At 55.6% G+C, this 63866-nt stretch overlaps 2 protein-coding genes and 1 long non-coding RNA gene across 18 annotated transcripts; 2 read left to right on the forward strand and 1 right to left on the reverse strand.

Annotated features, from left to right (window-relative positions):
- Nucleotides 1-6473: 6473 nt before the first annotated feature.
- ZNF444 (zinc finger protein 444) lies at nucleotides 6474-22427 on the reverse strand. 4 transcript variants are annotated; one of them, XM_039466173.2, is made up of 5 exons: nucleotides 22252-22427; nucleotides 17257-17424; nucleotides 16423-16740; nucleotides 10101-10209; nucleotides 6474-7796 (listed from the first exon to the last, which is right to left on the reverse strand). In XM_039466173.2, exons 3-5 carry the CDS (start codon nucleotides 16717-16719, stop codon nucleotides 7222-7224), a joined length of 981 nt encoding a protein of 326 aa, XP_039322107.1. In that variant the 5' UTR covers nucleotides 16720-16740; nucleotides 17257-17424; nucleotides 22252-22427; the 3' UTR covers nucleotides 6474-7221. The 4 variants fall into 4 exon arrangements, with proteins under 4 accessions (XP_039322107.1, XP_039322105.1, XP_074241979.1 ...); XM_039466171.2 differs by lacking the exon at nucleotides 22252-22427 and adding an exon at nucleotides 21808-21910; XM_074385878.1 differs by lacking the exon at nucleotides 22252-22427 and adding an exon at nucleotides 18825-21800.
- Nucleotides 22428-22734: 307 nt separating this feature from the next.
- LOC104650245 (uncharacterized) lies at nucleotides 22735-32785 on the forward strand. 3 transcript variants are annotated; one of them, XR_012513743.1, is made up of 3 exons: nucleotides 22735-22985; nucleotides 23108-28370; nucleotides 32046-32785. It is a non-coding gene; the product is annotated as an uncharacterized LOC104650245 (long non-coding RNA). The 3 variants fall into 3 exon arrangements; XR_012513742.1 differs by having other exon boundaries at nucleotides 23108-27869; XR_012513741.1 differs by having other exon boundaries at nucleotides 23108-32785.
- A 3551-nt stretch (nucleotides 32786-36336) lies between these two features.
- Nucleotides 36337-58551, forward strand: ZNF787 (zinc finger protein 787). 11 transcript variants are annotated; one of them, XM_074385881.1, is made up of 4 exons: nucleotides 36942-37243; nucleotides 38654-42288; nucleotides 52462-52550; nucleotides 56816-58551. In XM_074385881.1, exons 3-4 carry the CDS (start codon nucleotides 52472-52474, stop codon nucleotides 57883-57885), a joined length of 1149 nt encoding a protein of 382 aa, XP_074241982.1. In that variant the 5' UTR covers nucleotides 36942-37243; nucleotides 38654-42288; nucleotides 52462-52471; the 3' UTR covers nucleotides 57886-58551. The 11 variants fall into 11 exon arrangements, 10 of the variants coding, with proteins under 10 accessions (XP_039323011.1, XP_074241982.1, XP_039323017.1 ...); XM_074385884.1 differs by lacking the exon at nucleotides 36942-37243 and having other exon boundaries at nucleotides 37262-39825; nucleotides 42187-42288; XM_074385883.1 differs by lacking the exon at nucleotides 36942-37243 and having other exon boundaries at nucleotides 37262-39821; nucleotides 42184-42288.
- The last annotated feature ends 5315 nt before the right edge of the window (nucleotides 58552-63866 follow it).

A 63866-nucleotide genomic window follows, 5' to 3' on the forward strand; every position in this document is an offset into this window, starting at 1 on the left:
CCCAGCACTTTGGGAGGCCGAGACGGGTGGATCACGAGGTCAAGAGATCGAGACCATCCTGGTCAACATGGTGAAACCCCGTCTCTACTAAAAACACAAAAAAATTAGTTGGGCATGGCGGCGCGTGCCTGTAATCCCAGCTACTCAGGAGGCTGAGGCAGGAGAATTGCCTGAACCCAGGAGGTGGAGGTTGCGGTGAGCCGAGATCGCGCCATTGCACTCCAGCCTGGGTAACAAGAGCGAAACTCCGTCTCAAAGCAGAACTCAGCCCAGCAGGGAAGAGGGCCGTGGAAACCGACCACTCCTGCACCATTGGGTCCCGTGGACGTTCTGTGTTAGCAGCACATGAATCGGACTCAGAAGCAGTGGTGTGCTGGAAAATCAGCTTTCCAAAATTAAAAAAAAAAAAATGCATTTGTACCATTAGCCAATTCTCATGGTGCAGACATTCCATCAAGGCCAATTTCAACATACTAACAGTTTACCAACAGGCTTACCACCCCCAAACAATCCTGAATATTTAATGATGGGGTTTGGGTTTTTTTGGTGCCTTTTTTTTTTTTTTTTGAGACAGAGTCTTGCTGTGTTGCCCAGGCTGGAGTGCAGTGACACAATCTCAGCTCACTGCAACCTCAGCCTCCCAGTTCAAGTGATTCTTCTGCTTCAGCCTCCCAAGTAGCTGGGATTACAGGTGCCTGCCATCACTCCCAGCTAAGATTTGTATTTTTAGTAGGGACCGAGTTTCACCATGTTGGTTAGGCTGGTCTAGAACTGCTGATCTCAAGTGATCTGCCCGCCTTGGCCTCCCAAAGTGCTGGGATTACAGGCATGAGTCACTGTGCCCAGAACTTTTCTTTTCTTTTCTGTTTTGAGACGGTGTCTTGCTGTGTCGCCTAGACTGGAGTGCAGTGATGCCATCTTGGCTCACTGCAACCTCTGCCTCCTAGGTTCAAGCGATTCTCCTGCCTCAGCCTTCTTAGCAGCTGAGACTACAGACGTGTGCTACCATACTGGCTAATTTTTGTATTTTTAGTAGAAATGAGGTTTTACCATGTTGGCCTGGCTGGTCTCAAACTCCTGACCTTAAGTGATCCTCCTACAGCAGCCTCCTAAGCACTGGGATTACAGGTGTGAACATGACTTGTGGACTCCCCCAATTTAGCCCTCACTGTAACCCCCATGTTATGGATTGAATGTTAATGTCCCTCAAGGTTCATGTGATGGAAACTCAAACCCAACATGAGAGTATTAAGAGGTGGGGTGTCTGCTGAGCAGTCGAGGGAGGGAGGGAGGGATAGATGGACGGAGACATAATGATATAGACAGATTAGATAAGATAGATAGATAATATATAAATAGGTAAATAGGTAGGGCTTTTGGGACATGATCAAGTCATGAGGGCTTCATCCTTGTGAATGGGATTCATGCCCTTATTTATTATTTTTTTTTGAGATTGAGTTTTGCTCTTGTCTTCCAGGCTGGAGTACCACGGCATGATCTCAGCACAGTACAACCCCTGCCTCCTGGTTCAAGAGATTCTCCTGCCTCAGCCTCCCGAGTAGCTGGGATTACAGGCACCTGTCACCACACCCAACTAATTTTGCATTTTTAGTAGAGATGGAGGTTTCACCACGTTAGCCAGGCTGGTCTCGAACTCCCGACCTCAGGGATCTACCTGTCTTGGCCTCACAAAGTGCTGGGATTACAGGCGTGAACCACCGTGCCTGGCCGGATTCACGCACTTAGAAAAGCGGCTCGGAGGAGCTCCCTTGGCCCTTCTACCATGTGAGGACACGGGGACAAGGCACCGTCCACGAAGCGGAGAGCAAACTCACACCAGACACCGAAGCTGCCAGCGCCTTGATCTTGGTCTCCAGCCTCCAGAAAGGTGAGTGGTAAATTTCTGTTGTGTATCAATTACCCGGTCTAAGATACTTTATCAGAGAAGCCTGAGTGGACTTAGACACCCCACTTGGCAGACGACGGATCTGAAGGTCAGAGAGAGCATGTCATTTGCCCAAAGCCTCACGGAAAACCAAACGTGAGAGCCGCGGTGGGTGGACGCCGAGCTGTGCAGCCCCACCATTGGCAGAGCTCGGTGAGTGGAAGAACAGACCCAATGCCTGGGCTCCAGGGAGGCTGGAGGCCAAACCCCTTGATCCTGGAGGGGTAAGGAATGACTCACAACGATTCCAGCTCCTTTTTGCTTAGTTCTCATTCATCTTCCCCACAGCCATGTGACTGGGGGCTCCATTTGATTGTGATTCTACTCTGGGAAGCACTGATTCTACCCTTACGGAGCCCCCAGCCTCGTGGCAGCTACTAACCAAATGCTCAGTGCCATCAGAAGAGCGTGGCTCTGGGTGTGCGCGTAACAGAGGCTGGGGAAGGCTCCTCTGATGTGTGGTGACTTCCAGGCTGAGGCCTGAAGGAGGGGTTGGAGTTCACCAGGCAAAAGGAAGAAGAAAGAATAACATTTTATTACTACGTGGAGGCAAAGGCCTGTGCAAACGTCCTGCAGTGGGGTGGAGAAGGAAGGCTCAGGGAGCCGAGTGACAGCTGGACCTGGAATGCAGACCACCTCGGGATGGGGGAGGGTAAGAGGTGGGCAGGGGCCACCCCATGAGGAACCTTCTAGTCTTGTCTTTTTTTTTTTTTTTTTTTTTGAGAAAGGGTCTCACTCTGTCACCCAGGCTGGAGTGCAGTGGCACGATCTTGGGTCATAGCAACCTCCGCCTCCCAGGTTCAAGCAATTCTCCTGCCTCAAGCCTCCTGAGTAACTGGGATGCTGGCCACGACGCCCAGCTAATTTTGGTATGTTTTGTTGAGGCGGAGTTTTACCACATTGGCCAGGCTGGTCTCGAACTCCTGACCTCAAGTGATTCACCCACCTCACCCTCCCAAAGCGCTGGGATTACAGGCATGAGCCACGGTGTCCCGCCTGCCTTCTAGTCTTTATCACAGGAGCAGTCAGAAGGCATGAAGTAAGTTTTAAGCTGGAAGGTAATTTGAACACATTTGTGCTTTTAAAGACACACACACAGGCCGGGCGTGGTGGCTCACGCCTGTAATCCAAACACTTTGGAGGCCAAGGCGGGTGGATCACCTGAGGTTGGGAGTTCAAGACCAGCCTGGCCAACATGGTGAAACCCCTTCTTAAAGAAAAAAAAAAAAAAAAAGACACACACACACACACACACACACACTCTCACACACTCACACACTCTACTTCTGTGCTGTGGAGAGTGGACAGGGATGGGCAGAGGAAGCTGGAGAGGGATAAATTGGGAAGCCACTCCAGCTGTCCAAGGAGAGAGAGGAGGCTGCCTGACCTGCAACAGTGGTGGGGATGAGGATGGACAGACAGGCACAGTTGCAGGCGAATTTGAGAAGTGGAATTAGAATGCATTTGGGGGCGGTTGTGGGGGCTCACACCTCTAATCCCAGCACTTTGGGAAGCTGAAGGAGGAGGATCTCTTGAGCCGAGTTTGAGGCCGGCCTGGGCAACACGGTGAGACCCTATTTGTATTTTTTAAAACACAAAAATTAGCTGAGCAGGGTGGCATGCACCTGTGATCTCATTTACTCAGGTGGCTGAGGTGGAAGGATGATTTGGAGCCCTGGAGTTTGAGGCTGCGGTGAGGTATCATTGCAACACCAAACTCCAGCCTGGGTGACAGAGCAAGACTCTGTCTCGGGGGGGAAAAAAAAAGATGAAATGGATTTGAGACCCAGTTAGCAATCATCTGTGAGAGAGACCAAGACTGGAGCAGCTTGACCAGATACTCCTATCGTCGGCCTCCTCCCACAGCAAGCAGCACGGCTGACGTTTGAGCCTGGTGTATGGAACCCCATGGCCGGAACCCTTTAGCTGCGGAGAGGAGGAGGTGAGGGGAGACGCGGTCATCCATGGGAAAATGAGTAGAATTAACTTACCCCTGCTGGGTGCAGACAGAGCTCCTAGTGCCAGGGCCCCCAGGAGAGGAAACAGAAAATTAAAAAAAAAAAAAATCACCTCATGCTACTGGCAGGTTCTTAAAACAATCTCACCCCTCAAGCAATGAAGACAGAGCAGCCAGGCGTAGTGGCTCATGCCTGTAATCCCAGCATTTTGGGAGGCCATGGTGAGTGGCTTGCCCGAGGTCAGAAGTTCCAGAGCAGCCTGACCAATATGGCAAAATCCCGTCTCTACTGAAAATACAAAAATTAGCTGGGTGTGGTGCTGGTGGTGGGGTACCTGTAATCCCAGCTGCTCTGGAGGCTGAGGCAGGAGAATCGCTTGAACCTGGGAGGCAGAGGTTGCAGTGGGCTGAGATTGCGCCACTGCACTCCAGCCTGGGCAACAGAGCAAGACTCCATCTCAAGAAAAAAAAAAAAGACAGAAGCAGGAAACCACAATTCAGATGTTCTCTGGTCTGTGGTGTTGGGGTTGATAAAGATCGCACATGTGGTGGGCCCAACAGACATGGTGGGCTGTGAGTCACACGAGAGCCCTCACGGTACCTGCTCCATCACAGTGGATGTTGGTAGGGGAACCCGTTGGGTTTATTTCCGTCTTCTTTTTTTTTTTTGGCGACGGAGTCTTGCTGTGTCACCCAGGCTGGACTGCAGTGGTGCAATCTTGGCTCACTGCAACCTCTGCCTCCCGGGTTCAAGCGATTCTACTGCCACAGCCTCTTAAGTATGACAGGCATGTGCTACCACGCCCGGCTAATTTTTGTATTTTTTAGTAGAGACGGGGTTTCACCATGTTAGCCAGGCTGGTGTTGAACTCCTGACCTTGTGATCTACCTGCCTCGGCCTCCCAAAGTGCTGGTATTACAGGTGTGAGCCACCGTGCCCAGCCTACAAGCTGGATTTTTAAAAGGTCTGGCCTCACAGACAGTGCGTGCTGTTATCAGAACCCCATCCTCAGACCCTGGCCTGACACCCTCACCTCTCACCCTCTCCTGCCTCCTAGTTACCTCCAGAAGGTCTGAAGCAGACAACATGGCTTCTCCAAGCCTGCCTTCTCCCCTACACAGTGAGCATGGCGACATCTGTAACCTCACCTCTCGGTGTGAAACCAACATGCTCAGATCACGTGCTGGGTCCCTGTAAGTGTTTTGCATTTGTTACCTTTTCATGTTTTTTCTTTTGAGATGAAGTCTTGCTCTGTGACCCAGGCTGGAGTGCAGTGGCACAATCTCAGCTCACTGCAACCTCCACCTTCCGGGTTCTAGTGATCCTCCCACCTCAGCCTTCCACGTAGTTGGGATTACAGTTGTCTACCACCACACCCAGCTAATTTTTGTTATTTTTATTAGAGTCGGGGTTTCACCTTGTTGGCCAGGCTGGTCTTGAACGCCTGAACTCAGGTGATCTGCCCACTTTGGCCTCCCAAAGTGCTGGGATTACAGTACGAGCCACCGTACCCAGCCTGATTTTTAAGTTTCAAAAACAGGCCCTTTCCAGGGGGGCATTACGAGTCCTGTTTGAAGAGGTGGGTGCTGCAGTCACTTGCCTTTCCTGGACGGCCTGGCACCTTCCCCGCACTGAGTCTGGAAGGCAGACCCAGGCTCCTGTGATGTGCACTGGACTGTCCAGGTGACTGTGTTCCCAGACGCCCTTGCAGTCGGCATGGGCCATACCTGCCCCGGTACTGGACTCTGAGCCAGAAGCTGAAGCAGAGCGCAAGGCAGTGACCGCTGAGAGGCTCGGCCACAAGGCGGTGACTGTGGGGGCTCGGCTGCAAGGCAGTGACCTTGGAGGTCTTGACACAGAATGCCTGCCAGGCTCAAGCACTGGACACACAGGAGCTGAAAGGACTAGGGTGAAGCCAGGCCCAGGACTGGGCGGCAGGAGTGGTCAGACCAGAGCTTTCATCCTCCACTTTCCAAAGCCCGGCAACTGCCCTTCGTCCACCCGGCAGAAGTGGGCGATGTCATCCCTGGAGAGGGGGAACCGGAGTTGCTGAGCTGGGGACAAGGGAAGAGGCAGCTCCCTGGAAATACGTGACTGGCCAAAGCCTGCCCCCAATGCAGAGCACCGCCTCGGCCAATGGCTCCAGCTAGAGAGGACTCCCCACGTGGCAGAACGGACGGGCCACCCCGGGAACAGCGGCCTTAGCAAGGGAGGTGGGTGTCATTATCATCACTCACAGGTGCAGAACTGATGCTCAGGGGGTGTGACCAGCCCGCAAGTCCCCAGCCAGGAAGCTGAGGGGCTCAGATGAAAACCTGACTCCGTGTAGTGCTCAGCAGGCCCCTTCTGGGAACCCCAGCCTCATCCCCGTCTCCGTAGGATGGAGGTGGGGACGGCTCGCTCCTGAGGACGAACTTCCTCACTGCCTCCTACGGCTGCACGGACTCCCAGAGCCACTCTCATGCCAGGAGAGTCTGCAGTGGGAGCCAAGACAGCCGGCCCCAGAGGCCCTGGGCACCCGACGCTCAGCCCTGGGAGGCAGCTTCGCCAGACACAGCTCAGACTCCGGGTCTACACACAGTGACTTTATTACTCTCTGGACGCTGGTGACTTGCACTGGGCAGAGCTCAGACTCCGGGTCTACACAGTGAGTTTATGACCTTCTGGATGCTGGTGACCTGCTGTCCCCACCCAGCTTCACTGGGGCAGGCATCTCTGTCCATCCCATGCCTCTGGGTCACAGGGGGCAGCAAGACCAAGGAGCCCACAGCCAGGCCCCGGGTCCAGCCTGTCAGAGCCATCACCTGCTGCCTCCCGGCCCCGAACCTGTCCTGGGGAAGGATTCCTAGGGAAGACCCAGATCCCTTTCCCTCAGCCTTCGCTTCATAAAGGGGGCCTGGCCTGCCACTGCTCCCCTGAGCTGCTCCTCGCCTGCCCCTCAGGGATCCCAGGCCCTCACCTCTGCTTTTGAGGTAGAGAAAGGCCGGGAGAGAGGAATGGAGGAGGGAGAGGGAGGCTGGGAGCAGGAGAGAGAGAGGAGGAGAAGAAGACATCAGAAAGAGGCCCCTTCTCACAGCGAGAGAGGCCCAGGAATCAGAAAGGGAGGCGCTGGTGAGACCTGGGCAGGAAAGTGAAATGTGGGGAAAGAAGCTGAAGAGAGAGGAAGGCGCTGGGAAGTTCAGATAAGGGAGGCAGCTGGCAGGCGGGAAGGAGGAGGAGGGGATGAGGCCAAGCTATGGCGATGGGAGGAGGAGGGAGGGCCTAGGGGCAGCATCAAGGGGTGGTGAGGCAGCTCCTACCGACCGACCGCACGGCTGGCTACCCCAGGGGCCAGGGCGGGAAGGGGCCCCCGCCGTCGGGGCCCGGGGCCGCCGCCCCCTGTGCGCTGGCCGCCGCTGCTGCCCGGCCGTGGATGCGCTGGTGGCGCAGCACGTGCTCGCGGCGTCCGAAGCCCTTGCCGCACTCCCAGCAGGCGAAGGGCCGCGCTCCCGAGTGCGTCTTGCGGTGGCGCACCAGGTGCTCGCGCCAGTAGAAGGTCTTGCCGCACTCGCAGCACGCGTGGGGCTTCTCGCGGGCTGGCAGCGGACGCAGCGCGGGCCCGGGGCTGCCAGGGTGCGTGTCGCGGTGGCGCCGCAGGTGCTCCTTGCGCCGGAAGGCCTTGCCGCACTCGGGGCAGGCGTGCGGCTTCTCGCCGGAGTGGCTCTGCCGGTGGCGCAGCAGGTGCGCTGGCTTCAGGGATGTCTTGCCGCACTCTGGGCAGGACGTGGTGCCCGGGGCAGCCAGGAAGGCGGGCAGGCCAGGCGCCAAGGGGGGGCTGCTGGGCTCCTGCTTGTAGGGGCGCACAGCCTGGGAGTCCCCAGCCACCGGCCCCTGAGCCCCAGGGGCTGTGTCTGCTGTAAAAGAAATCAGAGTCAGTGTCTGGGTCTGCACCAGGCTGGGGCAGGCGCAGCACTGGCTGGGAGGAGGCAAGCAGGGAACGCTTAAAGGCAGAAACTACCGGGGTGGGAAGAGGGCTGGGCTGTGGGCTCTCCTTCATGCCTCTGTCCCGGGTACCTAGTAGAGTCTGGCATACAGTCAATGCCAAATACATAATAGTTAATGCCTGGCTGCATGATAGATGGTTAGATGATGGATGGATGGATGATGGATGGATTGATGGATGATGGATGGATGGATGATGGATGGATTGATGGATGATGGATGATGGATGATGGATGGATTGATGGATGGATGGATGATGGATGATGGATGGATTGATGGATGAGTAGATGATGAATGTAAGGGTAGATGATGGATGGATGATGGATGGATTGATGGATGATGGATGATGAATGGATGATGGATGGATGATGGATGGATTGATGGATGAGTAGATGATGAATGTGAGGGTGGATGATGGATGATGATTGGATGATGAATGGATGATGGATGGATTGAGGGATGAGTAGATGATGAATGTGAGGGTGGATGATGGATGATGGATGGATGGATTGATGGATGATGGATTGATGGATGATGGATGATGGATGATGGATGGATGATGGATGAGTAGATGATGAATGTAAGGGTAGATGATGGATGATGAATGGATGAATGGATGGATTGATGGATGAGTAGATGATGAATGTGAGGGTAGATGATGGATGGATTGGATGAGTAGATGATGAATGTGAGGGTGGATGATGGATGGATGGATGGATGATGGATGGACTGATGGATGGATGATGGATGGATGATGATGGATGGATGAGTAGATGATGAATGTGAGGGTAGATGATGGATGATGGATGCATGAGGGATGGATGATGAATGATGATGGATGGATGATGGATTGATAGATGAGTAGATGATGAATGTGAGGGTGGATGATGGATGGATGACGGATGGATTGATGGATGAGTAGATGATGAATGTGAGGGTAGATGATGGATAATGGATGCATGATGAATAGATGATGAATGGATGATGGATGGATGATGGATGGATTGATGGATGAGTAGATGACGAATGTGAGGGTGGATGGTGGATGATGGATGGATGATGGATGATGGATGGATTGACGGATGAGTAGATGATGAATGTGAGGGTAGATGATGGATGATGGATGCATGATGAATGGATGATGGATGATGGATGGATGATGGATTGATGGATGAGTAGATGATGAATGTGAGGGTAGATGATGGATGATGGATGCATGATGAATGGATGATGGATGGATGGATTGATGGATGAGTAGATGATGAATGTGAGGGTAGATGATGGATGGATGATGAATGGATGATGGATGGATGATGGATGGATGATGGATTGATGGATGAGTAGATGATGAATGTGAGGGTAGATGATCAATGATGGATGGATGATGAATGGATGATGGATGGATGATGAATGGATGATGGATGGATTGATGAATGATGGATGGATGATGAATGGATGATGGATGGATTGACGGATGGGTACATGATGAATGTGAGGGTGGATGATGGATGGATGGATGGATGATGGATGGATTGATCGATGATGGATGCATGATGGATGATGGATGCATGATGGGTGGGAAGATGATGAATGTGAGGGTGGATGATGGATGGATGGATGCATGATGGATGGATGGTGGATGGATTGATGGATGATGGATGGATGCATGATGGATGATGGATGGATGCATGATGGATGATGGATGGATGACGGGTGGGTAGATGATGAATGTGAGGGTGGAGGATGGATGGATGGATGGATGGATGGATGGTGGATGGATGATGGTGGATGGACAGATGCTGAATAGGTGGGTACATGGGTGGATAAGCAGATGGATGAATGGGTGGGTGATGATGGATGGATGACAGAGGGAAGGTGGGATTGGTGTGAGCGGGGATAGATGAATGATGGCTGGTTGGATGGGTGAATGAGTAGCTGTATGGCAGGAATGGATAGACTGAAGGGGGATGATGGATAGGTGGATGCCTGATATATGGATGGATGGGTGGATCTCCCACCCTGAGGCCCACATGCACTTCCAACCTCTGACGCCGGGGCCCACCAGCACCCCCTAGCGCTGGGCCTTGGGTCCAAACCCTGGGGCTCCTCAAGGGTAGGGGTCCAAGTCTGCCCTTGCCCTGGTGCCAGGACTGTTCACCGAACAACCCCTCAGTGCTGCGGGCTGGCAGGGAGAATCAGGGAGACCACTGGCTCACCTAAGGGAACCATCCCACTGTCCTCTTTGCCACCGGCCGTGCCGGGGCCCTGCGTCGCGTCCTGAGGCACCCCCGTTGCTGATGACCCATCGGGGGAGGTTGCTGGCCCCTGAAATGAGAGCGCACATTTGGAACCCAGAAATCGGAGTGAGGGCCAAACCGGAGTGAGGGCCTCTGTTCCTCCTGCTCCTGACACGGTCGGCCAGCTGTGGAATCCCATCCCTGCTGCAGGGAAGCCGCAGTCATGCTGGAGGACAGAGGCCACCCACAGAGAGGCCCACAGGCGAGGAACCAAGGCCTCCTGCCACCCCCTGCCAGGGGGAGCCGTCTGGAAACCACCGGCCTTCAAATGACAGCCCGGCCCACACTGCCACTGTGAGCTCACCGGAGACCCTGGAGCTGGCCCCAAACTCCTGGCCCGCAGGGGCTTTCTGAGCTAACAGAGGTTTGCTGTTTTACACCCGAGTTTGGGGTTATCTGTCACGCAGCAAGAAGTACCTAATACACCTGCCTCAGGTCTGTCTTCAGCTTGTTCCTGCCCTTTGGATAAAGTGCAAACTCCTTAACAAAATGCAGAATACGAGAGCTACTTTCAATGTGGAAGAAAGTCAACGAGGTTCAGAAACAACTTTTCTTGGTGTAAGACGGCAGAAAAGCTGCCAAGCGGGATGGCACCAGCCAGGAAGACCAAGTTTAAAAAGTTTCAGTCCAACTCTGGCTGTGGTTTCTCTGCACTGGTACAGCATTCATTTAAAACCATGTCCCCGGCTGGGCACGGTGGCTCAAGCCTGTAATCCCTGCACTTTGGGAGGCCGAGGCGGGTGGATCACGAGGTCAGGAGATTGAGATCATCCTGGTCAACATGGTGAAACCCCATCTCTGCTAAAAATACAAAAAAAATTAGCTGGGCATAGTGGCACGTGCCTGTAATCCCAGCTGCTCAGGAGGCTGAGGCAGGAGAATTGCCTGAACCCAGGACGCAGAGGTTGCGGTGAGCCAAGATCACGCCATTGCACTCCAGCCTGGGTAACAAGAGCAAAACTTCATCTTAAAAAAAAAATAAATAAATAAAAATAAAACAAAATAAAACCATGTCCCCAAGGGAAGAGGATCAGAATTCTTCTCGTGCTGATGACAGCTGGCCCATGTGTCACACACCTTTTCCATCTCAAAACTTTTTGGCCAGAGGAGTACCTGGATCATAAAACAATGGTTGGTGTGAAAATTAGCAATGCCTAGGCCAGTTATGGTGACTCACGCCTGCAATCCCAGCACTTTGGGAGGCTGAGGCAGGTGGATCATAAGGTCAGGAGTTTGAGACCAGCTTGGCCAACACGGCGAAACCCTGTCTCTACTAAAGATAACCAAATTAGCTGGATGTGGTGGTGAGCGCCTGTAATCCCAGCTACTCAGGAGGCTGAGGCAGGAGAATCACTTGAACCCTGGGAGGTGGAGTTGAAGTAAGCTGAGATCACACCATTGCACTCCTGCCTGGGCCACAGGGTGAGACTCTGTCCTCAAAAAAAAAAAAAAGAAAGAAAAAGAAAATTAGTAATACCTAAAATTTGACTGGCTGGTGATAAGATTCAGCAGGAAGCATTCCCAGTCTTCCTTAAAAGCACACTGTTTGGGCCTGGCGAGGTGGCTCACACCTGTAATCCCAGCACTTTGGGAGGCCATGGCGAGATCACCTGAGGTTAGGAGTTCAAGACCAGCCTGGCCAACACAGTGAAGCCCCCTCTCTATTAAAAATATATAAAATTAGCCGAGTGCGGTGGGGGGCATCTATAATCCCAGATAATGGGGAGGCTGAGGCAGGAGAATCGCTTGAAACCGTAGACAGAGATTGCAGTGAGCGGAGATTGTACCACTGCACTCCGGGAGGCCGCCTCCTCTTCTGCTGTGGAGGGAATGGGTAACCCTTTCCAGCCTCACTTGAGGCCAGGAGTTTGAGACCGGCCTGGCCAACATGATGAAACCCCATCTCTACTAAAAATACAAAAAAATTAGGCAGGCGTGGTGGCAAGCGCCTGTAATCCCAGCTACTCAGGAGGCTGGGACAGGAGAATTGCTTGAGTCTGGGAGGTAGAGACTGCAGTGAGCTGAGATCACGCCACTACGCTCCGGCCTGGGCGACACAGCAAGACTCCACCTCAAAAAAACAACAAACAAACAAACAAACAAAAAGAATGGTCAGTTCCTTGGAGGTCTGGCAGAACTTACATGGAAACTGCCAGAACCTAGGGCCTTCTATCAGGGAAGGTCTTTAATCACCTTGATTATTTCTCCCCCCTCTGGTTTCCAGACTCTTGCACCTGCCACTTCGTCATGAGCATGTGTTGATTTCTATTTTCCTAGAACCTGTCCGTTTCATCCAGGACTCCGAACGCATCGCATGTACGGAATGGGGTCTTCTCAGCAGCTCTCAAGTCTACTCCGTCGCCCAGCTCTGCCGGCTCCCACCACCGGTGTTTGCGCCGTGTCCGGTTTTCCTCCTCGTCTGCTTGCGGAAGGTTTGTGCTGTTCTGGCATTTCTTTTCGAATGTTGAGTCTGGGGCTTGATCATCTGCCTGTCCTCTGCTTTCCTGCTGGGTTTTGCTTTTGCACCGAACAGCTAACCTGTCGCTTTTCCTGTGCTCCTGGCTGCCTCTGGAGCCCCAGGGGCACTTCGTGTCACGCTAACCAGGTACGGGTTTGACCTGCCTCTCCCGGCCTCCCAGCCTTTCTCATTTCCCTGCTGGTGGACACCCTGCCCCCACGTCTCAGACTGTCCCCTCTGACTATTGTGTGCCTGAGGCTAGACGCTGAGTGACTACAGCCAGGCCATTGGACCGCGCTGGGCAGATCAGATTCTCTCTCCACAGAAGTGAGGAAGCCGGCTATGCCCTGTCGTCCTGTCAAACCCTGTGTTTCAAAGCAGCACAAGAGGAGGCTGGGAGGGGTCAGCCATTCCCTCCGCTGCAGGCCAAGAGGTTTCCAGGCGCTCTTCACCGCTTTCTACCAGCACACGAGCCTCTCCTCGGCTGTCCTCCTCTTCCTCATCCTGCAGTGCCTCGGTGAAAACTCTGAGGTAGGCAAGGACCCACAGACCAGTGCCAGGAAACCCCAATCCACAGCCACGCCTGCAGATGTCAGCTGTCTGTGTACCACTGCCAGCTGCAGTGCTGATCACTGGGGCTGTTACTACTCTACTTTTGCCTAAAACTAAAACAACACAGACTTAAGCCCATGTTGTATCACTGCTGGAAATGGAAAGCCAGTATCATGTGGCAGAGAGAGATGTCACGGGAGACCCAGTCACTCACAGCAGTATTATTCCAGTCCACGTGGCCACCAATAAGAGAAGGCTGTGAGCCTGAGACCTGCTCTCATTAAAGAGAAGAACAGATACAGGAGAGGTGTTAGAGACAGTGAGGGGTTTGCCCCGGAGTAAGCGGAGAGCAGCACACAGGAGTCCTGCTGGCCTGGGAGCCCAGTGATCCAACTTTTTTTTTTTTTTTAAGACAGAGTCTCACTCTGTTACCCAGGCTGGAGTGCAGTGGCACAGTCTTGGCTGACTGCAACATCCAACTCCCGGCTTCAAGCGATTCTCCTGCCTCAGCCTCCCAAGTAGCTGGGATTACAGGTGCCCGCCACCACGCCCAGCTAGTTTTTATATTTTTAGTAGAGATGGGATTTCACCATCTTGGCCAGGCTGGTCTCGAACTCCTGATCTCGTGATCTACCTGCCTCGGCCTCCCAAAGTGCTGGGATTACAGGCGTGAGCCACTTCACCCAGCTGATTCCTGAACTTTTAGATTCACTAACCAGTAGAACTCCCACTGCATCCCCAAATGGAAGGGATTTATTCTGCAAGATATCTACATTAAAGGCAATAACAACCTCAACCTACTTTAACCATCTTTCCTAAAAGAACATTTTAATGCCAAAGAAACAGATGGCATGAGGTCAAAGTAGTAACAGTGGCTGAAATCTACCTATACAGCACCCACGTGCCAGGTCCTGTTCTGAGATTCATGAAAACTGGAAAGGGCGTAACCCATGCTGACCGATTCCACGTGAGTTCTATTCCACCCCCGGTTCACCTCACGTTCACCTCGCCTCTGTGGCAGACAGAATAATGGCCCCATGACACGTCCTGATCCTCAGAACCTGTCACATGCTGTCTCAGGGCAACGGGGACTCTGCGGACGGGACGGAATTAAGCACTGACATCGGGAAGCTACCCTGAATTATCCTGATGGCCCAATGTCATCGCAGGCATCCTAAGATGTGGTCACGGTACACCATGGAATACTACGCAGCCACGAAAAAGGATGAGTTCATGTCCTTTGCAGGGACAAGGGTGAAGCTGGAAACCATAATCCTCAGCAAACTAACACAGGAACAGAAAAATCAAACACTGCGTGTTCTCATAACTGTGTGGAAGCTGAATAATAACACATGGACACAGGGAGGGGAACATCATACACCAGGGCCTGTTGGGGTATAGAGGATTAGGGGAGGGAGAGCATCAGGACAAACACCTGAGGCATGTGGGGCTTAAAACCCAGATGAGGGGTGATGGGTGCGGCAAACCACCCTGGCACACGTATACCTATGTAACAAACCTATGCGTTCTGCACATGCATCCCAGAGCTTAAAACTTAAATGAGATGACCACAGGACCTAATAGGGTCAAGGTCAGAGAAGTGACGGGAATGGAAGCAGAGGTCGGAGTGCAGCACTCTGAGGACGGAGGACGGGCCAGGAGCCACGGAACGTGGACAGCCTCCAGAAGCTTGAGAAGGACCATGGCTCTGCAGACACCTGGATTTTGGGCCGTGAGACCCATTTTGGACTTCTGACCTCCACTACAATTACAGACTTGGGTGATTTGCCAGCCGCTGGCCTTGTGGTGATTTGTTACAACCCACTTCGGGGAACAATGGCCTGGAAGGAGGGTGAGGATAGAGAAGCCAGAGTCAGCACAGAAGTGCTGGGAGGTGGGAGCGGAGGCGGGGCAAGCTGTATTCCCGACAGAAGGCGGGCAGTGTTTGGGGGCCGGGCAGGCCGCATGAGCAGGGAGACGGACGAGGCCGCTGGCAGCCTTCACGGGAAGAAAGGAAGGACGCCTGGCTGCCGTGGACTCTGCTCGCATTGCCTCACCGAGATGCCACCTTTCTGCTGCTCCATCTCAGCCCCCACCAGGCACTCGGTATGCACTCAGAAGGAACACCTGACTGCTCTGACCCTTCACCCTCCTGCCACTGGGGACTCTAGCCTTGCTGCGAACACCCCTCACACCCGGGCCCCTCTGCTGCTAGAGGCGCCCCAGGGCCTTTGCACTGGCTGTTCCCGTGGCCTGGACCCACTCTTCTCAGATGTCTCTGGCTGCCCGCTGCTCATCACGCACGCCCCACACGGCAGCTGCCGGCCGCGTAATGAAAGGACAGTGGAGTTGCTGACGTAGGTTATTAAAACTAAATTCACCAGTTTCTTTTCACCTTTTTGAAGGTGGCGGCTAGAACCCTTCAGATGGCATCTGCAGCTCACACTGCACGTCCGCCCGGACAGGGCCCTCTAAGCCAGGCTCCTGGCCTCCTTTCCGGGGCCAGGCGGTCAACGCTCCCGGCTTCTCAGGCCGTCTGTTGTCGTCGACGTGGCAAGAGTCAGCCACGGACGATGTAAGCGAATGTGTGTGGCTGTGCACCCAGCCTTCGCCCAGACAGTGACTCGGCACAGGCCTGCCGTGTGCTCAAGAATCCAAACTGCCCAGTGAGAGGCCTGGCTTTTGCCCTCCGCCCCTGGGAGGTCACTTCTCAGCCCCTGGAGCCTCCGGCGTGAGGACAGTCTGCCTGCCCGGGGGGCCTAAGGCCAGCCCACAGCAAGATGGATTTGGAGTGGAGTTTGAGCCAGGTGACATCCTTGACCTTCAGGGGGCTGGAGGCTGAGGTCAGACTCCAGTAAGAACCCAGGACTCCCAGTCTGAGGAACATCCCTGCCGTTCGGGAGGAGTGAGGGATGGCTGTTCTCTGGGACGTCTTCCCGGCCCTCTGCCCAGCTGCTTCCAGCGCGTCCTCCTGACTGTGAACGTGGCTATGCGTCCTTTGAGAGAGCTGGCAAGTACGCCTGGGCCTTAGGGCCTCCTGACTGCGGCTGGTGCTGGGATGGAGGGTGCCCCATGTGGACTGTCCCTCCGCCCTGTACCTCGGCCTTCCCACGGTGTGTCTCGCTGGTTTTCGGGGTTAGGCGGTGTTCCGCCCTCAGCCTCCTGGTGGCTCCCCCTCCCCCTCCCCTCCCCCTCCCCCCCACCACCCCGTCCCAGCCCTGCCAGGCTCACCCAGAGCTCCTCCAGCAGGGCCACCGCCTCCTCCCCGCTCTGCGGCTGGCGGCTGCACACCCAGGCCTGCGTGTCCGCAGGCAGCGCGCTCAGGAACTGTTCCAGCACCAGCAGCTCCAGCATCTGCTCCTTGGTGTGCACCTCGGGCTGCAGCCAGTCCCGGCACAGGGCGCGGAGCAGCCCCAGCGCCTCCCGAGGGCCTGGCGCGTCACCCAGGTGGAAGCGGCGGAAGCGGTGCCATGGAGAGTCCAGAGCCAGGCCCTCGGCCTCCTGCTTCACGGGCACCACCACCTCCATGGGGCCTCCGGACGGCAGCGCCTGCAAGGGCACAAACCAGTTAGAACCCTGCCCCCAGAGCCAAGACCCCAGTCCACCAGGCCTCCCCCGCTCCGCCCTCCCACCGAGATCCTCACCGTCCGGACCCCCGCCTGTGATGCCCAGACTCATACCAGGACCCACACTCCTGTTTTTAACCAGAGTCTCTCTGTCACCCAGGCTGGAGTGCAGTGATGCAATCTCAGCTCACCGCAACCTCGGCTCCCGGGTTCAGGTGATCCTCCTGCCTCAGCCTCCCGAGTAGCTGGGATTACAGGCGCTCACCACCACACCCAGCTAATTTTTGTATTTTTAGTAGAGACGGGGTTTCACACATTAGCCAAACTGGTCTCAAACTCCCGACCTCGAGCAATCCACCAGCCTCAGGCTTCCGAAGTGCTGGGATTGCAGGCGTGAGCCACTGTGCTGGGTGTGGAACCCTTGCTTCTGAGCCTCCCATGTGTCCAGGATAGGGCTGGCCTGTGTGCCTCAGTTTCTCCTGTAAGATAAAGCACTCACCTGCCCCGCGTGTCCCAGGGGGCAAAGAAGTCTGCGTAAGGGGTGGCACGCACTCGGGTGGTGAGGAAACGGTGTCTGCTTCCTGGAATCCCACAGGGTCAAGCCCCAGCTTGGCCCCTCGCTGGGCTCCGAGCCTTGGTACCTCAGTCCTGCAGCTCCTCCCACAGCCTGTCCAGAGGATTCAACCGGAAAACACGGGAAGAGCTTGCAGCAGGCCTGGCAGCAGCGGGGTACCCTCAGCACCACCCTCGCTGGACTCGTGGGGCAGAGCACCCCACACCCTGGCAGCGGACACTTTGCAGTCTGCTCAGAAGCCACCCCAACTAACTGCTGTGGCCTGAATCTGTCCCCCAGAATTCACGTGTGGAAGATCTCACGCTATGTGACGGTATTTGGAGATGGAGCTTTTAGCTGGTAATGGAGGTTAACTGAGGTCACAAGAGCTGGGCCTTTTAAAAGGACTGTGACCCTAAAAGAGGAAGGGACACCAGGAATCTGTCCATCTCTGCTAAGAGGAGCACACAGCAAGGAGGCCTCCCAGAGCCCGGCAGAGGCCCTCACCGGGCACCAGCCATGCCGGCATTCTGACCTTCTGGCCCGCAGAACTGAGAAATCGACTCGTGTTGTTTAAGCAGCTCAGTCCACAATGCTCACCCGGCAGCCTGTCTCAGTCCCTTCTTGGGGAGTCTGCGGTCTGGGGGCCAGTACTGTTGGGTTTGAGTGAGTGCCTCCTGCGGGCTGCGGACGGCCTCCTCCTGTGTCCTCACAGGGCAGTGAGAGAGGTGGGCAGCCAGCTCTCCTGTCTCTTCTTGGAAGGGCACTAATCCCATGCAAGAGGGCCCTGCCTCCCGGCTCCATCACACGGGGGACCAGGGTGCCAGCTTATGAATTTGAATGGATGCAGACAATGAGTCTGTAGCCCGGCCGAGCACACTGCGGCCCAGTCACGTTTGGGATTAGCAGGTGTCACGCACTGTCCACGGCTGCCTTGGACCTACTGAGTGCCTGTGACAGGGTCTGGACAGCCGGCGAGGCTGCCCACAGAGCCAGAGATAGTTACTCACTGGCTCTTCACAGAAGGACTGCCGACCCCGAACCTCAAGGACACCGGGGGCCCTGATGACCCCATGGGGCTCAGGCGCCGGCCGTCCCAGCTAACTCCTATGGACTAGTATGGGAGAAAAGAATCAGTGCTGTCTTCTGTTGGGCATGGTACTTGGGGTCTCGTCATGACAGCAGCTTGGCCTGTATAAGGAACCACAGCAAAGTCCCCTTGACCACGAGGCAGTGGGTGGCCACGTCATCTGCCTCTAGCCAGCGAGGTCTGAGAGGAAGTCTGCGTTCAGACAGTCTTCCGCCTGGGCTCCTGACCGCCATGTCGCCAACACAAACATCAGCTTGTTGCTGGGGCGGCTGCCTCAAGGCCCTCTTGTGTCCGCCTGCTCTCGCCACCTCAAGTGGAATCATTCCACAGCGATCACAAACACTTTTTCACTGTAAATCCTCATCAGTCCCTGCTCGACACCCTCCAACTGCTTCCTACGACGGTCAAAATGCAAATTCCTTACTGTGGCCGCGAGGCCATGCAGCCGGGTGCTGCTTTCTCGTCTCTTCCTCGCTTCCTGATGGTCTATGCTGCAGCCACAGTGGCTCCCTTGGCTGTCTCTCGTCACCCCAGCTGGAGTGCAGCAGTGTGACCTCTCGGCTTACTGCAGTTCCGACCTCCTGGGCTCAAGCCATCCTCCCGGCTCAGCCTCCCGAGTAGCTGGGACCGCAGGTGCACACCACCACACCCAGCTAATTTTTATATTTTTTTGTAGAGACGGGGTCTCACTATATTGCCCAGGCTGGTCTCAAACTCCTGGACTCAAGTGATCCTCCCACCTTGGCCTCTCAAAGTGTGGGGATTATAAGCGTGAGCCACCACCACACCGGGTCTGGCTCACTCTCCATCTTCCCAGACCGAAGGCTAGTGCCCACCCCATGGCCTCTGCACCTACTGCTGCCTCCCCCTTGATCTTTGCTTACCTGACTCCTCATGACTGAGGCCTCAGTGCAATCACTCCCCTCTTGGAGAGCCTCCCCAGATCACCCCCTCCAATGCTGCACCCACGTGCCTTTGCCCAGCGGCTAACACGGCACCCTTATTGATTTTCTTTTAGTATTTAGCAAGATCTAGTGTTACGATATCTGTGTGCTTTCTTCACTACAATTTAAGCTCCATGCGCACAAGCGACTACAAATTCCAACCCCAGCATTCTGGCTAGCATTCAAAAACTTTTTTTTTTTTTTTTTGAGACAGAGTTTCGCTCTTGTTACCCAGGCTGGAGTGCAGGGGCTCGATCTCGGCTCACCGCAACCTCCGTCACCTCCTGGGTTCAAGCACTTCTCCTGCCTCAGCCTTCCGAGTAGCTGGGACTACAGGCGTGCGCCACCATGCCCAGCTAATTTTTTGTATTTTTAGTAGATACAGCGTTTCACCATGTTGACCAGGATGGTCTTGGCCTCCCAAAGTGCTGGGATTATAGGTGTGAGCCACTGGGTCCGGCCTTTTTTTTTTTTTTTTTTTTTTTTTTTTTTTTTTAATGAGACGGAGTTTCGCTCTTGTTACCCAGGCTGGAGTGCAATGGCGTGATCTCGGCTCACCGCAACCTCCCCCTCCTGGGTTCAGGCTTTATAGGCTGATCAATCCCAGGAGGTTGGCATTATTACCCCCGAGTTGCAGACGGAGAAAGTGGAGATGTCTCGCCCAAAGTCACTCAGCTCACACGTGCCAGAGTCTGGACTCGCACATCCATGTCTGTCTGGCTTCAGAGCCAGGCCACAGCATCACCTTCCACCTGGCCCACCCATCGGTTTAAAGACTGATTAACCTGGGAGCAGGCAGGAAGGCTTATTAGAACACCCGGGCCAGATCCGAGTCTCAAAAGCCACAGAGATGCCTGCTCTGTTATCAAAAAAAGATCCCTCTGGTGCTGGGGAGGAATTTCTGCCAGGGAGCAAGGCCATAGGCGTCAAGCTGATTCTGTCTGCAACCTCAGAGGTGAACACAAGTCACACTACGCCCTGGGCTGTCCAGAAAGTAAGCTCTTTTGGGCAGGGACCAGGTCCAACTCTTCTCTGAGTCCCTGGGGCCACCCAGCACGGGGCCTGCCCCCAAGACAGCACATGCTGAAAAGTAAGGCAGCGTGTAAATCCACCCTAGCATCCAATGAGCATCCTGTGCTACATGCATTCAACAGCTGTAAGCCTGCCATCTAGCTGTCTGTGTCTGCAAAGCACAGTCCAGCCTAGAGCCAGGCACCTTGGATGTCTTGCAGACAGACCTGTGAGCTGGGAAGATGGGTTCCCAACAGACCCGTGAGCTCTGGGGAGATGGGTCCCCTTATACCACAGGGAGATGCTCAGAGAGTGATGGAGCCACAAATGGGACCCAGATGTGATTCCAGAGTCCACACCAGATCCACCTAGTACCATGTCACCAGCACCCACGCATCCTGTGTTAATATCATGTCAACGTCGTGACTGAGTCTGTGGAGCTTGGCTGGCTGGCTTCAACTTCCAGCTCTGCCACTCAGCAGCTGTGTCACTGTGGACGTGTGACCTGCCCTCTCTGTGCTTCCTTTCTCCTCCTGTGACACAGGACTAACAACAGCTCCTTCCTCTCAAGAGGCTGCTGGGAGCCTAAGTTAGAAGTGGCCCTCCAAAGAGTCAGTTCTCCACGAAGACCGGTTTGTCTACTGGAGTTTCCCAACCTCCACATGAATGGCACTTGAGCCTGGATGACTCTGAGTGGTGGTGGGGGAGGGGCTATCCTGTGCCACATACAAGGCCCACCAGCATCTCTGCCTCTTTCCAGGAGATGCCAGGGGCACTTCCCCACTTGGGACAACAAAAAAAGTCTCCAGACATTGCCACGTGTCCCCTGGGGGACAAAACCACTCCTGGTTGAGAGCCGCTAGCCCACTGGACAAATATTTACCCACAGCACAAAGGCCCTGGAGCAAATTCCAGCTCTGCCTCCTACCGGCTCTGTGTCCTTGGACAAGGTACAAGGCACCTTTTGTAGTACATGGTATCTCCATTTCCTTGGCTGTGGAGTGATACCAAAAATGCTGAGACCCACACCCGGCTAGTGAGTGCCGAGACTTAGGGTTACTTTGCAGAAGGTTCTCTGCGAGGTGCCGGGAGACACTGCTGTGAACACGCACACAGACTGAAAACACTACGTGTAAATTGGAATGGGCGCTAAAATAGGATATAAAGGAGGGTGACTTCCTCCTGACTGGGGCAGAGGTGGCAGGGGTCAACTTCAGATGATAATAAGCACAGTTTCTAAGCACTTTACACGTCACCGAACCTAATGCCTTGCAGCCAGCTAAAAAGGCAGGTGCTCTTCATGGAGGAAGCAGCAAAACAGGGCACCGACTCTCATCGTCAGGAATCCCACAGCTCTGCAGAAGTTGCACTTGCAAAAGCAGTGCACGAAATGAGCCGCCTGCACCGTACCTACGTTACGACCACCCCGTCCCCGAAGCCCTTCCCGCAAACCTTTCCGAAGGGGTCCGGTCCCGGCGCCCCCGCACCTCCTTGCAGGGTCCAGCATCCCACTGAGCTTTCATCTCACAGCCCACCCCCTGCTTGCGTCCCCTCCCCCATCTGGCCCTCCCCTCCCCTCCCCTCCGCCCCGCCCCTCCCCGCCCCTCCCCCAGCCGTCCCTCCCCCGCCCCCTCCCTCAGCTTCTCTCTCCCGCGTCCAGGACCTCAGGATCCACGACCCCCTCCCACTACCCACACCTCCCTCTCCAAGCCCCTCCCCCTCTAGTTCTCTCTCCCAGTCCCTCCCCCATCACTCAGCCCCCTTCTCCTCCCCTACCCCCTAGTCTCCCATCTCTCCCTCCAGAGGCCCCCGGCGCCCCTCTTCCCGTAGTACCGCTGGTCCCTCCCTCTTCCAACCGCCCCGCTCCAATCCCTCCCTCCTTCCCCCCTCACTCACCTTACTCTCTCAGGCGAGGCCCCCCAAGCCCCCTCACCTCCCCGCACATGCGCACAAAGCTCCTCGGGACTCCATGCCCCGGCAGGCTTTGCGCCAAACTCCACCGTCCCCCTCCCGTCACCCCAGACTCCGAGTCTATCGTTCAGTCCAACAACCCGCTTCTTGCGGCCCCGGCCTCGCCCCGAACTACACCTCCCAGGAAGCACCGCGGCAAAGGCGGCTGCCCATTGGCCCTCACCGCGGGCTCACCCCGTTTTGTCATCGCATGGCGCCTTCGCCAACACTGGAACTACATTTCCCAAGATGCACAAAAGCGTCGTCTGCGGCCTACTGGGCCTTGATGGCGCTACTGTCGCGGGCTCGCTGAGCGGATCAGGCTTTGGACTACATTTCCCAAAATGCACGAAAAGGCTTCCCAGTGGTCTGCGCGCGGACTCTGGGCATGCGCAGACGTGCCGGGGGAAAAAAAAAAAAAAAAAAAAAAGGGAGGAGGAGGCGCCATGGCGGCGTTGTCGTGGAGACCAAGGGAGGCCGGGTATCGGCCCAGCATTTGGGAGGTGGGACCTCCGGAGCTCTAGAAGCTGGCAAGCGACGAGGAGGAGGAGACCAGGCTAGAGTTCTGCGCCAGGAGTGCAGGTTACGTCTCCTTGACTACGGATCGCTTTTTTTTTTTTTGTCCTCCCTCTCCACCCGGGCAGAACTTAAGGATCGATGTCGGTGCCAGGAAGCAGGACGTAAGCGGGCTGCCCTCCTGTTCCGGGGTGGGCGGTGGCTCAGGAGGGGGCCAGCGCGGGGGCCTCGGTTGGGCTCTTCCCGTGTGGACCTGGACCGGACACCGCCCTCTCTTTGGCCCCAGGTTTCCCTGGTGTGGATTGGGGGAGAGCGCTCCCTGCGACGCGTGCTCGAGGTGCCCCTGTTGGACAGACTACTGCCCCGTCCTGAGGCCTCAGTTTCTCTTCTCCGTCTCAGCACTGAAGAAGCATACTTGCATTTTAGAGCAGAAAGACATCTGAAGAGATCAGCTGACGCTCTTTACCTAGATAGTTCCAGGACTGATTATGGCTCATGCAAGCCTAGTGGGCCAGGGTTAGCCCTACCCCAGCCCGCAGCATATTTCCTCCTCTGTATAATAAGGATAAGAGAACCCCCCCCCCCCGATCTGAAGACTCCTTGCCATCAAAAGGAAGACAGTGAAAGTTGTTCCTCTTACCATATTCATAAATGAACAACTGTCCTCAGGATTCACAAGCGATGAGTTGCTGACTCAGAACTTTGTCACCAGTTTGCCCACGGCGGCCTAACCTGCCCTGACCCATCTGTCTGCCCCTGTCTTCTCCTCTCGTTTAGTGAGTTCCAATCATGTCTCCTTTCTGCGCCTGGAACACACTGATCTTCCCATTTATCTCTGACGGCCTACTTTGATTAGCTCCACTTGGATTTCCTAATAGGCCTCTGAAACCTAAGGTGGGCAGTAGGGAATTTTTCACTCCCTCCCTCACCTTACAAAGTAACTTGTTCATTCCTACTACTTCATCTTAGAAAGCAAGTTCATCATTCATCCAAATGTTCAGGCCCAAAATAGAAAAGCGGTCCTTGATTCTTCCCCCCACCCCATACTGAGTCTGGCTCTGTTGCCTAGGCTGGAGTGCAGTGGTGCAATCACAACTCACTGCAACCTCCGACTCCCAGTCTCAAGCGGTTCTTGTGCCTCAGCCTCCCGAGTAGCTGGGCTTACAGGCATGCATCATCATGCCCAGGTAATTTTTGCATTTTTGATAGAGATGGGGTTTGCGGTGTTGGCCAGGCTGGTCTTGAACTCCGGTCTCAACTTATCTGTCTTCTCAGCCTCCCAAAGTGCTGTGAGTACAAGCTGAGCCACTGCACGCGGCCAATTTCTTTTTTATCATCCTCCACATGCCATCTATCATCAGGTCCTATTGGCTTTGTTATCAGAATAGAGTCAGAATCTGTCCACAGCCCTTCCGTCCACAGCTACCACCTTGTCAAAGTCCCCACGGCGTCTTTAGACATTATCATGCTTCCACTCTGGCCTCTTCTGCCTCCTGCCCCTCCATTCCTGCTCCACACAGCAAACAGAGGGATCTTCCTTATTATTTTTTTATTGTGGTAAAATATATACAACATAAAAATTACCGTCTTAGCTGGGTGCGGTGGCTCAAGCCTGTCATCCCAGCACTTTGGGAGGCCGAGGCGGGTGGATCACGAGGTCAAGAGATCGAGACCATCCTGGTCAACATGGTGAAACCCCGTCTCTACTAAAAACACAAAAAATTAGCTGGGCATGGTGGCGTGTGCCTGTAATCCCAGCTACTCAGGAGGCTGAGGCAGGAGAATTGCCTGAACCCAGGAGGCGGAGGTTGCGGTGAGCCAAGATCGCGCCATTGCACTCCAGCCTGGGTAACGAGTGAAACTCCGTCTCAAAAAAAAAAAAAAAAAAAAAAAAAAAAAAAAAAAAATTCCCGTCTTAATCATCGTTAAGATACAGTTCAGTAGCAGTAAGTGCATTCAAGCTGTGTAATCATCACCACTGTCCATCTCCAGAATTCTTCATCTTCCCAAATTGAAATTGTACCCATTAAACGTGAACCATCCATTCCTCTCTCCCCTGAGCCCCTGGCCAACCACCATTCTGTTTTCAGTTTCTGTATTTTTGTTTGTTTGTTTGTTTGTTTTTGAGACAGAGTCTGCCTCTGTCACCCAGGCTGGAGTACAGTGGCTCAGTCTCGGCTCATTGTGACCTCCGCCTCCCAGGCTCAAGCAGTTGCCCCACCTCAGCCCCCCAAGTAGCTGAGACTACAGGTGTGTACAATCACGCTCAGGTTTTTTGTACATTTTATTTTCTTTTGGTAGAGACAGGGTTTCACCATGTTACCCAGACTGGGCTTGAACTCCTGGGCTCAAGTCACCCACCTGCCTCGGTCTCCTGGAAGTGTTGGGATTACAGTCATGAGCCACCACACGGGGCCTGGTTTCTGTGATTTTGACTCCATTAATACTTCATATAAGTGGAATCATACAGTATTTGTCTCTTGTGACTGGCTTGTTTAACAGAATAATGTCCTCAAGTTTCTTTTCTTTTTTTTTTTTTTTTTTTTTTTGAGACGGAGTTTCGCTCTTGTTACCCAGGCTGGAGTGCAATGGCGCGATCTCGGCTCACCGCAACCTCCGCCTCCTGAGTTCAGGCAATTCTCCTGCCTCAGCCTCCTGAGTAGCTGGGATTATAGGCACGCGCCACCATGCCCAGCTAATTTTTCGTATTTTTAGTAGAGACAGGGTTTCACCGTGTTGACCAGGATGGTCTCGATCTCTTGACCTCGTGATTCACCCGCCTCGGCCTCCCAAAGTGCTGGGATTACAGGCTTGAGCCACCGCGCCCAGCCTGTCCTCAAGTTTCATCCATGTTGTAGCATGTGTCAAAATCTCCTTCCTTTTCAAGATTGCGTAATATTCTGTTGTATACACAAACCATATTTTGTTTACCCATTCATCAGACGGATCTCTTTTTTTCCTTTTTTGAGAAAGAGTTTCCCTCTTGTCGCCCAAGCTAGGGTACAATGGTGTGATCTCAGCTCACTGTAACCTCTGCCTCCTAGGTTCAAGCAGTTCTCCTGCCTCAGCCTCCCAAGTAATTGGGATTACAGGTGCGCACCAGCACGCCCAGCTAATTTTTGTGTGTGTGTATTTTTAGTAGAGATGGGTTTTCACCATGTTGGCCAGGCTGATCTCGAACTCCTGACCTCAGGTGATCCACCTGCCTCAGCCTCCCAAAGTGCTGGGATGAGAGGCATGAGCCATCACGCCCGGCCTCAGCGGGATCTTGTTGAAACTTCAATAGAGTCATGTAACTTTCTGCTTCAAACCCTCCAGTGCAGGCTGGGTATGGTGGGTCACTCCTGTAATCCCAGCACTTTGGGAGGCTGAGGCGGGCCCATCACGAGGCCAGGAGTTCGAGACCAGTCTGGCCAACATAGTGAAACCCAGTCTCTACTAAAATACAAAAAAATTAGCCGGGCATGGTGGCATGCGCCTGTAATCCCAGCTACTCAGGAGGCTGAGGCAGGAGAGTCACTTGAACCCAGAAGGCAGAGGTTGCAGTGAGTTGAGATGGCATCACTGCACTCCAGCCCAGGCAACAGTGTGAGGCTTTGTCTCGAAACAACAAAACACCAACAATTTTTGGGTGACTGCTCTGCCCACCTCATGCTGAGCAAGCCAGCGATAGAGACCAGCCCTTCTTGCCTGTTGTACCCAGCTCCTGGCTTGGGGCCTGCCTGGAAATGAGTCAATAAGAGTGAAGGAACGTGGTTCTTACCCTACTTCCCAGGCCTGAGGGCGAGAATTCCTTTGGCAGCAAATTTAGCTCCTACCTTCCTGCTTCGCGGCTCCTTTATGGCTCTGCTATAATTACTGCCCCACATAATAATTAAGGTTTTTCTCTCTGTATGGTGCTTTGAAGCAGTATGATCCCCCAGGGCAGGGATAGGGTGTGGTTCAAAGCTGGAGGCTCAGGTTGTGTTTATGGGTGAGTGGATGATGGACTAGTGAGTGAGCCTGTGAGGGGAAGAGCCAGCAGAAGCGGGGATGGCCCACATACATATGGATGTCAGTCTGTGTCTTGCAGTGCAGGCTCCCAGCGGGCTGAATCTCAACCTGAGTCATCTTTGGCTCCCCAAGGCCCCAGGAAACGTTTGAAAAAGAATAATGCAATTAACGAAATTAATGAAGCAATTCATGCTTAATGATGGGTCTGACTTCCCCCCATGCTCACCCCGTGATCAGAGAATCACCCCATTTTATGGCAGGGATAATCGAGGCTCAGAGGGGCAAGTGTACTTTCCTAGGTGACCCAGCAAGAGACCCGGGTTTTAAGGCCAGGAGCAGGTGTCCTGAGCCCCTCTCACAGAGGAGGAAACTGAAGCTCAAGGAGGGCATTCTGGCTAGACGTGGTGGCTCACAGCTGTAATCCCAGAACTTTGGGAGGCACAAGTGGGTGGATCACCAGAGGTCAGGAGTTTGCGATCAGCCTGGCCAACATGATGAAACCCTGCCTCTAATAAAAATACAGAAATTAGCCGGGCATGGTGGCAGACACCTGTGATTCCAGCTAGTCCAGAGGCTGAGGCAGGAGAATCGCTTGAACCCGGGAGGCGGAGGTTGCAGTGAGCCGAGATTGCACCACAGCACTCCAGCCTGAGTAATAGAGCAAGACTGTCCAGAAAAAAAAAAAAAAAAAGAAGGGTATTCTGAAGTCCCCGCCCAGTGCAGGCAGCAGGTTTTCCACCGGCCAGATCTAGCCTCTTCCTTAGATGTTCAGAGAGTGAGCAGTGCTTACAGGAGGAGGGAGTCAAGCAGACTACCCTCACTGCCAAAGCAGAGAATTCCCTGGAAATTCTTCCCAGCTGTATCTCGCAACGTCTGGCCAGAGTGAAAACGGCTTCTCAGAGGTTGATACTGCGGGCTTCCGTCTCGCCCCGACTTCCACCCCTTTACTCTCTGGAGAGAAATCTCTCCGGTTGGAGATGGCAGCGGCCTTTCCCAGACCTCCTGAGAGCTAGAGTTCTGGACTGAATTGGGCTTTGCTAATTAAGTGCGCTCGGGTAAGATGCGGAAAGCTGTTTAAGGGTCTCTAGCAGTCGGGGAGGTTTATTTATCTGGGTTCAGCAAGGGAGGACGCAATCCAGGGGAATCACTGTACAAGGAGGCAGACGAGGACTTTCAGAGCATTAGGGCTTGTGCTAGAGGGCTCTACCAGGTGTTGGGGGAAATGGGGAGCAGTTCTTCTGAAGGCTTAAGAAGCAGGGCAGCAGGGCTCGGTGGCTCACGCCTGTAATCCCAGCACCTTGGGAGGCCGAGGGGAGTGGATCACAAGGTCAGGAGTTCAAGACCAGCTTGGCCAATGTTGCAAAACCCCGTCTCTACTAAACATACAAAAATTAGCTGGGCGTGGTGGCGGGCACCTATAATTCCAGCTACTCAGGAGGCTGAGGCATGATTTAATCGCTTGAACCTGGGAAGCAGAGGTTGCAGCTTTGGAGCGTGGCCACTTTTGGCCCCTGGATCACATCTTCGGGGGTATGTTCTGGAACTCAGAGCTACAGGTGAGTCTTCAAAGGCGGCGGCTCCTGGCTGGGATGGTTCCATGTGATTCTATGAGTTATCTCAGGAGGTTCAGCCCATTCAACAATTCTGTGAACACTTAATTCCTGTATCAAATCCTTGGTAGATAAAATACCTGAGGCGGGGTCTGTTTGCCTGTTTCCTCCCTTGAAACCGGACTGAGCCACTTCTCTGTTCCCCTTTAGACAATCACCATGGTGGTCATAATGACTCATGGTTATGTGTGATTCCTACATGTCCGAGCACTGCGATCAGTGGCTTCATGCACCTCACTTAGCACTGGCCACACCTGTGAGGTTTGTTTCTTTGTTTGTTTGTTTGTTTTTGAGACAGAGTTTCGCTCTTGTTACCCAGGCTGGAGTGCAATGGCGCGATCTCGGCTCACCGCAACCTCCACCTCCCGGGTTCAGGCAGTTCTTCTGCCTCAGCCTCCTGAGTAGCTGGGATTACAGGCACGCGCCACCATGCCCAGCTAATGTTTTTGTATTTTTAGTAGAGACAGGGTTTCACCATGTTGACCAGGATGGTCTTGATCTCTTGACCTCGTGATCCACCCGCCTCGGCCTCCCAAAGTGCTGGGATTACAGGCTTGAGCCACCGCGCCCGGCCTTTGTTTGTTTTTGAGGTAGCCTGTTGCTTTGTCACCCAGGCTGCGGTGATGCAATCTCAGCTCACTGCAGCCTCAGCCTCCTGGGTTCAAGCGATTCTCCTGCCTCAGCCTCCCAAGTAGCTGGGACTACAGGTGCACAACACCACACCTGGCTGATTTTTATAGTTTTAGTATAGATGGGGTTTCACCATGTTGGCCAGGATGGTCTCAATCTCTTGACCTTGTGATTCACTCACCTCAGCCTCCCAAAGTGCTGGGATTACAGATGTGAGCCACTGCACCCGGCCACCTGTGAGGTTTCTCCCCTAACGGAGTAAGAGAGTATATGGCACATTATCCCAGAGAGTTACCACCCGACCAGTCTCGGTGGCTAATGCCTGTAATCCCAGCACTTTGGGAGCCCGAGGCAGGAGGATCACCTGAGGTCAGGAGCTTGAGACCATCCTGGCCAACGTGGCGAAACCCCGACTATACTAAAAATACCAAAATTAGCGGGGCGTGGTGGCATACACCTGTAATGGCAGCTACTCAGGAGGCTTAGGCATGAGAATCGCTTGAACCGGGGAGGCGGAGGTTGCAGTGAGCCAAGATCCCACCACTGCACTCCAACCTGGGTGACAGAGTGAGACTCTGTCTCAGAAAAAAAAAAAAAAACAGAAAACCTAAAACAGGGAGTCATCATCTGATTGCTGCAAGGGATGAAGTTACCACAGCTGTAAAAACATCCACTGGTGAGACCCACAGAGTGCAAACGCCCCCTCTTTATAACTGTGCTGTGGAAGTCACATGGGAAATTCTATAAATCCACACCTGACTCATGTTTCAGTTTTTCTGAGAACCGGGGCATACATTCATCCTTGCAGTTATTGCTTACATTTTGTTAAATATGGAACAAGATACACTTAAAGTCAATTCTTGGTGTTCCTGGTAGTTCTGTAAAGTCACCATGAACAGCTGATACCCATGCTCCTAGTTAAACACAGTGCAAGGTTCCTGTGGGCCTCTTGTCACATGTCCATCAACACAAGCCTTATTTTATGGATGTTTTTATTTAAACACGCCTTTGTTGATATATTGTTTTTTTTGGTTTTGGGGTTTTTTTTTTTTTTTGAGATGGAGTCTTTCTCTGTTACACAGGCTGGAGTGTAGTCATGCAATCTCAGCTCACTGCAACCTTTGCCTTCCAGGTTCTAGAGATTATCCTGCCTCAGCCTCCTGAGTAGCTGGGAATACACGCATGTGCCACCATGCCCAGCTACTTTTTTGTATTTTTAGTAGAGACAGGATTCACCATGTTGGTCAGGCTGATCTCGAACTCCTGACCTCATGATCCACCCACCTTGGTCCCCCAAAGTGCTGGGACTACAGGCGTCAACCACCGCATCCAGCCTTTTTTTTCTTTCTTTTTTTTTGAGGTGCAGTCCCCTCTCTGTCCCTTAGGCTGGAGTGCAGTGGCGCGATCTCGGCTCACCACACCTCAGCCTCCTGGGTTCAAATGATTCTCCTGCCTCAGCCTCCCGAGTAGCTGGGATTACAGGCACGGGCCACCACACCTGGCTAATTTTTGTATTTTTAGTAGAGACAGGGTTTCACCATGTTGGCCAGGCTGGTCTTGAACTCTTGACCTCAGGTGATCCGCCCGCCTCGGCCTCCCAGAGTGCTGGGATGACAGGTGTGAGCCACCGTGCCCAGCCACTGTGTCATTCTTATGCCCATAGTTTAGCTCCCACTCATGAGAGAGCATCTGACGTTGGCTCTCCATTCCTGAGTTAGTTCACCTAGAACAGGCGTCCCCAAACTTTTTACACAGGGGGCCAGTGCACTGTCCCTCAGACCGTTGGAGGGCCGCCACATACTGTGCTCCTCTCACTGACCACCAATGAAAGAGGTGCCCCTTCCTGAAGTGCGGCGGGGGGCCGGATAAATGGCCTCAGGGGGCTGCAGTCTGGGGACGCCTGACTTAGAAGAACAGTCTCCAATCCCATTTAGGTCCTGCACATCACAGTCTTATGGACAGGAACACTAGCTAGCACTTCAGCGCTACACCCGGAGGCATTTAAACAGCAAAGCCACCAAGAGAAAGCATAAAAACCTGGAAACGGTGGCACTGAACAGGCTGAGAAGGAGCTTGTTTGCAGGAAGAGAGCTGAAGGGAGAAGGCAGGGGCTGCCCTGTTCCATCTAGCCGCTGTCATCTAGCCGCTGTTTGCCCTCTTTCTGGTGTCCTGCTCTAGGCGTGTCTGTGAGTGACCAGAAAAACCACAGAAACACTGAGAGTATTCGTGTGAGGCTACAAATAAATGTTAGCGAGTTGAAGATTCAAAATTACGGAATCCACAAATAATGAGGATGATGCCCTGTATTTTCTTCTTTTTTTCTTTTCTTCCTCTCGGACGGAGTCTCGCTCTGTCGCCCAGGCTGGAGTGCAGTGGTGCAATCTCAGCTCATTGCCACCTCCGCCTCCTGGTTCAAGTGATTCTCCTGCCTCAGGCTCCCGAGTAGCTGGGATTACAGGCATGCACCACCATGCCTGGCTCATTTTTGTATTTTTTAGTAGAGACGGGGTTTTGCCATGTTGTTCAGGCTGGTCTCAAACTCCTGACCTCAGGTGATCCACCCTCCTTAGCCTCCCAGAGTGCTGGGATAACAGGTGTGAGCCACAGCGCCCAGCCAGTCTTGGTGCATTTTTACACTAAAAAAGTTCTCATTTGGTCTGGAGTTCGCATTTAACTGGGCATCCTGGAGTCTGCCATGCCTAAGAATCCCTTGAGCACTGGGTTAAAATGCAGATCCTCACTCTGTAGGTTTGGGGCAGGGCCTGGGATTCTGCATTTCTCACGGGTCTGTGGATGCTGCCAATGCCGCCTCCCAGGGTCCAGCTATGTCTGGGAGTAGAGATAAAGGTTGACATGTTCCTCTAAGCAAAGCACCCAGCAGAATGTCTAGGACCTGACGAAAACTGAGGAAGTGGCTGTCGATGGTCATGGTAAGGAGGACCGTCTGCAAAGTGTGATTGTGTGTGTTTCTCTGTAATTGTATTTCAACAGCTGCAAACTCTCCCTCTCCAATCTGCCAGCTGCAGCTGTTCCTGTCACTGGACCTAGGGCCACACCCTCAGGAGGAAACCGTGAGGGAAGCTCTAACGGGCTCCCCAGTGGGAGCTGCAGCCCATGCCCCCGACCAGGGACCTCAGACCTTCTAGAGGACAACAGAGCTACATGGCTATTCCCTTCACCCAGCACTCAATCAATGCAGAATCCAAAACGGGGCTTTCCTGGAAGACGTCTAGAGAGACTCACTCGCTCAAGGGAAGGAAGAGTGGAACACCCAGCCCTCAGGAAGCTCAGGCAGAGAGGAAGCAGCCGAGCCTACGGCCTGGGCCCAGTGTTTCTCTCCAGCTCTCACCTCTCTGTGAGGCTTCATTGTCTCCTCCTGCAGACTGGCTTTCTCCCCATGGTGCGAAACAAGGCTGCCATAAGCTTTCCAGCCTCTCGCATCTCGGCATCTGTGCCAGAGCAGTGGACTCTCCAGAGAGAAGGATCCAGAGAGAGCCACTGATGGCCAAGTTGGGTGGGATGGTGCTGCTGTAGCCACGCTGGATTCCCTCCGGACTTACTGGCACCCCCTCCACCCAATTTTATTCGATCTCAAGGATTTAAATTCCATCTAGATGCTGATGCATCCCTGAAAGGGAGCTTTGCCGTTTTTACTACCTAGCAACTGAAAACTCTGTAATAGGGAAGGGTGAAGCTACTGTAATAAATCCACACATGGTAATGGAACGTCACATTAGAGGGGTACTTCTTTTTTTTTTCTTTAAAAACATTTTAGGCCGGGCGCGGTGGCTCAAGCCTGTAATCCCAGCACTTTGGGAGGCCGAGGCGGGTGGATCACGAGGTCAAGAGATCGAGACCAACGTGGTTAACATGGTGAAACCCCGTCTCTACTAAAAATACAAAACATTAGCTGGGCATGGTGGCACATGCCTGTAATCCCAGCTACTCAGGAGGCTGAGGCAGGAGAATTGCCTGAACCCAGGAGGCGGAGGTTGCGGTGAGCTGAGATCGCGCCATTGCACTCCAGCCTGGGTAACAAGAGCGAAACTCCGTCTCAAAAAAAAAAGAAAAAAAACAAACAAAACATTTTAAATTGTAGAAAGATATGTAAATATATATAACACAAAATTAAATGTCTTAACTATTTTTTTTCTTGGTGGGGGGATGGAGTTTCACTCTTGTCGCCCAGGCTGGAGTGCAGTGGTGTGATCTTGGCTCACAGCGACCTCCGCCTACTAGGTTCAAGCGATTCTCCTGCCTCAGCCTCCCCATGTAGCTGGGACTACAGGCATGCAACACTATGTCCAGCTGATTTTTGTATTTTTAGTAGAAACAGGGTTTCACCATCTTGGCCAGACTGGTCTCAACCTCCTGACCTCAGGTGATCCACCTGCCTCGGCCTCCCAAAGTGCTGGGATTACAGGCGTGAGCCACCGCACCTGGCCATGTCTCAACTATTTTTAGCTGTGCAGTTCAGTACTGTTAAACCTATCGACATCTTGTGCACCCACCACCCCCATCCATTTCCAGAACTCTTTTCATCTTGCAAAACGGAAACTCTGTCTCCAATAAAAGTCACTAACTCCCCATTCCCTTCCCCCTAGCCTCTGGCAACCCCCATTCTACTTTCTGTCTCTATGAATGTGACTCCTCTAGGTACCTCATATGAGTAGAATCATAGAGTATTTGTCCTGTGTGACTGGCTTATTTCTCTTACCATCCTGTCCTTAAGGTTTATCCACGTTGTAGCATGTGTCAGAATTGTCTTTCTTTTTAAGGCGAAATAATATTCCATTGCACTGATTTATTTTTATTTTATTTTCTTGAGACAGTCTGGCTCTGTCACACAGGCTGGAGTGCAGAGGTCTCATCTTGGCTCACTGCAGCCTCCACCTCCTGGGTTCAAGCGATTCTCCTGCCTCAGCCTCCTGAGTAGCAGGTATTACAGGTGCCTGCCACTGTGCCCTGCTAATTTTTGTATTTTTACAAAATAGTAGTAAAGACAGGGTTTTACCATGATGGCGAGGCTGGTCTCAAACTCCTGACCTCATGATCCTCCCGCCTCAGCCTCCCAAAGTGCTGGGACTACAGGTGTGAGCCACTGTGCCCAGCCTGGGCATACATGTTTCTTAAGAGCCTTGGCTTGGAAGAGGCCTGTATTGCTTCCATCCCGTCCCCTTGGTGAGAACCAGTCTCAAGGCCATGCTTAGATGCCAAGAGGAGTGGAAAATCTAAGCCATGGATGGGAAGCAGCATCCCGGGAAGGATTTGGTACTGTGGAAGGGAAGGACAGATGTTAACTGTGAACTGGCCATGTCTGCTGCAACCCATTCCATGTTTGAGAAACGTGCCGGTATCGGTTTGGTTGTCTTAAGAGAGAGACCCAGAATTACCAATGGTTTCAGTGAGTCTGAACGTGATTTCTCTCTCGTAAGGTCTCAGCTGGCAGGGAGCCTCTTTCATGGAGCCCTGCAGTGTCTAGCTGGCTCCTTCTAGCTTGTTTCTCCTCCATTCTCAGTGTTGGCTTCCATCTGGGGTGCCAGTGTATCTGTTCCAGATCTCGAAGTTAAGCTGTCAGTTTGACCAGTGAAGAAGGGGCATGAGCTGGGAGAGGGAGGAGGCTGTCCCTCCCAACGACCAGGTCATTGCAGGACACCCACTGAATGATCTGATTCAGAGGAGCAGAAGCATGCGGCTTTTCCTGCACACAGGTTTCCTCATGTACAGTTCATACCCTTAATAATTAGTTTCTATTGTAACAGCACTTCCCTCTGTTTTTTTTTTTTTCTTTTTCTGAGACAGAGTCTCATTCTGTTGCCCAGGCTGCAATGCAGTGGGGTGATCTCAGCTCACTGTAACCTCTGCCTCCTGGGTTCAAGTGATTCTACTGCCTCAGTCTCCCGAGTGGCTGTGATACAGGTGAGTGCCACCACACCCAGCTAATTTTTGTATTTTTAGTAGTGACTGGGTTTCACCATGTTGGTCAGGCTGGTCTCGAACGCCTGACCTCAAGTGATCCATCTGCCTCAGCCTCCCAAAATGCTGAGATTACAGGCGTGAGCCACCATGCCTGGCCACACTTCCTTATGTTCTAAGGTATATTTAAAATTTTACCTTTGTGATACTTCAACTAGGGACGCAGACATCTTCCTATTGACACACAAATTTAATACAGCACTGTCGCCCCCCCCCCCCCACGGAAAGATGCTATTAAATCAATAATGCACATCTTATGACTGATGCTGACTGAGATTTGAGGGTACACAGTGGCCACAGCAGTAGACTTTAAATAACACGAATAAGTAATAAGGACCACTAACATTTGTGTGAGTTTACTACAAGGCCAATAATGAACTTAGCAGCTTTTACACGTACTACCTCACATGTGATCTGACTTTTTCCCATTTCGCAGATGAGAAATTGAGGCTGAGAAAGGTTTTATTCCACAAGTCCACTGTAGCTTCCGGTATTTCTGACTCCCAGTAAGGATGATAATAAAACAATTATAAACGATAAGTCATCTGCCACTCTCACTTAGGTGAGAGTCGGCCAAGTACAGAACAGAGGAGGGACCAGAAGGACCAGCCTGGAAGGACACCACCGTTTGGACAGTGATTTTAAAATGTGTGTTTTTTGAAAGAATACTAACAGTAACGGCTGACATCCCGTGCGTGCTTACCAGGTGGCTACCTAACACGGGGAGGTGGTGGATTCCCAGCTGCTATGCCAGTGTGTACAGCCAAGGGTTAAATACACGAATTTGGAGCCAAGCCCCACGGGTTCGGGCCCGGGCTCTGGTATTCCGGGAGTGTGACTTTCGGTAGGTGATCTGACTCCTCTTCTGCAAAATGGGGACAGGATCGATCCCGAGGCCCTAGTTAGGATGAGGACCCAGCGCACGTGAAGCACTCGGAGGCGCACAGTGTATTTTTATTACTTCAGAAAGGAGGAAACTGAGGCTATGGCACCTGAAGCGCAGCACTCTCCATCCGGTAACTAAGGAATCCGGGGTCGCAGGGGACGGAGCCCTTTGGGCACGTGGACTCGGGCCACCGGGAGGAGCGGCGGCATAGAAGGGGTTACCATGATAGAGACGGCAGGAGGACCCGGGGTGGCACGAGCGTCCCTCTCCGCCACTTCACACTCTCCCGATGGCAGGCGCGGGGAGCCGGCCGCGCAGGCGCGAGGAGCCCAGGTTTGGGGGGCGGGGGGGCGCCGCCCTCGACACCCGGAAGTCTCCGCCTAACGGGCCCAGCCCGCACCTCCTGTCCAGGAAGGGGGCGGGGCCGAAGCCCCTCGACGCGGGGCGCCATAGAGCATGGACGGAGGACTTGCGTCCTAGACGCGTCCGGAAGTGGCTCCCTCAGGCGCCCGCCGGGCACCATAGAGCTGGGGGCAGCGGCCAGGGTAGCGGGCTCGCCTTCCTAGAGCGGCGAGGACAGGGTGGCGGCCCGGGGGGAGGGCACCGAGGGGAGGGGGGAAGCGGCGCGGGCGGAAGCGGCCGGGAAGGTCACTTCCGGCCTGGGCGCCCGTCCCCCTGACCCCAGGGTCTGAGTCGCCGCTGCCGCCGCTGCCACCATCCGCGAGGCAGGAGAGAGGAAGAGGAGTGAGGCGCGGCGGCCCCGGGACCGAGGAGGTGAGGAGCGTGGGCGAGGGCTGTGCACTGGGGGCCGGGTGGGCCCGCGCTTCGGGAAGCTGGGCTTGGTCTGGGGGTGGGTGGGGAATCGGGAGGGCGAGCGCGACTGGGCGGCGGGCGCGCGTGCGCGCTGCTGGGGGGGCGTGAGTGGGCGCGCGGCCGGGGTGACGCGGGCGGGGGGAGTGCGCGTGCGCGCCGAAGGCGTCGGGGAGGGACGCGTGCCCGGGCGGCCCGCGGGCGGCGAGCGGGGCTGGAGGGGGGGCGCGCGTGCGCGGGCTGGGGCCGGGGGCCTTGGTGGGGGTCCCTTTCCTGCGGCCCTCGGGGTCGGGGACGCTGTCCGTCCCCCCCACGTCCCAACTCCGCCGGTCGTGGCCGGAAGTGGCGGCGACTCCTGAGGGAAGTTAAGGCCCGGGTGGGGGAAGGGGCCGCGCGGGCCGGGCTGGTCTGGCCGGATACCGCGCGGCCCCCCCACCAGCCCTTCCTTCCTCTTTTCGAGTCAGCCCGGGTCCCGTTGCTGCCCCGGGCGGGCTGCGCGTGGCCTTTGATCAGGCGGGTAATTACGGGGATTCCGGCCGGCGGGAGGCCCATTCATTCGCCCTTGGGCGGCAGGCGGGCAGGAAGCGCGTCCCCAGGGGGGCAAGTGACTGGGCCAAGGTCAGCCACCGCGTGGCCCATGGGGCAGGGCGAAGGCGGGGACTGGACCAGTTGGCGATTCCTGAGGCCTCCCTCGCCGGCGTCGAGGGGATCAGAGTGGAGCCCCACCTCTCTGACACCCCACCTGGACTCCCAGTTAAGGGAGATGACCCCAATTCATGTGGAAGAGTACCCCCGGGACCTGCAGAGTCGGACAGAAAAGTGACCCACAGACACAGAAGGCAGGAGTGAGTGGAGGCAGTAGCTCAGGCGTCCCCAAACTACGGCCCGCGGGCCGCGTGCGGCCCCCCGCCGCACTTCAGGAAGGGGCACCTCTTTCAGTGGTGGTCAGTGAGAGGAGCACAGTATGTGGCGGCCCTCCAGCGGTCTGAGGGACAGTGAACTGGCCCCCTGTGTAAAAAGTTTGGGGACGCCTGCAGTAGCTTTTTCAGTCACAGCCAGGCCCTGTGGCTGGCACTGGAGACAGGGTACAGGGAGGTCACAAGGGCCTGGAGTCGGGTTTGCGGGCAGAGACTGAGATCTGAGCCGCAGAGTCGCCACCCCAGGTCACCAGACCCCCGATAGAGAGGTCTGGGGGCTGTGTGAGCCAGGGAAGGCATGTTGACTTCAGCAGGGTCCGGGGGATGGGCAGGGCTTTAGGGAAGAAGGAATGACTTGGTCTGCTTTTTGCGGTTTCCTGGTTCCAGGCACCATGTTGGGCAGTGCTTACGACCCATTTGGGGATCTGATTGGCCCCGGCACCGGGAAGCACAGTTGCGTTGATCCTGGCTTAGCTCCTCTGTAAGACTGTAAGCCTCTTTGGCTAAACACAGAGGACATTCACCTGCCTGCCTCTGCGCAGTTCCCCTGTGGTCCTCCTGCCTGGGCCCCAGACAACATACAGATCAGATTCCTGCTTGCTTATCTCACTTCTTATCCATCCATCCAGGCTTCAGCAGAGCTGAGGGATGGAAAGGGTTCATCACCCTGCCTGGCCCCTCCCTGGCTCATTGCCAGAGTGTGTGCAGGCACTGGGTCGTGTTCCCCAAGAGCTCTGGGACCAGGCAGGCCTGGGTTCAAGTCCCAGCCCCACCACTCACCTCTGTGGCCTTGGACGAGTGTCTGCCCACCGGGACCGAGTGAGGGTGGTAATAATAGTATTGACCTCAGCGGAAAGGTTCTTAATGCTTTGATTTTAGAGCCAGAGCAGACCTCACAGATGTGTGTGAGTAGTTGGAAAGGGCTCTGAAGTCAGGCGTTCCTGGGCCCTGGCCTCGGCGCTGGCTCTTCCACTTCTGTGATCTTGGACATGTCACTTCCCTTCTTCCAGGTTTAATTTCCCTTCAGTTGCTTAAAAAAGGAGAGCAAGGCCACCATTCCCTGAATAAACGTAATCGATCCAGGCTGCCGCACTGGCCAGGCCCCATGCTGGGCATGGGGTTACACGTGGTCTTGGCACAACACTGTCCTGTGAGGGCTCAGACGAGGTGCCTGGCCCAGCCTGGGTGAAGAGCAGAGTCTCAAGCCCCCCCACCCCAAAGCAAGCGCAAGGTACAGTGGTGCTCAGTGCTAGGCAGCCTGGCAGGAATCGTACAGTCCCTGTCCCAGCACAGCCCAGACCACTCACACCAAGCAGAGGGGTGGGGGAGACTTGCCAAAGGGGTCCTGGGAGCTCAGCATAGAGGGAGGGGTGAGTGGTGCAGGGGAGGGCATGTGTATTGAAGGATAGAAAGGAGGGATTGGCTTCCAGAAGGCTGGTACTTAAGGGAGGATGACAGTGAGCTTTGGGCAGGGAATGGCAGGAGTCACAGCTCAAGGCCACCAGCTGCTGCTTGGCTGCCATGGGAGGTCTTTCGTTACTAGGCACACACAGCCCTCAGGATATCCATACTCAGGCACGTCCCACGGGCTTTTCCAGACCTCGTTCATGCGTCCTCTGGGGCATCCTGAGGCCTCCAGCCTGGTGAGGACTGTGCTGGGGCCTCTGTAGTATGAGCAGCTGCAGATTCAGCAACACTTGCTGGTGAGCACTTTTCCGGAACCTGGCCTAGTGCCTGGTCCTCACTGTCCTAAATTCTTAAGGCCCTGGGATGGAGGTGGTCACCCCCGTTTTTAAGGGGAATGGGATGGAGGCTCGGAACGGAGGCTCTGGCTTGCACTTGCTAGCCCAAGGCCCCCAGCAGCTTCAGAACCCGAGTCTACGGGTGATTCCCGAGCGCAGGCCCTTGAGCGCCATGACCTACCCCTTCCGCTCCAGGTCGGGGCCTGGGGGAGCAAAGGCTGTCCCCAGGTCCTGTAGGGGTTAGTTGTTGGCTTGGGCGCGCTGGACTCTCTGCCCAGGGCGGGTGTGCTGTCCGTGAAGACTCTACACACAGGGCTGCTGGCTGCTTCTAGGGAAGCCGGCATAGTGGGAGAAGCGGAAGTGGCACGGAAATTGAGTGCTGAGACCCATGCAGCCACCAAGGAGACCTCACTCACCCAGCATCAGGGAGAGCAAGGTGGGTGTGGAGTTGGGGCAGTCACACCACCAGTGCCAGTGGACCTGTCCCGGAGCCCAGAGCTGTTGTTTTACTGCTGCCAAGAAACCAGCCCAAGCTCTGAGCCCATGTGGGGTGGCCCAGGGCCCGTCTGTTCCTGCAGGGGACCTGGCACCCCGGGGCCCTCATTAGTGAAGTGTTCCTGGTTCCGCCTCTGCCTTGGCCTGAGCCTTCTCCCTTTGGGCTCACAGAACAGAGACGTCTGTTTTGTGCTAAATGGGGATCCCGTCTGGCCCCCCTGTTTCGGGGCCTCAGTAGTGCCGGGCCTTGCAGTGGGTGATGCTGGGCCCCACAGGTGCACCAGAAGTGATCCTGGTCTCAGCCAGGGTCAGGCTAGTCAGAACCATGGATTCCTGAGGCTGCTGTGTGCAAGGTCCTCACGTGCATGGTCCGCTGGATGCCCTGTGGGGCTGATGAGGACCTGCTGTAGGTGCCGTGGGGGCGAGTAGGATGCGGATCCCCCTGGGCACCCAGGACCGTCCATAGTGGTGGGCATTAAAAGGGAACAAATGGGACAAGGTGCCTTTGGCGTCCGGCGACTCAGGTGACCACAGTGATAAGTGGTACGTACTGGGTGCCTCAGCATCTGGCTTTTGGGGGAGCACTTGACACATGTCATCTCAATCAGGAGGGACACATAGCCCAAGTACCTTGCCAGGTCATGTGGCTGGTTCCTGGGGGGCCGGATCCGACCCTGGCCTGCCCAGGGCGATTGTCCTCTTGTCAATGTGCCGGCCTCATGGCCTCACACTGTCTCTCACGGCGTCACTGTGGGGCCCGGATCAGAGCTTATATGCTTAGGGCACTCTGCACCCAGGACGTGGGATTTAACCTGCGGTTGATGTTTGTGATCTTCTGTTGCTGGATAAGAGAGGACGGAGCTGCGGGGAGGGAGGAGTCTGGAGGGCTTCCTTCCAAGCACCTTCCTTGCTGTGGGTGCTGAGCCTTGGCAGAGGGGCCGAGCAGATGCCCTCAAGGTGGGAGGAAGGGGCTGTGCAGACGGCCTGGTGGGGAGTCCACACCTGTCTGTCAAACGGCCAGCCTGCCCCATTGGTCCCGCTGGGGGGTGACAGAATGTAAGGTGCTCCATGGGTGTGCTTTTGTGTGTTTTCATAGAAAGGGTGGTTTTCATTTCCTATGTATATGTATATTTAAGTGATAGGGTCTTGCTGTGTTGCCCAGGCTGGTCTCGAAAGCCTGGGCTTCAGTGATCCTGCCTCCTCAGCTACCTGAGTAGTGACTAGGGGCTTTATTTGTTTTAAATGGACAGGAAGGTGCACAGACTTCCCATATCCCCTGCTCCCGCTCCCCACAGCCTCCCCACCCCCCCACCCCGATCCATCAACTCCCACTCCAGGGCGGTATGTTGGTTACAGTGGATGAACCTACATGGACACCACTGCCTTGTCACCAGTCCATAGTGTACCTTGTAGGTGTGTGGGTACTTTTGGCCTGAAGACTGTTTTGTCTGTCTTTTAAAGACTTCTCGATTACTTAAGGGCCTGCCCTGAGATCCGCAGGGATCTGCAGGTCTGCAGGCACTGAGTCTGCCCAGGGGGTGCACCTGAGGGTAGATGAAGGCTCCAGTGGGTCTGGCAGTCCCTCTGTCTGGCCCTCTGGGGCTGTGAGTGGCTCTGCCATGCACTCAGGAAGGCGGCTCTGATGGGGCAGGTGTGGGTGGTGCAGGTGGGAGGCTGCAGGAGCCTGGGTGTGAGGCGGCTGGAAAAGAAGAAAGCAGCGAAATAGACGCTCAGAGCCACCTTCGAGAGGGAAGGGCAGGGAGAGCCAGAGCAGGGATGGCTGAGCCCTGCGCCCTGAGCCCTGCCCGAGGGAGGTGCAGGCTGCGCTCCAGGAGAATGTGACCTGCCAAAACCAGCTCAGAGGAGGGGCAGGGTCTCCGCAGATCAGTCACTATAGAATGTACCAGGAGAGGGTGCCTGGCACTTTCCCCAGCACCCTCAGGAAGGGCAGGCCTGGGATCTCAGCCGTGTCACAGAGACATCCCAGGGCTGAGGGCCTGATTTGGGATGTGGCCTAGCCTGGGGAGCCAGTCGGAGGTGCAGGAGGGAAGAAGAATGAGGTTTTCCTGCCAGGAGTGAGGGATGAAGTGGCCATGGGAAAGGGCAGGCGAGAAGGGGCTGGTGGGAGAGTGGAGGGGTAACGCTGTGGGCGTCTCCAGCCAGGAGCGCAGGGGGAGGCGAGCAGGAGGGGGCTCTGGGAGGGGCCGGGCGGCGGTGTTGGCTCTGGAAGCAGCCATGGGGACTGCGGCAGCAGCTGGTGCTGGGCAACCCTGGCACCCACCCTTAGGGACCATTGCACCCAGGAGCAGATGCAGAGCCTGAGGAAGGACATATCAATAGACGGGACACTCGTGACGTGGTGACAGAAGATGCTGACTGGCCAGGAGGTCAGCCCTGCCATGGGAAAGGTGAGGCATGGGCCTTAGGGAGAGGCTGGCATTTGAGCAGACCCTTGAAACGTGAGACCAAGCGAGGCAGGTGGAGGAGCGGTGGCGGGTGGAGGGGGGTCCCTAGAGAGGAACAGCGGACCTGGCCAGGAGCAAGCCTGTTGGTGCATCAGGAGCCGTGCAGGGGACAGGAGGTCTGGGTGGGCTGGAATCAGGGGTTTGCATAGATGCCTGAGCCAGATCGGGCCCTGCAGTGCCTGGGGAGGAACCTGAAATTTGGAATGAGGGGCAGGGCAGTGGTTTGGGCAAGGAGGTGGTGAACTGAATTGTTTTTCGTTAATGCAAACAGTTTTATTAAGATGTGATTCCCATAGTGTACAATTTGCCCTTTAAAAGTAGTCCCAGCTACTCAGGAGCTGAGGCAGGTGAGTTGTTTGAACCCAGGACACAGAGGTTGCAGTGAACCTAGATCGCGCTATTGCACTCCAGGCTGGGCCAGAGAGCCAGACTATCTCAAAACAAACGAAAAAGTATACAGCTCAGGGCAGGGCACGGTGGCTCATGCCTGTAATCCCAGCACTTTGGGAGACCGAGGTAGGCGGATCACCTGAGGTCAGGAGTTCGAGACCAGCTTGGCCAACATGATGAAACCCCGTCTGTATGAAAAATAGAAAAAATTAGCCGGGTGTGGTGGCGTGCACCTGTGGTTCCCGTTACTGGGAGGCAGGGGCTGAGATAGGAGAATCGCTTGAACCTGGGAGGGCAGGTCGCAGTGAGCTGAGATTGTGCGGCTGCACTCCAGCCTAGGCGACAGAGTGAGACTGTGTCAAAAAAGAAAGTATGCAGCTCAGTGGTTTTTAACATATTCAGTGATTTGTGCAGCCATCACCGTAGCCGATTGATTTTAGAACGTGCTCTTCATACCAAAAAGCAGCGCCATACTCTTCAGCAGCCCTCCCTTCCTCTCTGTGACCCTCCCTGCGTCCAGGTCCCAGGGAAGCGCTGATCTGCTCTCTTTCCCAGGGTGTGCCTCTTGTGGGCAGGTGTATAAATAGAACCCTGCACTGCTCTGCGTCTGCCTCCTTTTACCCAGCATGCCGGGCTCCAGGGTCATCCCGGCTGCAGCAGAGCTCCACGCCTGTTACGGCTGCGTTGCGTTCCTGCTGGTCGTGGATGGACCATCGTCAGTTCATCGTATGGACATCTGGGTCGTCTCTACATTTTGGTGGTTATGCCTAGTGCTTCTATGATGATTTGTGCACGGGTTTTTGTGTGGATCGAGGTGTTTTCTCTTGGGTGGAGAAAACACACTTAGGAGTGGAATTGCTGGTTCTGATGGGAGTTCTGGGCGTCACCTTTTGAGGAGCCGCAGTTTCCCACGGCAGCGGCGCACCTGCCGTGCCCTTGCCCCGGCGGTGGGGGCCGCTTCTCCGCGTCCTCACCCGCACTTGCTGTTTCTGTTCTCCCTCCGCCGGCACAGTGGGTGTGAGGCGGTGACTCCCTGCGGATTTGGGCCAGGGAGCCGTCTCTCCTACACAGCTCATGAGGACACCCTTCCGTGTGCCTGCCACATAGTTGCCTTTCTTTGGAGGAATGCCTCCTCAGATCCTTTGCCCAGCTTCTAATTGGTTGTTTGAACTGAGTGACTTTAGGAAGTTGATGTGGTATGGGGAGGGCACTTCCAAGAGGCAGTGTGGGAGGCAGGATCCTGGTGGAACAGAGCCAAAGCCCCGAGAGAGGGGAGTTGGGAGGAGAGAGTGAGGGTGGACGGGTGGGAGGGAGGAACGGGCAGGAGCCCTCGTGCTGGAGGGGTGGGGTGGGAGGATGGCCGGTCTGCAAATCCCTGCAAAGCAGCCGTGGAGTCAGGCTGAGAAGGAGCCGCAGGATTTGGTGGAAAGTCAGAGAGGGTGTTTGAGAGCTGAGTGGTAAGAGGATGAGTGGGGGAAGGAAAGGCGGTTGGCCATTCCAGGCTGCCGGTAGAGGGGAAGGAGTAAGAGACTGGGCGGGGGCTGGGGTGGGGCAAAAAGCAGGTGGGTGCCCGGAGAAGGGTCTGGGCTGGGAGGGCCACGGAAGGCCAGGAGCAGTTGCTTCCCAGAGCTCGGGGGAGGAGGGGGTGAGACTGGCAGCAGAAGAAAGGGCATAATTGGCAGGCAGGCCTCCAGAGGGTAGGCGGGCCCTAATAACAACAATAATAACAATCATTTGTGCTAATTGGATCTCTCAAGGGCCAGGGGCCAGGAGGAGGCACCCCTGCCGGTGCTTCTTCTCAGGAGCAGAGGTCAGAGCCAGGTGAGCACCTTTGGAGGCCAGGAGAGCCTGAGAGGCGGCAGGCAGGGAGGCTGGGACCCTCTGTTTCAGAAGATGTTAGATTCCGAGCCTTCTGATGGGTTCCTTAAATAGCCCAGGGCTTCCCTGAGAGCAAGTGGGGGCCTTCTCCTAGGGAGCTGGCGTGGACCCCGAGAGCTGGGTCAGGAGCTGCCTCAGGTCCCTGCCAGAGGTCCTGGGACACCGGCCTCAGCAAGGGCTCAGTGCGTGCTTGGAGGGGCGGCAGAGGAAGAGGCCTGCGGCGCGTCGAGTGGGCGCCCGGCTGAACCCTGATGACCGCTCGGAGGCCTCCGCTCGGTCCCCTGCAGCCCGCAGGGCACCTGCCCTTCCCGCCCCGTTTTGCAGAGGAGGCAGCCAAAGCTTAGCCTCTTCTGAGGGTGCCGACTGCGCCAGGGGTCGTACCGTGGCTGCGTGCCGCTGTCGCCCAGAGGATTTGTTTCCTGTCTCCCTGGTAGATGTTTCTCCTGGTGGGAGTTTGGATGCAGAGAGCATAGGCCTGTCCCAGGTCAGGACTCTTCCAAGTCACCACGGTGCGGCCTTTCTTCCCGCTTCCCTCTTAGAAGAGCACCCTGAGCTCTGGTCCCTTACGCCTCCTTAGCTGCCCCCGGCCCCTCTGGCTATGGAATTTGTGGGTCCTTTTGCAAAAAGGCAGGAAAAAAGCGTCTTCCTTTCCTGAAGGTCTCTGGGTCTGCCAGGGTGTGTTGTATCTGGCACTTCACCCATGGGTGGGTGCAGAGCCCCCAAGCCCAGGCTGTGAGCCCCCAGCGCCGTGCCCCTGTGCCCTTGGAATTCCAGAGCAGCAGCTGAGGAGCACGGAGCCCCAGGCGGGGCCCCCCTGTAGACCGCCCCTCACTCCCCTCCTCCACCTGGCCGTGGTCTGGAAAGGGTGTCCCAAACCCTAGCGCGCTCATTCCTTTACATCAGGCTCAGCATGCTTTCCCTGCAGTGGGCCAGATAGCACGTTGTAGGCTTTACGCACCGAGGGAAAATCAAGACCCCTTTTCATGTAGGTATATGGCTGTCATTTAAAGTGTGGCCACTTGAACATGTAAAAGGCATTGGTATCTGGAGAGCACCCCACCCAGGGTCAGCCCCTCCGCCTCTAGACTGCCCACCCCCCACCCCTGCACTCCCTCCCCCGACTCCCCCGCCCATCACCGCAGCAGGAATCATGCTCCATGCCCTGTGCTGGCTTGCTGCAGGTCCCTGATGAGTGAGAGGTGATCTCTGCTGGCCGCCTGGCAGGCTGCTGTGTGGTGGAGAGGAGGGGTGTAGCGGGCAGCCCCTCCCACCTCCCCCATCCACAGCCCGCCAAGGCCTTAGCCCTGCAGGAAGCTGGCCCGGGTTGGAGGCCAGGGGACAGCTCTGAGTTGGGAAGTCCCTGCTTTTATTGAGTTATGCGATAGAATTTCACTGGAAGCACATTATCACCACTTGGCAAACAGGTTTCCCCCAGAAGAGGAGGCAGGGGCGGCCCCTCCCACCTGCTCAGCCCCTGGTTGCACACTGCTCTCTGAACTGTTTTCCTTGGGCTTTTTTTTTAACCTTTCCCACAGTGCTGATTCTTACGCATTTTTAATGTTTAGGGAGTTGTAATTAGAAGGCCTGTAGGTTTTTTTTAAAGTTTACTTTCTAATAGAGGTACAATTCATCAATTCACGTATTACAACACTTGTTTTTTTTCTTTTCATTTTTTTTTTTTGAGATGGAGTCTCGTTCTGTGGCCCAGGCTGGAGTGCAGTTATCTGAGATCACACGATGACCAGCGTTTGCTTTTTTAAAGTGCACAATTCAGTGGTTTTTAATGTATTCACAAAGTTGTGTGATCATTACCACTATGTAATTCCTGAACCTGAGGCTGGTCACTGACGGTGGCTCACACCTGTGTATTTCCAGCACGTTGGGAGGCCGAGGCGGGCAGATCACCTGAGGTCAGGAGTTCGAGAGCAGCCCGGCCAACATGGTTAAACCCCATCTCTACTAAAAATACAAAAATTAGCCGGGCGTGATGGCGTATGCCTGTAATCCCAGCGACTCAGGAGGCCGAGGCAGGAGAATCACTTGAACCTGGGAGGCGGAGGTTGCGGTGAGCCAACCTTGTGCCACTGCCTTCCAGCCTGGGGCGCAGAGCGAGACTCCATCTCTCTTTGTCTCTAAGCAAATAAATAAATAATTCCTGAACATATTCGTCAGCCCCCAAAAGAAACCTGGTGCCCCTGTCAGTCACTCCCCTCCCAGCCCCTCCCGCAGCAGCCGCCCCCTGCCTGCTGTCTCCCCACTCGTGCCGTGCTTGCTCTTGTGCTGCGTCCCGTGGAATCCTCGGCAGCCTTCAGCGTCGGTCCTGTCGCCTTGGCTTTGATGAGCGCTGCTGTTGTGAGGATTTGTGTGTGGCTTCTTGCGTGGCCCTGTGTTTGCATTTCTCTCGGGTATCACTAGGAGTGGAAGTGCTGGGTCACAAGATAGTGCTGTTTAGGCCAGGCGCGGTGGCTCTGCCTGTAATCCCAGCACTTTGGAAGGCTGAGGTGGGCAGATCACTTGAGGTTAGGAGTGAGATCCGCCTGGCCAAGCAGGTGAAACCCCGTCTCTTTTAAAATACGAAAATTAGCTGGGGTGTGGTGGCGCACACCTGTAATCCCAGCTACTCGGGAGGCTGAGGCAGGAAAGTTGCTTGAACCCATGGTGCAGAGGCTGTAGTGAGCTGAGATTGGGCCACTGCACTACAGCCTGGGCAGCACAATGGGACTCCATCTCAGAAAGAAAACCAGGATATCGCTCTTTAATCATTTGAAGAATCAGCAGACTGTTTTCCAAAGTGGCTGGCCCGTTCAGCCGTGTGTTAGTTTCTCCGAGGCCCTGAGGCGTTTTTTTTTTTTTCCTTTTTTTTTTTCTTTTCTTGCATTGGAACTCCTGAGGCATTTTTAAGGTCTGTGGTGTGTCATCTTGAGGTGCATACAATTTTCTGACCTAGGGAGGCTGAACTCGTCTCCCCTCCTGGGGTCTCTGGCAGCATCTGAGCATTAGGTTGACATGAAACAGAATTAACAGGAGAAAGCTCTCGAATGTTATTTTTCAGGCACATAGGAGACTTGGGAACGTGGAGATCCCCGAAGCAGTTAGGCCTGAGGGCTTCCATGCCCAAGAGTAGCGACTGAACAGTAGTGAACAAGTTTCTGAAATATGTGGGGAGGCCGAGAGAGCCAAGGCTTGGTTTGTGCAGGTGTCCCTCAGCCTCAGCTCCCCAGTGCTGGTGATGAGGCATCCTCTTCCTCTACACGGAGAGCGTGTTGCACGTGGGGTTTCATCTGCTGTCAGGAAGGAACAGGGAGGCAGAGCCCCCTTCTTGCACCTGCTGTTGGCCCCGTGCGTTTGGGGCTGCCCTGGGGTGACCTGTTCTGTCTGGCGTCTTCACTGGCCGGCCCCCTAGCATCCAGCCACCTCCCAGTCCCGATGCGTAGCCCAGTGGCTGTCCAGAACGCCCCTTTAGGCCTTTCCCCTTGATGAAGACGTAATTGCCTGTTATTAACAAAAATATTAGGAATAGGAACATAAAAAGGTTGAGATCACTCACTTTTTTTTTTTTTTTTTTTTTTTAAAGATGGGGTTTCACCATGATGGCCAGGCTGGTCTTGAAGTCCTGACCTCAGGTGATCCACCCACCTTGGCCTCCCAAAGTGCTGGGATTACAGGCGTGAGCCCCCACGCCCGGCCAATCACTGACTCTTGATGCTGGGAGTGTGAGGTGTGCCAGCCGCTGTTCCCCTCCGGCTCCCCTGGAGGAGGGGTGACTCCGTCCATCTCTGTCCATTCCCGCTGTGGGTTTGGTAGGTTCCCGCTGGTTACCCGTTTCGGAACCTCACTGTCTTGGCAGCTCTCTGCAAGAAGCATTTCCTGAGATGTGGGCTTTCCTGGCCTCTGGAAAGGCAGAGCCAGCCTGAGCAGGGGCTGGGAGCATGTTACAGCAGTTTAGCCTGAACGCCTCTATCCCAGGGACCCAGAGCCTTCTCGAGTGTGTGAGGGGAGGTCGGCCTGTCCTTCCGCGTGGGTCTCACCTTTTCCTGAGAGGGTCTGGCAAGGGACTGAGGGTTGGGATTTCTCGAGTCGGGTCTCCGGCCTATGCTTTGCCCAGACCCATCCGTTGGTGTGCTCACCTGCCTATGCCTGGTGCTGCCTTGGGTGCTAGGGACCCATGGGTGTCAGAGTGGGCACCGACATCACAGGAGCCCGGGAGGATGGGCCAGCTAAGCAGACACGGAAAGTGGCAGAGTAGCAGGATTAGGAGGAGAAGAGCAGGCAGGTGGGGACCTTGAGAAGGGGGGGCCTCACTTAGAGTCCAGAGGAGGCAGCTGGGAGGGCCACCTTTAGTGCCTCCTGCTGCTGAAGCTGGGAGTCTCCTGGGACTCTGTGCTGCACGGACCCTGCTCCTGGTGCTGCCACCAGTGCTGCTCTTCACGTGCTGCAGGGGACCCGAGGGTCTGGCCCTTCAGCCTCAAGTTCCACATCTGTGAGACAAGCATCAGAACAGTGCCCACCTCTCAGGGATCCCCTGTGCTTCAGAGGCCTTGCAGTCCTCCCACAGCAGCTGCAGCGTCTCCTGCAGCCCCCAGCATGTCCCTCCGCTTCACGCCCCCATCCAGGGCCTGCTTCCGGGTGCCTCCGTTCTGAGGGCCCCCCAGCCTCCCTATCAGAGCTGCCTGTCCCTTCTTTCCCCTGGCCCCCTCCCGATGTGCTTCCTTCCTGCTGTCTGTGAGCCTTGGAGGCGGGACTCCGGCCGTCCTGGTCACTCCGTGTCTCTCGGTCACCCTTGTGGCTCCCAGTGACTCCATGTGTCCCAGTGACCTTCGTCTTTCCTGGTGACCCCGTGTCTCCCGGTCCTCACAGGCGCTCAGTGAATGAGGACCCTGGAGAGTGCGACCGGCAGGATCGGGCATCAGCAGGGAATGTAGGGGTGGGTGGTTCCAGCAGAGACTTGGGCCCTGATGGTCTGGGTGTGAACTGTGCCTCTGTGCCCCACCTTTCCCTTCTCCTTTCCCCACTGAAATGTTGGGACTCCGTGTCCTCATCTGTGTAATGGGGACAGCGGTCAGACCTACCCCGAGGGCTGTGGGGGACCCCAATTCACAGTTGGTCAACCGTCTAGAGCAGGGCCTGGAACTGTGGGGTGGGGTGGCCTGGGGCTGCCAAGTGACGCACACAGCAGATCTGTGCGCGTGAATTTACGTGGTGGAACACGTCCTGAGTTCTCATCTGACTCTCACCCGCTTCCTCAGTGGTGGGTGGGCAGCACCCAGCAGTGGGGCTGGGTCCCTGCTGCACCTGGGTAGTGCTGAGAAACTCGGTTCAGCTGGGTTCTGCCAGTGCTCCAGTGGACGCCCCGGCCCCCTTGTTTCCGCACGCTGGTCGGCAGAGCCCACCCTGAATGAGAGGCGATGGATGCAGGCTGAGAGTTCCTCCGAACTGAGCGCATTCAGCCTAGGCGCCTGGCCTGGGTTTCTCTTCTGGTGTTCAGGTTGTTGGGGAGAGGGAGTCGTGCCCGCCTGGGAGTGAAGTCACACTGGGGAACAGGCTGCTCATGGCTGGTCAGGCCTTGTGCCCGCCTCCAGCTCAGTGCCCAGCTCTGATCAAACACAGAATTGAAGCCCCTTGGGGGCTCGGGCCTGTGGGTCTCCTCCCCACAGAGACGGAAACGAGCATCCACAGGAATACACAGATGGTCGCCAGCAGTGACCTGGAGTGTTCACCAGGCCCATAGTAGTCCACCGGCGACGCGTGGGTGCGTGGCCCACTGTGACCGGCTGCACGCGGGGTGGGGTTCAGCCCGAGACAGGAGCGAATCACCCGGCACGCCGCAGCGCCACGCTTGTGGGAGAGGACAGACAGGGAGGGACAGGTGCAGCCCCGTTCCTGGGCAGGGCACATGGCAGCCAGTCCAGAGGGACAGAAGGGGGTTCAGAGGCTGCAGGACGGCCCGGCCGGGGAGTGCGGGTGACTGCCCGGCCTGGGGGCTTTCGCGGCTGTTGTAAAGTCAATGTGGCGACGGCTGTGAAACTGAACGTACTAAATACGTCGTACCCTTTAAGTGGGGGTTTGTGGAAGGGAGTCACAGCTCAGTGAAGCTGTTCTTAATAAAGTGTGGGCCCTGGGGTGTGAGCGCTGGACCTGGCATCGGGAGGCTGTGGCTCCTCAGGCAGGTTTCTCAGGTCTCCTGCAGGAGGCTCCCCGGGAGGCCTGGTGTCCGCAGCCCTGTCTGCTGCAGGTGCTGGGTCGGTGGGCCGAGCCCCAGAGCCCTACTGCGGGATGCAGGAGGCGTTTTGTTTTAGGCTGGTCAAGTGAAGCCGTGGAGAGGGAACAAAGAGCTCTGGGACTGGTGAGCAGCTCTAAACACCGCTGCCTTTGGCAGGCAGGATATTTTTTTAAATTGCCCTTATTTGGCTGTGGAAATTGGCAGCCCTGTGTGTCCGCCCCGTGGAGTTTTGCTGAGGCGCTCCTAGTTGACGAAACCCTGGCCTGCGTTTGGAAAGCGGGGAGGGCACGCTGGCCGCGGCCCCGCCTGGCCCTGGTCTGCGCCAGAGTTAGGTTCCCTCCGAACCTGCTGGAGGGTGGGGGAGGGGCTGCCTCACAGCTGGTTTCATTTTGTTTTTCTATTTGGTTTAGTTTTTGAGACTCTTGATCTGTCACCCAGTCTGCAGTGTGAGCTCGGCTCACTGCAACCTCCGCCTCCTGGGGTTAAGCGGTTCTCCTGCCGTAGCCTTCTGAGAAGTGGGGATCACAGGCATGTGCCACCACGCCGGGCTAATTTTAGTGTTTTCACTGGAGATGGGGTTTCGCCATGTGGGCCAGGTCGGTCTCGAATTGCTGACCTGCACTGATCCGCTTCCCTTGGCCTCCCAAAGTGCTGGCGTGACAGGTGGGAGCCACCGCGCCTGGCCAGGGAGCCTGTTGCAAAAGGGAGAAGAGGCACGAACTCCGTCGACCGCTCGTGCGCGTGGCCCAGGCTCTGCTGCCCGCTTCAGCTGCGTGTGTTGGGGGCTCAGGTTGGTGTGGTGCGTGGAGACCCTCACAGTGTGTGGTCGGGTTGCGTGGTGCATGGAGACCCTCATGGTGTGTGGACGGGTTGGTGGTGCGTGGAGACCCTCAGTGTGTGGATGGGTTGGTTTCTTGTGGAGACCCTCAGTGTGTGGCTGGGGTTGGTGGTGTGTGGAGACCCTCAGGGTGTGGACGGGTTGGTGTCGTGTGGAGACCCTCGCTGTGTGGACGGGTTGGTGGTGTGTGGAGACCCTCAGCGTGTGGCTGCGGTTGGTGTCGTGTGGAGACCCTCAGCGTGTGGCTGCGGTTGGTGTCGTGTGGAGACCCTCAGCGTGTGCACGGGTTGGTGTCGTGTGCAGACCCTCGGGGTGTGGACGGGTTGGTGTCGTGTGCAGACCCTCGGGGTGTGGACGGGTTGGTGTCGTGTGCAGACCCTCACACGCCTGCTGCCCTGTTCCTGCTGTGACGTGCCCATATCTGCCAGGGTGTGGGAACTTCAGTCCCCTCTGGATTGGCCTGAGTGTTGCATGGACACTGTCTTGTGCACAGTTGCCTGAACACATTCTCGGTCTTGCCAGTGGGGAGACTGGGGCAGAAGGTGGGGTTGCCGGCCCCAGGTCTGGCTGGGAGTGGTGGAGCTGGACGGGAAGTGGCAGTGGCTGCAGCCTGCGTGCGTCCCCGGGTTCTTTCCGTGGCCTTGGCGAGCCCTCGGTGGGGAGCAGGCAGGTCGGCTGTGGCCCATTTCTCGCCGTCCTTGGTTAGGCGCTGCGTGCCTCGTCTGCCAGGCCCTTGGTGCAGCCTGGCATCCTGTAACCTCTGTCCTTCCATCTCTTCCCCTTCTCACAGGGACCCAGACATGGAGCTGCGGGAAGAGGCGTGGTCTCCGGGGCCGCTGGACTCTGAGGACCAGCAGATGGCCAGTCACGAGAATCCAGGTGAGCGGCTTAGTTCCCAGCTGACCCTGCTGCCATCCCGCTGGCCCTGGCTTCCTTTGCCTCCAGGGGGGAGGAAGCCACCTTCTTACCCGTTTTTCTCTCACTGGGGTGGGGGTAGGGGGGCACGACACCACCTGACCCGAGCCGTCCCGATCCCTGACCCCTGACTGATCCTTGCACTCCTAGCTGTCGAGGGAGGGGCTGGGGTTGTGGCTCCGTTTCCCTTCCGCTGGATGATCGTGGGGACCCCTGGGGGCCACCCTATTTGCCTGACTTCCTCTCCTTGCCCCCAGCCTAGCAGCACCCCTGTTGAGGGTGCCTCCTTCCCCTCCTCAGAGGCTGGACCCTCCACTGTGATTTTGGACAGCCCTGTGACCTTCCCTGGCAGGAAACTCCTTAGACTAGGGGTGGCACAGGAGTGTGGGGAACCTATGGGCCGACACTGACTTTTCAGGCAGAGCTGCCAGTTTGGGTTATGTGAAATCCTTCACGTTTTGGACATTGTCACTGTGTATTGTTTAGTATAAAGTATTTTTTGGGTTGTTCAAAACTCACTTGTGGGCTACTTGGGGCCCAGGTTTGCTCGCTAAGGCCCCACGACGACCCCACCATGGCCGCTGACACCTCCCGGCCTCCCTCCCGTCCACGGCGGCTGCGTGCCTGCCGTGAGACCTGCGGAATAAGGTGTGGCTGCGTCTCGTGGTTGTGTAAGCACAGCAGGCCCCACGCTGGCCCGGGCTCAGCAGACCTCTCCACAGAGGGCCAGAGAGGAAATACTTTCCGTCTGGCAGGCTACAGGCCTTATGGACATCACACAGCCACAGTCCACATGGGAACGCGTGGGCGCAGCGTGTCGGGGAGACGCCACGTAGAAAGACAGGCGGCAGAGCCTGCCAGCCCCAGAGAAAGACCGCGGTGAAGCTGGGGCTGGATTTTGTAAAGCCCTTTTCGAGAGATTTCTGAGATCCGTGGATGGATCTCCCCGCTACCTCCCCAGCCTGTCTGTGGAAAAACTGTCTTCCACAAAGCCGGTCCCTGATGCCAAAGGGGGCCCCTGGTTTAGAACGAGCCGAGATCATTGTCACTGCACTCCAACCTGGGAGGCAGAGCGAGACTCCATCCCAAAAAAAGAAAAGCAGCAAAAGCAGTGGGTACAGTTGGGGCGCTGGGTGGCGCTGGGACTGACAGGGTTGAGCTCTCCAGCTCTGTGTTGGAAGTGTTACTGTCTGCCCCTGTTGTGCTGGAAGGTTCACGTCTAATGAAACTGCAGCTCCCCAGGGCAGAGGTCCCGCTTTGGGTGATGTGGAGTTGAGGCCCCCCCTCAATGCCCACGGGACCTGAGCTGAGTCCTTCAGTCAGTGAGGGAAGCGCAGTGATGCTGTCCGCCGTGGATTAAACGTGGTAATCCGTGGAACACATTTAGCCCAGGGCCAGGCATCTGGGGACACCGCCCTCCCTCCCTCCTCCCCTCCCCCAAGGGTAAGTGTGGCCACCTGCAGAGTGGTCCTGGCCCTCCTGGTTGCTTATGTTTTTAAAGGAGTGAGAACTCTCTGCACCTCCGCGTGGCTCTTCTCTTTCTGGGAACCTGTTGAATCCCTTTAAAGATGGTGCTGTGAGGTGGAGAGAGCTGTTAGCCTCTTCGCATCTGTGAGAGGGAGGCTGCTGTCGCGCAGCTCCAGGAAGCAGAGTGGCCTGTCCTGGCCCTTGCTCGCTGTAGATGCAGGCTTGTCAGAAGCGGCCTGGCCCTCCGACACGCGGGTTCCTCCTGGCTTCTCTGAGGTGCAGTGCAGGAAAATGTGCCAGAGCCCAGGAATCTGCAAGCTGTGAAAGAGCCCTGCCTTTTAAGTAATTAAATGATGTCCATGTAGTGCCCCTGTAGAGAAGCCACAGTGCCCAGGGGCTGAGGCAGGAAACAGCTCCTGCCTCCTGCCCGCCCCCACTCCCAGCTTGCCTGTAGAGGAAGGAGCCCCTTCACACACTCTGGGTTTCTCCCTGGTTCTGGGTCAGGAGCTCGGGTAATTGCTCTCCCCACCCTCCACGCACAGCATGCCTGCCCCAGTGCCCCCGACTCACCTGCCACCGTGTCACAAGGGTTGCGTTCAGAATTCACGTCGTCACGACAGCCGAGTTCACAGGGAGCCTTGCTATATGTTCTTCACAACCTTGAAAACAAAGTGAGTTTAAAGCGTAGCAGCACTTGGAAGGTTCAGATAGTATGACTGAGTTTACAGTGATAACCAAATCTTTCCTACCCGTCTCTTTCTGTCTACTTCACTGACTGTCCCGGGGCAAATAACTTCTGATGCCGGTTGTCTCTACATCTTTAAGTAATGTGCTTATCACATTTCTTGATTCATGTTGACAGTGCAGGGGCTCCATGCTCTCTCTCCAGAAGGTCCCCGCTTCCTTCCTTCACCTGGAGTTTTTTCTTCTGCCCCAGGTGATTCAAGAGCCATGTTGGAGTACTCTTTACTTGGAATAGCGATTCTCACCCAGAAGCATCAGAATCACCGGATGGCTTGCTTAAGCATAGGCCCTGGTCCGGGGAGTTTCTCAAACAGTGGGTCTGGATGAGGCCTGAGCATAAGCAGGTTTTTTGTGTGTGTGAGCATCTGGCTGTACCGCACAGGCTGGAGTGCAGTGGCACGATTTCAGCTCGCTGCAGCTCCACCTCCCGGGTTCAAGCCATTCTCCTGCATCAGCCTCCGGGGTAGCTGGGATTCTAAGTGTGGACCACCACACCTGGCAAATTTTTGTATTTTTAATAGAGAGGTGGTTTCACCATGTTGGCCAGGCTGGTCTCGAACTCCTGGCCTCAAGTGATCTGCCCACCTTGGTCTCCCAAAGTGCTGGGATTACAGGCGAGAACCACACTGCACCCGGCTGTGCATAAGCATTTTTAATATGTTTTCTGTGGTGCCGAGGCTGCTGGTTGCAGGGTCCCACTTGGTGGCACGTGTAGGGTGTGCTGTGTGTGGGTTGGGGGATTTAGTGGTGGGCGGCTGTTTCTTGGACCCACACTACTAATGTGCTTCTGGGGATTGCCACTTTGCAGTTGTGTGGCTGTGGGCTGTGACTCAACTTCCTAGTGCCTCAGTTTCTCCTGGTAAAGGCTTAGTTTTGTGGCTCCCCCGATGAAGACTTGATGGATGTGGAAGTGTGTCACGCAGAGGACCGAACGGCCCTTCCTTGTGTGTTTGCCAGCATGGTGTCTAATGGTCTGGGCTCTGTGTGCTGGGCACTGTGCCAGGTGTTGGGATGGAGATTTAGGAGCTTACAGTCTAATAGTGAGGTCATTAGTGAGAACGTTGTGAGTCATGCATTGAAGAAACCCTGTGGGGTACACCTGGGGTGTCTATGGGGGTGAGAGATTGACCTGTTGGGGCCCCCCACACCTGATTCTATAGCTCTGGACTAGGCCCTGCAGGGAGAGTGAATGTAGAAGCTGCACATAGTCCCTTCTGAGGAGCTAGGAGGTGGGGAAGAGCCAAGCCCACCCCTCCGGGGAGGCCCTCCCTTCCCAGCGCGGGCCTAGTGCAGAGCAGGAAAGGCCTTGCTGGCTGCAGTGAGGGCGTCATCGGTGTGCAGATGTGCTGCCAAAGCAGACAGGAGTCCGTCTCCCCACCCCCCCCACCCCCCGGTTCTGGCGGGAGAGCCTCTGGAGTGGAGGCTGCATTGAGCGGGGTTGTACTCTCAGGCTGTGAGGCGGGGCTTTCATGCTGGCGTCCAATCCCGTTCCCTGCCCCCTGCCCACTCCACCTGTAACCAGGACTGTCTTCCTGGAGCCCAAACGAGACACCATCACTGCCCTGAGGGCACCAGTACAGGGTGCCGAACCCACCGGCTGGCTCAGGCCACGTGTCCAGGGTTGCACTCAAGCCCTGCGGCCTCTGCCCAGTGGAGCCTTTAGCCCTGGCCTTCCTCATCCTGTGCCCCTGCGTCCAGGCTGGCGCTTTCGGGTCCCAGGGTCCTTTTCTGGGAGCCCTGTATGGGTCTCCCGCCCTAGCCTCTTATGTTGACTGTTTACAGACTGGGCCTTCTGTGTTGAGGGCATTGTTCTAGAGCTTGGGGGTAAACTGTCTTAACTCTTAGTTGGGGAGAGGGGTAATTTTATCTAGTAAAATGCAGGGAATGATGTGTGCTCCGAAGACACCAGGGCGGGTCCCGCGCCAAGGCGAGCCTGGAGAAGCCCCGCGGTGAGCGAGGCAGCCGAGGCCTGATGGAACCCGTGCCTGACCCACCCCTCCTACCGTCTTGCCTTGCAGTGGACATCCTCATCATGGATGACGACGACGTCCCCAGCTGGCCTCCCACCAAGCTGTCCCCGCCCCAGTCCGCGCCGCCAGCTGGCCCCCCTCCCCGGCCGCGGCCGCCCGCCCCCTACATCTGCAACGAGTGTGGCAAGAGCTTCAGCCACTGGTCCAAGCTGACGCGGCACCAGCGCACGCACACGGGGGAGCGGCCCAACGCCTGTGCCGACTGCGGCAAGACCTTCTCGCAGAGCTCCCACCTGGTGCAGCACCGGCGCATCCACACGGGCGAGAAGCCCTACGCCTGCCTGGAGTGCGGCAAGCGCTTCAGCTGGAGCTCCAACCTCATGCAGCACCAGCGCATCCACACGGGCGAGAAGCCCTACACCTGCCCCGACTGCGGCCGCAGCTTCACGCAGAGCAAGAGCCTGGCCAAGCACCGGCGCTCGCACAGCGGCCTCAAGCCCTTTGTGTGCCCGCGCTGCGGCCGCGGCTTCAGCCAGCCCAAGAGCCTCGCGCGCCACCTGCGGCTGCACCCTGAGCTGTCGGGGCCCGGCGTGGCGGCCAAGGTGCTGGCGGCGAGCGTGCGCCGGGCCAAGGGGCCTGAGGAGGCGGCGGACGGCGAGATCGCCATCCCGGTGGGCGACGGCGAGGGCATCATCGTGGTGGGCGCGCCGGGCGAGGGGGCCGCGGCCGCAGCAGCAGCCATGGCAGGTGCGGGTGCCAAGGCCACCGGGCCCCGCTCGCGGCGCGCCCCGGCCCCCAAGCCGTACGTGTGCCTGGAGTGCGGGAAGGGCTTCGGGCACGGGGCCGGGCTCCTGGCGCACCAGCGGGCACAGCACGGGGACGGGCTCGGGGCGGCGGGCGGCGAGGAGCCGGCGCACATCTGCGTGGAGTGCGGGGAGGGCTTCGTGCAGGGCGCCGCGCTCCGCAGACACAAGCGGATCCACGCGGTGGGCGCGCCCGCGGTCTGCAGCAGCTGCGGACAGAGCTACTACCAGGCCGGCGGGGAGGACGACGACGAGGAGGAAGAGGAGGGCGTGGGTGGGCGGTGCCCCGAGTGCCGCGCTGGGGAGGGCCGGTAGGGGTGGGGGCCCGGGGGCGGGCAGGGCCCCTCGGGCTTGGCGGGAATGACCACCATGTGCAAGACCAGGAGACCCAGGGAGAAGCGGCCAAGGGTGTGATGGACCCCGCGGCAGGCGTCCGGGGTCCCCGTCCCTCTGCCGCCTCACTGTCCACGTGGGCGCCGGGGGCCATACAGGGCCAGTTCACTTCTCCGCCTTGACACTCTGCCCCCTCAGCCTGGCCCGCCCTCCCTAAGTTCTCGGCCTGCGAGCCGGAGACGGACAATGGCAAGAACTGTAGCAGCCACGGTCTCAAACAGCCAGGCCTTTTCCCTCCTACCCGGGGGGAGGGTGCTGCGAGGAAGGGCGAAATCGGGCCCTTTGCAGTTTAGAGGTTCCCAGAGAGGGAAGGGAAATAGGGGCCCCATTTTAGAATTTTCTTTGAATCAGCCCACCTTTTGACTCCCCCGCCTCCTCCCCAAAAATCCTTTTTTTTTTTCCTACCCTCTGGGTCCCGTCGTTTCTTAGAGCTCACGTCGTTCCTTCCCCCTCCTGGATTCCGGTAGCACAGGCTGCCCCTGTGCCCAGCGAAGCCCTGCAGGGGCGGGTGCCCGTTTGTCCCTGGCCTGGGTGGACCTGGTGGAGGAAGCGGGGGTAGATCAATAAATATGGCACTATCCAAACGTCCCCTTCGGCGTGATTTTTGAGTTTGGGAGGGGTAAACAGAGGCTCCTGCCGGGCCGTGGCAGCAGCAGCAGCAGCAGAGTGGTGGGAGGGGCCCGAGTATTCTCACTGTACGTGGCAGCGGTCACAGGGCTTGGAAGTCCTGTGCGGATGGGTCACTGTTGGGGCCAGGTCTGCTCGCTGCTGTGGAAGGAGCCCCACAGCCTCAGCCGCGCTCTTACAGGGGCGGCCAGCTTCCTCCGCTTTCCTAGCGTGTGGACTCCCACCCCTAACCTCCTGCCTCCAGCCTGCAGAAGGCGCACATCTCCGTGCCTGGGCCTGTGTGGGGGCCTGTCCTGTAGTTGCCTCTCCCTGCAAAGAAGGCTGGGAGAGGGGGACCGCCTGGGACAGGACACCCCCACGGGAGGAGGGTGCGCTCAGCGGTCTCTACTGCAGGTGACAAGCCAACCAGTGCCTTCGGGGGAGGGCAGGGATGCCACAGTCCAGCCCAGCGCTTACGGCGCTTCAGGCACTGTGCATGCCTGAGGGACTTGGTCACATGGAGCATCTCTGCCCTGCCAGGTGAGCGCTGTTCGTAATGGGTAGGGGGCCGTGAGGGGGGTGGGGGGACTCACCTGTGGCAACAGGGTTCCGGGACCCACAGCCCAGGTCCCCAGAACCGGTGTTCGTGGGGCCTTGGGAGGTTGCAGTGAGGGTCCCAAAGGGGTTTCCAACCTGGCCGAGGCGCAGTTACTCAGGAGCCATGAAGGAGGCACACTGCAGGCAGGCGTCTTTGGCTTCCGGGTTGGGTGGTTGAGAGGAACTTGAAGGAGAAAGTTGGATTTCCAGTTAGAGCCCTGAATCTGCCCTTTCACACCCTGATGTGCTTGAGCAGGGTTCCTGGGGCCTCAGCAGGAGGATGGGGACTCAGAAACCAGGGCCACTGAAGGTCTACAGATCCCGAAGGATGTGTTGGAGGATGAGGGAGTGATTGTGGGTCAGAAAAGCACGTTCTCAGGTGGCCAGTGCCTTGCCGAGATAACTGGCATTGCATTTGTTTATTTTGGAATTTCAGGTCACTTGAAAGGAGGGGTGAAACTTGGTTTGTTCAGAGCAGGCTGGGTTAGCTGAGACTGAGGAAGCGTTGCTCAGTGCCCCTACGATCATTCTGTGGAGCTCTGGCCTTGGACGCTCCTGGAGGCCTGGGAGAATGAGAGGTGCCCTGTAAGACTCAGCGACTTGGAGTCTCAGGCCTGCTTTCTCTACCTGCCCCGGGAAATGATGGCAGGAGCTGACACCTCAAGCAAGGAAGACCCAGGGCCAGTCTCTACCCTGCGCCTTCAGGCTGTGTGACGCTGGGCAAGTGGCCTCAACTCTCTGAGGCTTGGTTTCTTCCCCTGTGGAATGAAGAGCTTGCCTGCCTTGCGTGACTGTGTGTGGAGGGGATTCCCAAGCCTGTGTTTACCCACTAGAGGTGCTGTGCCTTCCCAGGCATGAGCAGAGAGGCCGGGAGGGGAGCCCGGCTCTAATCCAGGCTCTGCACTCATCCCCCAGGCTGCAGTTCACTCTGTAATCCAGAACCCAGCCGGCTCACATAACCACCATGATATCAGTTTGCACTGAACCCAGCAGTGGACCTGGGCTCTGGTGTCACGTGGCATTCATTATTGGTGTATTCATGCCCTCGGTTGGTCATCAGCCAGCCCTCACTCATATGGCAAATGTCTTTTGGGCACCAGTTTTCTGCCTGTTGGGCGCTGTGTCGGTCTCGGGTAGAGAAAGGAACGTGGGTTCTAATGGCAGCTGCTATCAGCCCTGTCGTTCACCTGTGTGGGAGCGGCTCACCCACCGCAAGGTGAGGCTGGGCAGCATTCCATGCTCACAAACCCTTTAACAAATTAGATGTTTATGGGGCACATCTTTCCTGCGAGGGACTCTGCTAAGCTTGGGGGCACAGCAGTGACCTCAACAGGCACAATCTCTGCCCTCCTGGGGGTGGGGGTGGCTGGGAGGGGACACGAACAGCTAAGGCCTGAAGGGACAGAAAGAGGCTCCCGGCCAGGCAGAGTGGCTCACACCTGTAATCCCAGCACTTTGGGAGGCCAAGGCAAGCGGATCACTTGAGGTCACGAGTTTGAGATCAGCCTGGCCAACATGGAGAAACCCTGTCTCTACTAAAAATACAAAATTAGCTGGGCTTGGTGGCCCATGCCTGTAGTCCCAGCTACTCAGGAGGTGGAGGCAGAAGAATCACTTGAACCCGGGAGGCAGAGGTTGCGCTGAGCCGAGACCGCGCCATTGCACTCCAGCCTGGGCAAAAAGAGCAAAACTGTCTCCAAAAAAAAAAAAAGGTGGCGGAGGGGTGGGGCACTCCTAGGAGGTAGGACGTGGAGGAGTCCTGGGCATGGGGCAGGTGTGACAGGCAGCAGTGCCCGGGGAGAGGGGCAGATAGTTGAGTGGAAAGGGACTCTCCACCCGGCTTACTCTCCCCAGCCTGAAGGCAGCATTCATCTGTAAATGTTTACTCCATATATCCCCATTTCCCTAAGGGTAGCCTGGAGAGTGTAGGTTCCAGAGAGTATTGATGTTTGGAGAAAACAGGATCTTGTGTTAAAATAACCTGGGAAAATGCTGGATTCTTTTTTGTGTGTGTGCCTTTGTGAGATGGAGTCTCACTCTCGCCCAGGCTAGAGCACAGTGGTGCAATCTTGGCTCACTGCAACCTCTGCCTCCCAGGTTAAAGTGATTCTTTCTCAGCCTCCCAAGCTGGGACTACAGATGCCCACCACCACATTTGGCTCATTTTTGTATTTGTAGTAGAGACCATCTTTCACCATATTGGCCTGGCTGGTCTCGAGCTCCATACCTCAAGAGGTTCACCCACCTCAGCCTCCCAGAGTGCTGGGATTACAGGTGTGAGCCACTGTGCCCAGCTGGATTCAAGACTTTTCACACAACAGTACTTGGCACCTGGAAGGTGCTGAGCCAAGATTTAGTTGACTGGATGAATTATAAAACTAGTCCCCCACACCCTCCTGGCCCAGAGCTTTCCACTGTGATTCTGTACACCCAGATGGGGCCGGGGGCCAGGGCAGGGGTAGGTGATAGCATGCAGCATTTTCTGAGCTTATTCTGTCAGGAAACCTCCCACTTACAGAGCATCTTGGAGCTGCTGTACTCCAGGCCATCCTTAGAGAAGTGCATGCATGTTGACTGTTGTGTGTATCTGCATGTATGAGTGCATGCCTGTGTATGTCTGTGCATGGTGTGTCTATCTTTGTGCATACATTTATCTGTATGTGCATGTGGGTAGGTGTGTGTAGGTGTCTGTGGTATACATCCACCCTTCCTGCCCCTTGTATTTATCTCTTGAAGAGGCTGTGGGTACAGACGGAGTTGTCTCTGGCACCACTGATTTTGCTGCCTCTCCTGCCTTGATAGACAAGTCTATGTAGACATTCCCTACCTTGGCTAGGCACTGTGGCTAGCGCCTGTAATCTCAGCACTTTGGGAGACTAAGGTGGGCAGGTCACAAGGTCAGGAGTTCGAGACCAGCCTGGCCAAAATGGTGAAATCGTGTCTGTACTAAAAATACAATTAGTTGGGTGTGGTGACCGGCACCTGTAATCCCAGCTACTCTAAAGGCTGAGGCAGGAGGACTGCTTGAACCTGGGAGGCGGAGGTTGCAGTGAGCCGAGATCGTGCCACTGCACTCCAGCCTGGGCGACAAGCCTGAAACCCCGTCTCAAAAAATAAATGAATAAAAATTTCCTATCTTCTGGTGCCTGTCTTTCAGCACCACGGACAGAGGTTTCCCTGTCATTCCCAAGCCCCCAGCTGGGTCTCCCATGATGGAGGTGACTTTAATGCAAACACATTATCTTTTAAAGCCTCCTGACCACTTCAAAAACAGCATTCCCACTTTACAGATAAGGGAACAGAGGCTTTGGGGAGGTTAAATACTTCTCCAGGCTCTCACAACTGGTAAATAGCAGAGCTTAATACTCAGAATCTAATGCCAACACTTCCATCGGTCTCTGTACCTTAAGAGATGCTTGTGAACTGGGGTGGTCACTAGCCATGGGAGCAAGTAGACTGGACGGACAGCCTCATTCAGGCTGGTGGGGACTCTGCCACCGGGATCTGGATCAGCAATTGTTTGGTCACAAAGAAGATTTTTTTTAAAAAAAGGAATGGATACTTGGAGGAAGAGATTACTCAACTCAATCCGTGATTCCTCATTCCTCTCCCGGCATTATGCCTTGAAATACTTAGTGAATCTACAAGTGGGTTTTAAAAATAAATGTATCACCGGGCACAGTGGCTCACGCCTGCAATCCCAGCACTTTGAGAGACCTAGGTGGGTGGATCACCATACGTAAGGAATTCGAGACCAGCCTGGCCAACGTGGTGAAACCTCATCTCTACTAAAAATACAACAAATGAGCCAGGCGTGGTGGCGGGTACCTGTAATCCCAGCTACTCTGGAGACTGAGGCAGGACAATCACTTAAACCCAGGAGGCAGAGGCTGCCGTGAGCCGTGGTCACACCATTGCCCTCCAGCCTGGGCAACAAGAGCGAGACTCCATCTACAAGAAAAATACATACAATAAATACGTTTATAAAATGGAAGAAAACCTTACATACTATTCTGCCACTTGCATATCTGTAACATCACGTATCATCTATGCATCTATCAACTTTATCATCTTTCTACATATGCATTATCTATCATTTATATACCAGTCCTTCATCTACTGTCATTCCATCTATTTATCAATCATCTGTATCATCTGCCATCTAGATGTAGGTATCATTTATGTATCAGTCATCTATCAATCATTGCACCATCTATGTTATCTATCAATCATGTATAATCTGTTATCTACCTATATCATGTATGTATCATCTATTATCTACTTATAAGGTATGCATCAATTTATCACCTACCTCTCCCTATCTTCACCATCTATTACCAATAATCTATTTGTGTACTATCATCAACAAGCTGTGTATTTATCTATCAACTATATATACGGATTTATGTACGTATGTGTGTTCCAGAGAGGCCTATCTACATTTCTTACTTTAAAAAACACTTTCAAAGCGTTCCTTTGTGCGGATACAGTGTTTACTTTGTGACTGATGTGCATTCGGTCTGTTGCTAGTCGTCTGCTACTGTAGCCATGCGGCAGGAAAAATCCAACCAAGTCTGACCCACACCCTGTGCTGCCTGTCGTGGCAGGCACTGCAGGATGAAGGTGAATGCAATTGGATCTCAGCAGATGCGGCTATATCACCCTCCCCAGAGGTCAGACGCTCATCATGTCCCCAAGGG

Source organism: Saimiri boliviensis, chromosome 14 (genome assembly GCF_048565385.1).
Source record: "Saimiri boliviensis isolate mSaiBol1 chromosome 14, mSaiBol1.pri, whole genome shotgun sequence".
Taxonomy (NCBI): domain Eukaryota; kingdom Metazoa; phylum Chordata; class Mammalia; order Primates; family Cebidae; genus Saimiri; species Saimiri boliviensis.

Excerpts from the sequence above, each read along its gene's own strand:
- ZNF444 (XM_039466173.2), bottom strand. The coding sequence starts at position 16,719 with ATGGAGGTGGTGGTGCCCGTGAAGCAGGAGGCCGAGGGCCTGGCTCTG. Across the intron at positions 10,210-16,422 it reads CCCTGCTGGAGGAGCTCTGG|GGGCCAGCAACCTCCCCCGA; the intron begins GTGAGCCTGGCA and ends CTCTCATTTCAG. Across the intron at positions 7,797-10,100 it reads CAGTGGGATGGTTCCCTTAG|CAGACACAGCCCCTGGGGCT; the intron begins GTGAGCCAGTGG and ends TTTCTTTTACAG.
- ZNF787 (XM_039467077.2), top strand. The coding sequence starts at position 52,472 with ATGGAGCTGCGGGAAGAGGCGTGGTCTCCGGGGCCGCTGGACTCTGAG. Across the intron at positions 52,551-56,815 it reads GGCCAGTCACGAGAATCCAG|TGGACATCCTCATCATGGAT; the intron begins GTGAGCGGCTTA and ends CTTGCCTTGCAG.